Below are 72,089 nucleotides of genomic sequence, written 5' to 3'. Positions count from 1 at the left end.
CTGTGGTGACGGTCTCAAACCGTCACAAAAAAGTATTTGTGACAGTTTACTTATTTTTTGTGATGGTTTCGTCCATCACAAAAGCCAAAATCTATTGTAGTGAAACCATTCTCTCTTATTATTTTAAAATAACCCTTAATACCTCAAAATCTTGCAAAATCTCAAATACCCTCCCTATCTCCCCAACAAGAAATTATATTTGTAGTCCTGAATGAGTGACTACGTGCATAGTCTCATTGATGAATGGGGGTAAAAAAGAAAAAATCATCATTTTAAAAGTGATATTATTGTAATTTTAAAATTTTTTTAAACATAACTATATGGGCTTGCATGAACAGTCCCTATTTGGGGACTAAATAGGGATTGTATGTAGAGTAACTCTAATTCAAAAGAGAAATAACCACAACTCTAGTAATTTAGACAAAAAATACAAGACTTTTCGAAAAGTCTAGTTAAAAATTAAACATAGATTTTTATAAAACTAAAATAATTTGAGAAGTTTTAATAAAATCTTGATCTATTAAAATTTTGGAAAAGAATATTTAAAATATTCCATACTAATGGATTCGGGTCCTGTCGTTGCCGTAGGTGCCTCATGAATTGGTACCATAGGCAGTTTGACTGGTGAAAGAGGCCAAAGAAGAAATCCATGGAAAGATTTATAAGTGCCATGCACTCACTAAATTTTGTAGATAATAAAATTTGTATATTCGTGGTACCTATTTGAAGAAGAATCAAGAGAATTGCTAGTAACATAAAATAACATATCCAAGTGTGTGTATATATATATATATAGGAACAATTGATCTACAACAAAATTTATCTTTTGTGACAAAGGAAACCGTCACCAAAAATTGTGAAAACGTCACTAAAGATATTTGGTGACGATTTGAAACCGTCACCACGACTGTCACCTAATGTGCATCACAGAAAACAATTGGTGACAGTTTACTGTTGAACCATCACGATGGTTGGAGGTGTTCCGTTTGGTTGAACGTTTGAATGTTACCTTTTTGTGGCAGTTGAGAACTGTCACAGAAAGTAATGTTAGAACGTCAAATTTAACGTTCGAACGGCAACCCGACTGATTGGCGTTCGAATGAGAGAATTTGACATTCGTTGATTAAAGTTTGAACCAATCATATTTACGTTCAAACGTTTATGCGTCTGAAAGTTCATTGTAATAAACGTTTGAATTTTCGTTCGAACGTTAATGGGTGTAACGTTCAAACATTATTTCAAGTGTAAACGAATGAGCGTTCGAATGCAAGTCGCACGTTCGAAGCTTTGTTCGAACGTTAATCGTTCGAACGGTTTGTTCGTTTGAGCGTGAGTACGTTCGAACGTATAGGCCTACATTCGAATGTTACTATCCAATTTTATGTATTCACGTTCGAACGTTGGTTCGAATGTGAACCAAAGTTCGAACGATTTAAATTTACGTTCGAACGTACAGATTGGAAATACTAATTTCATAAAATTTAAAAACATACAAATTGTATCATATTACATATCATCAATTAACAAGTAACAATGTCTTATAAAATATTAAAATTAGATATGAAAATTAGCTACAAATACTGGTAAAATTTATTTCTTCTTTTTCCCTCACCTACCGCGATTCTGTTGCAACGACATAACACGCTCAATTTGCACCTTCATCTCCCTTTGCACTTGCTCTTGGACTTCATTGCGTATTCTTTCCTCCTGGTCTCTCTGTTGGTCCTGCAAACGCGTCTCTAAATGAGACTTTTGTTCTAAGAAAGACTCTAACTCTTTCTGTCTCGAGCTCATATACTCATTTTCATGCCGTGCAGCTTCTAAATCTTTGGTAAGATTATTAATTTGTGAAGTCGATGAGGTTGAGGAGCATGAACATCTATGCTTAATAGATCGTCTCAAATCTCTTGTCATACTAGACTGCGACCCGAGCACTTGCGTGAATATGTCTATGTCACTTGGGGAGAATTTCCCAGAAGTCGACTGCATCTCCATCATTTTTTCCTACAATTTTAAAGGTAATGATCGTTAATAAGTAATGTATTAAAAGAAATAGAAATAAAAAATAAATTATTCACATGTTACATAATTTATTTAACAAAATTAACACTACTTACATAATTATCTGCAGCGACAGGATCCATCCACTCACTATGCTCATTAGTGTGAGCAGCAGCATAGACATGAATGAGAGAAAAGTTTTTAGGATCATCACGTTTCTAACAAAGCGACATACGTAATTTTAAAAAGATAATGTTAGTACTAAAATAAAAGAATATCAGAAAAATAAATGAATTCTATAACTTTTTAATTACCATTTTTTCAGCAAGTCATTGGAATGACCTTAAACCGACATGATGGTGGACAGTCAGAACAGATCTATTATGTGCATTTGTAGAACTCAAGTGCTACAAAATATATTAAGAATGTAAATTGTAATATATATACATATAATATATAGAACGAATATGAATGCAAATAATTAAAAGGTATAAATGTAAAATACCTGATAATCTGGAGATGCAAAAAGATCACAATATTTTCTCCAATCATCTAACTTCATCTGTTGGAAATGAGGCTGCACAGCCTCTACCAACGTCTCAAACTTCTTGAAGTGATCATGACATTGTCCCTTGTGTCGTCGGAATTGTGTAGCCATCAATTCATTCACGGTTCTCAAATCTTCAGTACGGCCAAAGTCGAGGTAGAATTCATTCTAACAAGTGAATCAGGTAAAAAATATGATATACTAATTTAGGTGAAAAAACTGTATTCTCAATCTCATTCGGAACATCTCTCCATGAGCGCACATAAAATGGAGCATAAGCTTGAACTATTGTGCCAATATAAGAGGAAAGCGCTGTTGCACTATCATCCACTCCTCCAGTGGAATTATCTGGAATGGTGATCTTGAGTTTTTCGTACCTTCTACTTTTCTCAAGAGAGATGCCACATGTATAGCCACGACCGCAAAATATAGATGCATCAACTACATGATAATAGATAGTATAATTATAGTTATATAGTTATTGAGACAAAAATATTAACTATATAATTAATTATCAACGATAATATTTCCTTATTGGTAGGTGTCGACCGACTGTTATTCTCTTCTGTGTTAACCTGATCTTCAGGAGCAGATTCCTCGAGTGGGGAGTCCTCAATGGGTTAGGGACTTCAACTTCGCGGAGGCACATTTCTTTGTTGTCATTTTGGCGACATTCTTGAAAAGAATTAATAATATCAAAGAAAATTAATTAGAAGAAATTATGAGAATTGAAGATATTTTATAGTCACCTATATGAATAAAATATTTAGTACTTTTATTCAACCCTCTCTCACTCTAACCATCTCTCTCTCTCTAACCCAGCAAGCTTATCGATGGAGTTCTCTCTCTCATTGCTCTCTCTGTTATGCGCATGGGAGAAGCAGAAATGAGCCGCTGCTTCCCGCGTGTATTCATGAAGTTTTAAAATTTTTAGATGACACATTCGAATGTTTAAGTTATACGTTCGAACATTATATTAACCTGCCCAAATATTAGATGATGTTCGAACGTTAAAAGACACAGATAATATATTCTTCAGAAAACGTTCGGGCGTTTTCTATACACGTTTGAACGTATTTTCCTATGACAATGCCGAAAATCTAGCGGGAAATTTCCCACACTTTTATTTTCATGTTCGAACGTTAATAAATTTTACGTTCAAACTTTCATAAATTTCAAGTGATTTTCATCGTCTAACATTCGAACATAAAATTTTAACGTCCGAACGTTCAGATCATCACATAGATACATAAATCGACTGCCAAATTTCTCGCACTATTATTTTCATGTTCGAAAGCTACAAGAAGTTACGTTCGAACGTTTACCCTCACGTTCAAACGTAACTTTTAACGTCCGAAAGTTTTAGATCATCATAGAGGTGTCTAAATCGAGCAGGAAATTTCCCTGCATTTTTCTTCTCCTGTTCGAACGTATTATAATTGTACGTTCAAACATGAAAATGAGAATTTTATGTACATCCATTAACATTCAAACGTTCAATTTAAACATTCGATCGTATTATTTTCTCATATTAGCTATGAAAAATATAATAGTTATAAACTCACGTACGGACGCTACTTTTATTATGTTGCTAGTATTTGTTAATATAATAGTTATATATATATATTAAGTTTTCTAGACACTCATAATATTTCTCTTCAATATAATCTCTTTTATAGTTTTCTAAAGTTGAGAAGAATACTAACTTTTTGTCACTCTAACCCTCTTTCATATAACTCGCTTGTATTTTTAGGATTATGAGAGGTGGATGCTAAAATGAATAATCTGGACTATATATAGTAAACTATATAGTATATACTATACTATATTATAATATAGTAGATATATTATATTATATATATATATATAAACTATGATAACATAATACTTTAAATGAAAACATAATAATATAGTATATATAGTATACTATATATATGAATAAATAATATATAATTAATAAAACTAACAACAAAACTTAGATATCTATATAATACATTATATATATATAGTACTATATAATATATATAGTATATATATAGTATTATATATATAGTATAGTATATATCTATAATTATATATATATACACTATATATACACTACATATATACACTATATATATGTAATGCACTATATATATACTATATAGTAATGATTTTCTGGAATTTCAAGTCATCTGAGGGTCATAATTTGTATGACTTTAAAAAAATTCCAAATATATGACTTTCAATGGACACCTATATACACGTACAATATACGTACGGCCCACTTCATAGCCACAAACGCAACAATTAAAAGTATGCAACTACAACGTGATCACCGAGCTAGCTAGCTAGTCAGTCTTCTATAGTTATTGTATATATTATATTTTATATATAGTTAAGTTATATTTTTTTTCCTTTTTATAAGCAAAATTCAGTTTTATACTATACTTATAATTTGAATAATAATCATATTCTAAGTAAATTAGTATGAATATATTATATATACTTACTCCATGTTAAATATTAATTCTCATATTAGCTATATATTAAATGTTTTTAATCTTTACTTAAATTAAGATACTAAACTTATAATTTTCTTGTTAAACATATTCAATAAAAATTCAAAAACAAATCACAATATTTCAAATCCATATCACAACAACAACAATACGAGCACAATAATATTTCTACACATTAATTCATCAATGAACACCATAAACTCAAAAACTATTCACAATATTCACAAACAATACTCACAATTATTTCAAGAGTAAGTATAAAATCACAACAACATGTATAAACATATTGCTAAACTTGAAGAAATATAAATAGCACTCACAATTTTAAACGTAAAATAAATCTAATTGTCATTCATTAGAGGGAGTAATTTGATTCCAATTAATCTATTTAGGAATTTGACACCTATATCGAATTTTGGGTACTAGTTGTAATAAATAAAATATATCGTTTTGGGCTAATAATAAGAGCTTGTAGTTCTAATGTTGTTTCCATTAGTTTATAATGTATCATATATATATATATATATAATATATTATATATTATATTATAATATATATTAAGTAATATTAGATATATACTATACTATATATATAGTACAATATATATAATATACTATAGAATACATTATATATATCAATACACAGTATATATAGATACTATAATATAATATAATATATAGTATACTGCTATATGTTATAGTATACATTATAATATATAACATATATAATATATTATAGTCAATATTTTGGAAAATAAATCAACAAACGTTCGAACGTACTAAGAATTACGTTCGAACGTTTCGTGTATATAAGCCTAAAACAGAACAGCAAAACGACATTTTCACCGTTACACACTTCGTTCCCATTTGCACACCACGACTCCTCCTTCGCCGCCGCCGTCAAACTCCGTCACAACCGTCACTAAAAGGTAGGCATTCATTTTTTATTCAAATAACATGTTTTTTATTTGAGATTTGGGTTTGGTTTTGTTTAAAGCGGGTGAAGTGGCAGCCAGATGTTTAACTCTATTTTTCGACTATCACGGCCTGCCATTGGCCAAATAGTCACCGTAGAAAAGTTTCTTGAAGTGTATACTTCATTTTTACGGTGATATTTTGGCATTTAGAACGTTGTAGATTGATTTTGGAGATTTCAATAATGGCTGAGTCGACTCAGCCATTCTGTGTCGTAACGTTCGAACATACGACGTTTCAATTACATAGCTGTTAAGGCTTCTACGTTCGAACGTGTATTGTTTTACATTCGGACGTTATTTCTTCGTAAGTTCGGACATTTACTTATAACGTCCGAACGTACTACTTTTTAAATTTATTTATGTCTCAACGTTTGAACGTTAATCCTTTACGTTCGCATGTAAACATAAGTTCAAACGTATAACATAAATGTCCGAACGTAAGTTATTTAAATTTATTTACTGTTTACATTCGAACGTGTATGTTATACGTTCGCACCTATGCACTTTATGTGCGAACGTAAAGGATACACGTCCGAACGTAAATTTATTTGCGTTCGTTTTATGTACGAACGTACGGGATACACGTCCGAACGTTTTCTCTTAACGTTCGAATGTTTATTTTGCTATGTTCGAACGTTCATGCAGAGCAGCTTAAAATTATTTGAACAATGCATCAATGTAAATAATTTTTTTTTCCTTTTCTATTTTTCAGGATATGGCTCATCCTCTGCATACTAGGAAACCAGGGAGGGAAGGAGCCACTCAGAACACTGCTCTTATTGGGGCTTATACTGTTATGGTAAAGCAAGAGGTCTTGATTAATGATTTCGACGAACTCATATGGAAGCAGACGAACCTAAGAGATGTTTTTCTTAGTAGAGGCTGGGGAAATATCTGCACATTGAGGGGGAAGGTATACCCCTCAATGGTTCAGGAGGTCTATATGGGGATGTGTGACAGGATGCATCCTCTCACACCGTGACTGTACGCGGTGTTTCCATTGAGATTTCACCTTATGTCATTGTCGAGCACCTCGACATTCGTCGAAGAGTTGAGACATCTGCACACGCTACACCCCGTGAGGATGTAGGCACTTCTGCATCATCTACTAGCCGCCCATTTGAGCCAGCATCAGCCAGAGATGTAGACCCGTTAGAGGCTGAGGATAATGGCCTCGAGGCTTGGGATGATGATCGAGATGAGGATTTCTACATCCTCACAGGGAGGGACCTCATGCAGATTGAGAGGAAGAACGCCTTCAACCAGAACCATCTGTTACCTTTCTTCTGCATGTTGCACCTCATTGTTGCAACAAACGTGGATCCTATGACACATAAAATCACATTTAGTCAGCTTCGGGCACAATTTTTTATACGAGTGGCACGTGGAGATCCTATAGATTTGCCACTACACATCTTTGAGAGGATCCGTTACGAGGCGAGCATCGTCACCACGGATAATCTCTCATACGGTGTCCTGATCAGCCGTCTATTACTTGCACGGGGAGTGCCAACCCAGCCAGAGGAGCGGGTCAAAGATCAAATGAGCCCCCTCAACATAACCACGCATCGACGTAGCATTGGACAGGCGAGGGGACGTCAGCCACCCCTGTAGAGGATCTAGTTCCTCCAACGCAGCCTAAGCCAGGTCATGTGGGGAGTAGTAGTCAGCAGACGCCGAGTACATCTGCAGGAGATGCGCAGCCTGCTCGGGTTGATGCGGTGATCTCACAGCTAACTGCGCATATCGATCATAAGATCAATCGATCGCTCGCGGCTATATCGGCATCTGTCGCCGAGCTCACTCATCGTGTAACTATCCTCAACGACAAGGTTGATACTTTGAATGAGGAGGTACAGAGTTCGACTTTCATGGACAACGCTATCATCTAAGTGTTGTTTACTAAATTCTATCATATTTTGTATTTGACTTTTAATATTTGTAAAGAAAAATATTGTATGAATATTTCTATCGTTTTTTAATTTCAATTCTCAATCTTCTTTAATGTAATATTTTCCAACTTTAATACTAAATCACTGCACTTCAAATATATATAAACATAAATATATATTTATATATTACAAATTGTGTATATATAAATCTATACAAGTCAATTTTTTAGACTTGTTCACAAATTATGCACTATAAAAATAACATAATTTTTAAATTAGAGTCATATTTAATTTAAATTTACAATTAACGTTCGGACATTGGCGCAAAACATTTCACGTTTGAACATTAATTACTAACGTTCGAACGTTGGCGCCAAAACATTTCACGTTCGCATGTAAGTAGCCACAAGGTTCGAATGTATATGTGACGTTCGAACGTAAATTTCTCATATGTTGGAACGTCAAAAAAATCGCATCTGTCTTTAGTGACAGTTTCCAGCAACCGTCACAGAAAATGCCTTTTAGTGACGGTTTGGAGACTGTCACAATTTCCCAACCGTCACTAAAAAGCAATTATGTTGTAGTGTGATATGCTGGCCTGCTTGATCTTTGTTTGTCTTGAGAAGGTTACAAGGAAGTGGTGTGGCTTCAAACTGGTTTTCTGTCTAAGTGAAATTGGTTTGTATTCAATACCCATGGAATTATTTTGTGATAATTTGTAATTCATGATTTGTTACAACCATGATGTATGTGCATGCCTTAAGCATGCATGCATATTCAAGTCATGAATATGTGTTGGTTTTGTTGTTACATCTTTGATTATATATGTTTTGTGTGATAATTAGTTTTGTATTATTATTATATTTGAAAGATATAAATCATAAACAACAATAACGACTTATAAAATAAGTTCACCACTTCAAAGATGAATTTTCAACTTTGCCGCCGCTTGAGGGTGTAGCAACCACCACATTAGATTATGATGTCTTTATGTGTCAAGGATGTTAAGTTGCTTGAAGCGCGCTACTGGTACACAAACAAGATCACAGGCTCTTGGGGCTGTCAATCCTGGCCGATCATCCATATCAACAAGAGCAATATTATCTTGTTCGTCATCATTAATTAACTTGCCATGTTTCCCAACCACCTTAAAATCGAAGCACTGGATCATAGCCGCAAGCAATGTAGGCAACTCTTGCATGGCCAAGTTGAGGCCAGGGCAAAGCCTCGTCCCAGACCCAAATGGCAAAAGTTGGAAATGTTGTCCCCTAATATCTATGGGACCGGCCATATTCTTCTTCTCATGATCAGAGTTTAAAAACCTCTCAGGTTGAAATTCCAGTGGATTTTCCCAACAAGTGGGGTCCCTTCCAATCGCCCACACATTCACAAACAGTAAAGTTTTTGCTGGGATGACATAGTTTCCAATCTTACAATCTTGTACACATGCTCTTGTGACCAAAGGCAGTGGTGGGTGAAGCCTAAAGGTTTCCTTTAAGATGGCTTGGATGTATGGAAGATTTGGAGCATCTGTTTCGTTCACTAATCTTTTACTTTTGACAACATCCTCAATCTCCTCTCGAGCTCTTTTCAGCACCTCGGGATGGTTGATAAGCTCTGCTAATGCCCATTCAGATGCAATTGCTGTTGTATCTGTGCCCGCTGAGAAGAAATCCTAGAAAGGTTGTACAAAGGTATATTAATAATATGAATTTTATATACGGGTCTGTCCCTACTGCATTCTTGATATATATATAAGTAATGCTATACACCACACTCTCATCCTATTTTAATCATACTAAATAGTATGTGGCACATTTAACACCATTAGATGATAAAGAAACATGCAATAAATGATCATTTAATGGTGATAAATGTGCCACATCTTATTTAGTGGGGTGAAAATGAGATAGTAGTATGGTGTATAGAATTTTTGTATATAGATATATATGATAAATATGAGTTTTAATATGCATATCAATTAGAACAACAAGTATGATAAATGTAAAAATAATCATAAATCTATGCAACAAATTTTACAAATGATTATAATTGTACTTAAAAAAATGAAGGAAACATAAAAAGTGAAGTTATTGAACACATAACAAATCAAATGTTTAGAACTCATTGTATTAAAATCATAATTGGATGTGCATTCCTCCACTTGTTATAAGACCAGCAACTCATTGACATCTACACAATAATAATAATAATAATAATAATAATAATAATAATTTTATTATAAATAACATCCCCACATCCTATGAAAAAAAAAATCCAAGTCATGTATGAGGTGTGTGATGTGAACAGCAACTGATTTGTAGCAAAACTCAAACAAATAAGATAAGAAGACATAAAAAAAAAACAACCAAAATAATATTATAACTCTGTCATTTGTATACCTCTCTCTATTTTATATTTTTGTTCATGTTCTTATTCATAATTCATAACTAATGGCACGGGCCAATAGTACTCTTAAATGGTCTGTTTTAAGAGTGCATTGCAAATTGTCAAAAAAATCTAATAGATCTTTCTTATATATCAATAAATTAGAATTTGGTCTCACTTAGAATTTTATCGTAACTACATTGTGTTTTCTTATTTTATTTCAAGAAAATAAATTAGAATATAATATTCACATTAGATTATTTCTCTTTCAAAATTTGTAATTATCTGTGTGAAACATATTTAACAAAAAAAACCTAAGTCACTAGAATGTTGGCTACGTAGTATGCAATCGTACTACTTCAAAACTTTTAAATATACGACGTTATAGTTATAAATTATTCAACAAAATACAAAACTTAATTTATGGTTTACATATATTACCTCATTTTTATTAGTCATATATAGATTGTTTCCATAGTTCAACCCTTTCTCTTAATTTCAAAATATATATGAAAATGTTAGATGTAAAATTATTGATATTTAAATGGAAGAATGCAAGTTTGAAATTTATTTTTTCTTTTTATTTTTTACTCGGATTTTTATCAATTTGTTAAAGGTGTTCTTAAAAATTTTCAATTCAACTATTTATTTTAAACCTAAAAATATCGATCCCTCCAAACTTATAATTATGGCTTTGTCCCTGACTCTATTATTAATTTCATGTGACTATATATATATAGCTTTCTGAGTGTAGGCCGTAAAATTTGGAAACAAACTTCAAAGAATTTTAATTAAAAAATCTCACTTGAGTACGTAAAAGAACTTACAATAATGAGGGCTTTGATATGAGCCCTAGTCAGCTTTATCTCCGAGCTTTCATCCTCTGAAAAATCAAGCAATATGTCAATAAAATCCTTGACCCGAGGCTGATCTCCATCACCAATATCTTTTCTTTCTCCATTTTCCTTCTTTTTCCTCAACTCTTCACGCTCTGCAATAACTTTCTCCACCAAAGCATCGAACCTCCCATGAATGTCATCAATCCTCTTCCCAAATCCCTGCAAATCCAGATGCTTGCAAAACCATATGTAATCAGACACATTAAACTCCCCCAAAATCCGAGTCATGTCACGCACTACAGACATAGCCTCCTTGGCCCGACCAAGCATCATTTCGGAGATGACATTGTTGGACAACTTCAACAACTCCTCTGTAACATTGACAGCCTTGCCAGCCTCAGACTTGCTGGCGAAAAACCGCAAGAGTTGGCGGTATTCCCTCTCTCGAAGTGAGAGGAAGTTCTTCATATTATGGCTTCCCAAGAGCTCATTTGTGCTCAACCTTCGGATGAACTTCCAATACGGTCCATACGGCGCAAATGCAAGGGAAGAGTTATAGGTAAGGCGGGAAATGGCGATGGTGTGCTTACGTGAACTAAAAGAAAGATCGTTGTATTTCAAAAGCAATTTTGCATATTCTGGTGTCGAGGCTACGATGCATGGGACTGAGCCAAGACGCAGGGAAAACAAAGGACCATAACGAAGGGAGAGTTTGTGGAAAGAATGGTGGATGAGAGGGCCGAGGAGATGGAAATGCCCTATTATTGGTAATGCTATAGGGCTTGGTGGCAGCTTGGATTGAAATGGGAAAATTATAAAGAGAATGGTTAAGATCAGAAAAAGAAGGAAGAGGGGAAGGATAATTAGGAGCTCTAGAATCATGGCTTTAGAACAAAAAAACAAAAAACAAAAAACTTTGCATCAATATAATTTCATAATTTAGAAGATGATCACAACACAAAAACTAAAATAACTTTCACAAAATCAAAATAAAAAAATCAGTAGAAAAATTTCTTTATCCGCTTATGATCATTAATTTCAATGATGATGATCATTAACCATGCATGCAGTACCCGATGCATGCACATCTTTAAAACAAGTTTAAACAAGTGCTTACCACTTAATTACAGGATAATTTATAGATAGAACAGTATTTCGAGCTTCGACAGTTGGCCAGGCGCTGTTCGATCGATATCTTATAACTCTCAGCATGCAATTATAATCTGTGAATTCCAATCCTTATTATATCCAGTTGCACGCCAGAATATTATATATGCAGCACATCATGTACTGGGCATGATGATCGTGAGGGTAATATCATGGAATGTACATAGGGCATTAATTGCATAGGGGAAGGCAAAAATTATTCAATGATTAATTAACTCCACATGTGCTTAATGTCGTGTTTCATACGTCTTTAGATCAAATTTAAACAACTCGAGTTTTTAAAACTGGGCTTGTAAAAGTGAAGAAGATAAAAGCTGGAGAGGGCAGCGCCCTTGGGGCTGGGAGTCTCTGATACCAAAATCAGTAAATTATTTTAAAAATTTATAAATAATAAGAGAGTCTCGAGAGTTTTTTCGTCCTTAAAAATTGTTATTTTTTTATATATATATATTTATATAATTGGGCGAGTAGTTGTGGTTTGCGGTGGAGAAGATGCACTAAATCTCAAATATGTTTATTTTATGGTAGTGGTTTAATCTGGAATTAATTAATTGATTATCCTAACATTTATTCAAGATTTCGCGCGGCGCTTCAATTATCATCTAAAAAACAATATCAAATATGAGAACAATATTCTGGCCACACGATCGAATTGATTGTCACCTACTCCTATTCACGTTTCGGTGATATTCTGGCCGCAGCTTTAATTAATTATCAGCACCTTGTACTAAGTTAATTTATGACACCTAAATATATGACACTGATATTGTACGTTGAGACTCACAGTTAATGCAAAAAGCGGTTAGAAGTAGGGGTGTAAAAAATAGTTGAATCAGTCCAATTGTAACCGTCTGATTCTTATGATTTTAATATTTTGAGAATCGAACTGGAACAGTATATATATTATATTATATATGTTATACGTTAAATTGTTAATTAATATAATATGAAATTTTAATTTTATTATTCGAGTCTATTAATCTTATAACATAAAATTAATATAATATTTTATATAAGTTAGATATTACTTATACTATATTAGTATAATTAGACACTAAAAAATGAGTCATCATTGTTAATAATAAATACTAAATTCTAATAATTAAGTTTAGTGTTCAAAAAATTATAATACTAGATTTATGTAGTGCCACACATGTAAACAGTAAACCTGAAAAATTAGACTGAAATCGAAAAAATCAAAAGTTTTAGTTTCGGTGATAAAACGGTCTAGTTTGGTTTTTAAATTATTAACACCGATGCATATTGGTTCAATTCCAAAATTTGTCCAAACCCAAACTAAACTGAACCTATTAACCCCTAATTTGAAGTCTTTTTATAAGCGATATCGTGCACCAATGTTTAATGTAAGGCATTCGTTTAATAAAATAATACGAATTGAAGATAATAATGATTTTCGTGAAATAGATAACCTTATTCTTCTCTTAACAAAAATTCTTTATTTTTTATTTTTTTTATAATAAAAAAAATTATGTGAATATTCTTGATACGCGGTTTAGTGTGCTAAACCACTTGTACTTAGGAAGTCCCTAAAAAGTTTGGCCCAGAAGAAGTGATATTAATGGGATAACCGATATGTACTAATTAATTCCCATAGCATATGTTGCTGTTGAAATCTCACCTGCGCTGTAATTTTCTTGGGGCTAGCCCCAAGATCTAGCATTAGATTATATAAATGGAAAAGTAAGATTAGATATAGTTTTTAGATGTAAAAGTCTACCACAATTCTTTTGAAAAAAAAAAAATAAATAAAGTGAGGCCTATTATATATAAAAATAAAAAAGAAAAAAAAAAGTAGTACTATTACAATCACAAAAAGATTACATAAAAATAATCCACAAACTAACGTGGCAATTTCATGTAGTCCGTTACATCAACTTTATAATAAAAGTAATTTTAAAATCTAACAAACCATACACATCATATCAGTTTATAAAATTATTTTGTATAATCTATTTATGGTTAAAGTATTCTTCATTTTAAAAATGTACAAATTATTTCTAAATGGAATGGGTACTATTCCGGAATTAGTTGGGATAAATAAAGTCAAATATAGTGGAAAAAATAAAAAATAAATTAAAAAAAAAAAACTAAAAGTTTTTGCTTCTCTTGCCAACAAAGAAGATATAAATTTATAGCTGTGCGTAGAGGGAGTACCATATACGGCATGTAAATCAATAACCGGTATGGGAGATAGATGTTTCGTATCAAGTTAAATACCAATTATTTTGGTGTGTTTCGATTAATATCGGTCAGTTTTCTATGTGTCAGTTGAAATTTTGTATTTTTGTATTTTTAGTGTATTTTTATAATTTTTACTCCAATTCTTACATTTGAAGACTATTTTCTTAACTTTTTTTAATTTAATTTTTTCGAGAACTAAAAATCAAATCCATACTCTCATTTTCATGATGAACATGAGTGATAATTTTTTTTAATAGTTGGATTGAGAACTTAAAAGTATTATTGAGTTTTATAAATATGTGTTTTAACTTTTTAAGACTTGCATTGATGTTATTTTGAAATATAATTTATACATATATAATTAATTTATCTATATATAGACTATCTCGAAATGATATCCAAAATGGTACCCTATCGAAATATTTTATTCCAATGGCTTAACTAAAACGGTCTTCCAAATAGTATTCAAAACTTTGATCTTGATGGCTGCGCATACAATTATTATTCGTTTTCAAACGAGCTTGAATTTATATATGAATTATTTAATTCTAAAAATTAAAAGATTCTTTATATTGTATATATTATAATTTTATGTACAAACTTTGACATGTAAACTTTGAGTACTCATGAATATATTTGTATAACTCATATTACATATATATATATATAAACACACAAATTACTCATAAAAATCTAAGCAATGAATATTATTAGAAACATAATTTCTTCTGATATTTTTAAATATTTAAGATATTTTCGTTATAAGTTAAAGATATTTTTAATATTTTTAAATATTATTTGTCACAAGCAATGAACATGTTCATATGTCACGTAAGAATTGTGAAGCCAGTCCACCATAAACAAATCAGTCAAGAGGAATAGTACTTGCTTGATTTGGATTTTTCTTTCATATTCTTTTATTTTTATTTTTATTTTCCGAATACAGCTATATGTACTTATATGTTTACTTGTATTTTCCTTTTTTTTCAGTCTTCGCAAAGGCTTTAACTTGAATTGGATTGTAAATTTCTAACATCAATTAGGATACTTTAAGTGGACTGTCTTCACAAAAGCTTTGTTTCTATTCATTCTCGTTGCAAATGGTAATTCTTGTCGTAAAATAATTAATCATAAATACCAGCTTTTCTTATAGTAAATTTGATGGGAGTTGTATGGTATAATAATTTATCATAACTTTGTGCTCATGACAGGCTCAGTTAATAAGCCAATTGTCAAAGGCATGTGGCTTGATTGATATAATTCACAGTCTCCAAAAATAACGTTTGGAATTCGAAATCCCCCTCCCACAAATAATTATATATTAAAAAAAATAAGCCAATTGACTCGGATTCAAGTTTCTTTTATTTTAATTAATATATATTAAAAAATTAAGGAATTTGGAGATATAAATTATCTTCTAATTATGAACCATATGAATCAAGTTAATTGATAGAAACAAAAGAAGTATCAGATCTGATTAGAGAAGGAAACACACCTAAAAGAACCAAAAAATAATCGAGATTATTTATCATTCAGTTCTGCTACAATCAAGTTGTTAGCTGTACTGAGAGGCCTATAATTCTGTCTTCCACTTGGGATTCCTAAATTGGTGGTAGAATCCGACTGTTTAGTATTGGTGCAGGACCTACAAACTAGTCACGAGTCTTCCTCATCAAATAGTAATTTGATAAAGGATGTTAAAGATCTAATGAAGCATTTTACAGATTTGCATGTTCAACGTGTTTATAGGGAAGGAAATGGGGTAGCTCATAGCTTGGTATGGTTTGCATGGAATGTGGTTGATGTCCAGATGTGGCGGGACCAGGTCCCAGCTGTTGTGAATCATGCACTTTGGTTTGATCAGTTTGCTATGTATTGTTTCTTATGAATGAAAGTTTGTTGATTATAAAAATAAAAATAAAAAAATCGGCAAAACAACATCGATACAATTTTCTTGACCAGGATATATAAAAAGAAAAAATTATAGGTTCTTCTGCTCAGCAGCCTTACACCACACACTTGCTGATGTGGACTTTTATTTTTATTTTTTTTTCTCTCAACAAGTGTGTGGTGTAGGACTACTTAGTAGAATTCATTAATCTAGAAAATTCCGGAGACCCACAAACCAACTCCGATTAACTCATATAACAAATCAACCAAATCAACCAAATTAACTAAAATTCCAGGATGAAACCAAACACCTAAGTCTGCCGTCATAAAAAACCAGAACAGGCCTACTGCATCATGCTAATCTTTTTTTTATTGAAGTGAGTAGGAAGCTAGTAAAACTAAGCAATTTTTGTTCAGCTCAACTCGGTGGAGGGAAGAAAATGGCATCAGAAGTCCTCTTTGAACGGAAAGAATTTTCAGTATTTGAATCCACATTGAATGCAGCCTCAAGCACCTGAGGAGATAAAGCCTTCCACACAGAAGTCCTTCCTGCTAAGTGAGTGAATATAGGACTGCAACAAAAAACAAAACCATTCAAAGGGGTAAGACACTTGACTAGACATGATAATCCAATGTATTATAAGGCTAAAAAGAAGCATATCTGGCTGAGAACGAGAAAACATCCTTACTTTGGGGTGGTGATGATAGAGAACCACTCCATACCATCAGGAGCAGCAATCTTCGAAACAACAAAAAACCTCGGCACGATGAACAAATTACCAGCTTTTACAGTTGTTTCCAAGACCCTGTGACCATCGACACCAACAACTTGAACACGGCCACTTCCCCTGACAATATAAGTCACCTGCAATGCAGAGTCACAAGAGAATCCAGGGGAGCACATGGCACTCCCATCCAATCTAACAAGGTCAGCCCCAAGACCAACTTCACCAACCAAAGGAAGGTTGTTTGTGTTCAAGACCACAACCCTTCCACCTTTCTCAATGTCCACATCTAAAGGAGCCTCCTCACAATTCAGTGCCATACCCTCTCTATCTTTCTTCTTTGGTTCAGGAATTTTAAATTTCTCATCAAGCTTCACAATGCCATTGCCTGATTGCTTGCCAACAAGGGTCTTAACAAGGTTCTCATCCAAGTCCCATGCTCGGCTCACAAACTCAGTCGAAAAGCCGGCGAAGATTCCATTGGAACCAGTCAGGAAAAAATCCGTAAACTCACCAGTTTTGTGAGCTTTAGAAGTATCTCCCAAGAAAAGTACAACTAACTCTGTATCCTTTTTGTTGTACCACCATGTAACAACACCAAAAGGAAGGGCAATGGCATCACCTTTTTTAATTTCAAGGACCTTCTCTTCTGATTCAGGAAGGACAATTCCAGCTACACCATGTCCTATCAAAAAGAAAAATCAAATGTGTAAGTAAACATGGAGGTAAAACTAAATTAGTCCTATAGAAATTAACATAAGCTTACTTATTAGCTGGCTCATATCTTATCATTGGTCTGTATAAAGCTATCTAGACGATATTTTCAACAAATTTACTGAATATTATTGGAACTGCTTTCAAAAAGAACTCTAATTAACCCTTCTGCTACAAGCACAATAGCAGAATAATACTCTTTCAGAGATCAATTCATCAAGCCGGTTGTTCTTACAGGGACTAGACACAGTCAGTAATCGTTCAACACCTAAATGCCTGAAATAATTTTTTTTCAAAATGATTCAAACAATCCGATTACCTTCTTAACTATCAGCACTCAAAAAACTTATTGCAGAAATTAGATCTAGCTCAAAGGCTCAAATGGAGCTTCCCACTGTCCTTCGGGACAGTAGAAACTAAGGTTCAGATCACCCATTAACAGGCTCAGTCTTCCCTGAAAATAATTTGTCTAAAAACCCAATATAATGATAACAGTAAGAAGCAATCTTCTATCGAACAATATATATATATATATCAAGATTGTATAACCAGAAAAAAAAAAAAAAAAATGATATATCTACTCAATAAATTAATAATCGCAGAAACAGAAAAGCTAATCACCAAATACTAAACAGCATCTGAATACATTGAACGATCGAGTCCAACAACATAAAACTGATCGAAAATGACACCCACAAAAAACTACAAAATGAAAATCAGATAAGGAGCATATATATATATATATACCTTGGAGGACATAAGCAACCTTGGCAGAATCAGAGTAACGAGGAAGAGCAAAACCATTCTTCTCAAGGGCCAACTTGGCGGCACCAATGTTCCCTTCACGCAGCATTGGAAGCTCAGATGGGGACCATGCAAAGTACGAACCACCATCACCTCCGTACACCTTCTTAGCTAACTTGGGAGAAAGATCAAGCTCCATTAGTTTCTCTCTTTTTTTTCCCACTTTGTCTTTCACTTTCTGCGAATCCAAACACTGAAGCGAGAAGTGTATATAATATGCGTTGAAACAGTGTATGTGTGTGTATATATAGCCGTCGGTAGACTGTTATTTAGATAATTTTGAAACCGAAAGATTTTGGATATCTCTTCGGATTGGATAAGAAAAGAGATACTCATTGGCGTAAAAGGACTTGAATATATACTTGGTTCCCTACTAGCTTTCTCGTACCAATTAAGAAGCATAAAACCGCTGAACTACGCAACGGATTATCTACTTGCGGGTGATTTGAACGGGCGAATTACTTTGACACATGATAAACCTTTTCTTCTCTCTCTTTTTTTTTTTTTTTTTTTTTTTGAAAAATGTTAAATGTATTTGAAAAAAACTTACAAAAACCTTATTTATCCATAATTCAATTATTGATATGCTGAAAATCATAAAATTTAAAATTATAAATTTAAATTTAAAAAGAAAACTAACAAAATAAATCCGATAACTAAAAGCAAAATTACATGTAAAAGTAAAAAGAAAACTAACAAAATAAGTCCGATAAGTAAAAATAAAATTATAAGTAAAAGTGTAAGTACATGTAATACCAGTCTTTTTTTATTATTTTTATAATAGTTGATCACTTTTCTATACTTATGGCAGTATTTCTATGAATTCACTTAAAATATTACGATAATAAAATTAATAATTGATTTAAGAGATTTTTTATTCCTAAATAAATGCCCATATTTAATTATAAATAAACTAAAATTATATTATGATATTTTAAATTGTTTTTATTTTATCATAAACCTTTCAACTTTTGTTTTAATTTTTTTTTATATATAGAATTTGAAGGTAAAATTATTGGAAGAGGGACGGGTCAAATTAATGGTAGATCAAAGCAAAATCATTTTTATCCGAGAGATTATTCCATCCGATTTAACCGTTCCAACCATCCTCGTAGGACTGTTTATGTGGGTTGAATATTATCCGGTCTGAACTGAAATTGGTTTATATATCGCAATTTATCCGAGAGATTATTCCTTCCGATTTAAGTCTCGTTTAGTTATACAATTAAGATGAAATAAGATATTTATTGAAAATTAAATAAAATATTAATATAATCTAAATTTTTAATATTATTTTTATTTTAAAATTTAAAAAATTAAATTATTTATTATATTTTATGTATAAATTTGAAAAAATTATAATGACTATATAAGATGAGATGAGATGGTTTGATTTTATATAATCAAACCACATCTTTAGGCTTTGTTTGTATTTAAAATCCACTTCAATTCATATCAACTTATCTTATCTCATCATTATAACTTTTCTAAATTCTCACACAAAATATAATAAACAATTCATATTTTTCAAATCCTAAAATAACTTTTTCAAATTTTCACATAAAATATAATAAAAAAATTCAACTTTTATTCTACTATTTATAAATCATCTCAATCCATTTTAACCCATATCAACTCATCTCTAAATTCAAACCAATTCTTAATTGAACAACACTTGCCGCATACCGTCCATGAAACGGCCTCGCGAATCACCACAGAGGTGGCTGTTAGGAATGATAAGAGAAAAAATGAAGTAAAATATGTGAAATTAATCAGACACGACAAAATTTCAGAACTCCGAAAGAATAATAAAGTATATACTAAACGCTAGTCAGCAGATCAAGTTGGACCAAGTGCCAAAACAAGTTCAAAGTTATCAGTCCGAAAGCCCCTCCGCTTCATGTCCCATGCGTCGTTGATTCAGATCATCCAACGACCACATACACGACCAAACTCCACACATAAAAACCCAACAGTAGCCATCTAGGACCACCACTCGGCACCGCACTAGTACTTCGGGAAATAGACAAAAGGCCTCTTTTGAAATTGCGGTAGAAATCTTAAAAAGTGTAGTTTTAAATTCTTAAAAGCTCTTTAATGAAAAAATTAAATTGTTTAGATGTTACATATTAAAATACTTTTAATCTCAAATAAGTTAAAAAGTAAATTTGAGAAAAAACATCATTTTGATATTTTTCTTCAAACGTGTTTTTCCGAATAATTCCGGATAATACAAAACGTAATTCAAATTTTAAAAATATTATCAATGGACGAAAATAACTATAATTTTAGATAATTACAACTTTTAACATTTTAAGAATATGATCATAATATTTAAAAATTTAAATAATCGTCATTTCTAACTTAAAAAGTATTTTTTTTAATTTGTTTCTAAACAAACGTAACGTATTTTGAAAGTGCTTTAAACATATAGTTACCGAATAGTAAATAACATTTTAATAGTATAATTTATTACTTAAGTTATAAATTATATTTCCTAAAGTTATAAATTATATTTTTCACCGCAATCACAAGCATGCACAAAGACCATTGTAATTATGGCTTTCAGCTTATAGTTTCTCGGACATTCTTGCAAACCCTTCCAATCTTTGCTGTCAAGGTTCTAGTCATTTAAGTTCCAAAATTTATTAGGTGATAAAATAATTGAGCTCTAAATTTATGGGTTCTCTAATTTATTGATAAATGCATTCCCTCGTATGAACACACTATTTGCACGGCAATATACTCTTAGAATCAAACTATCGGGTCTGTAGACACTATGAACAGTTTCAATGCAGTTTTGGACTGCATATGGAAAAGGAATACTGCAGCAAACTATTCTAGTATTGTCAAAGCAAATTTCTACATCTTTTTCTTCCGAATCCTTGATTACGAAAAACTGAAAGATAGTTAGAATGAAACAACCTAGATTGTCAATGACTCATTAGGGACGGACATGGCGATGCCAGCACATGGGACTCACATGCAAGTCGGGGATGGAGCGACCCGAGCCATATCTAGAGGTGGGGAGCTCGTGTGCAACGTAAGTGTGGCTATTGGAAGTTAGAATCACGCCGCAGCCTGGATTATTAATAATCGAATTGCCAGGCTGGCTCACTGTGCTAAAGAAGGCAGTGCAACTCCGGAGTGGACAACACCATCTAATGAGCTCAAGGCTGGGAGGGGCGAAACAAACATTCCCGCCTGAAGCCCTTAGGAACCACATCTGATGAGGCTGAAACAAAAATATGAGGGCAAAAGAGTACTGTGGGATGTGACCAAACATTTCATGTTTCGGCCTATGAATGCAACTGATGTTTAATTGGCACATGACTATTTATTGATGTTCAATGTTGTAGAGGTAGCCAAAGGAGTGAGATCAACCAATTGAATTAATTCTCCTTGTGAGAGGAAAAGCAAACATGTACATTGTTTTCAGTAATTCCTATTAAAGACAAAAGCAATTAAATAAATAAATAATCCAAATGAGAGGCCGTAGGATCCTTTCAACTCAGAATATAATTTTGTGTGCATGCGATGATCCGGGTTTAAGTTAACTAGCTATTGCATTAGCCATATTGGTGTCCAATATGCAGCTTTATAATTAAAATTAAAGCTGCCTATTACCTTAGTTAGAGACTGAGTTGAGTGCCACATCTCATAGTAGCCGTAAGACTGACACTCACTGTCGATTACTACACTGGCCTAGAAGCTCCATTTTCTGTAGCTTCTGAAGGTGAAGATCTTTGAGGTGCTTTTCTCAAGAAGCTTTTTGCATATAGGGAACCAAAGACAATAACCTGATCAACATATCAAATGTTAGTGTTGTTGGACTCCAAAAATATGAAAAATAAATGGATGAATGAAGAAATTCATGTTGATGCTTACAGCTCCAATACACTGTTCCCAGCTAAGGGGATGGGCGAACCAGATGCATGACAGCATGATACTCACCAACTTCATCACCAAAGAGAGATCGAGAAGATAACATCCGTCAGAACAGTAGTTTTTGAGGCACAAATGAAAGGAAGATAAAATAGTTGTATGGAGATTTATACTTTACCTGTCGTGTGGTCATAATGGTGGCAAACGTCAGGGCCCCAAAATTACGAATTGTGTAGGAAATGAAAAATTGACTCACGGTTGCAACCTGCAACAAATGGGGCATATAGTGACCAAAAACTGTTTGAAAAGGAAATGGCAGTAACTGGAAGATAAAGGTCACTTACAGTGGAAAGCAATGTGATGTCAAAGAAACAATCATTATGGCGATAAACAAAATCTATAGCTGGAAGTAGATGTCCTTGTAACATAAGACCTAAATTAAAAAGATGAACATCAAAAAAGATCAATCACCAACCACCAAAATGCACAAAGAAAAAACTTTGTAGTACAAGACAAAATGCACAGAAGAAAAACTAGCATAGAAGTGTCCAAAGTGTCGTGACATTATTACTGAACTTGTGAGACAGGTTGTAATGCCCCAATAGAAGGCCCAAACCACATGGCTTATACTCCAAAATGACTAGTCAATGATACAATTGGAGCCACATTGAAACCTTATAAAGAGTAAGAACTTCACATTCTCAAGCAATGTGGGATCTCATACACCACATACATTTATCCATATCTTATGGGATATCACAATCTACCCCCCTTAAATTACTGACGTCCTCGTCGGGCCTATCCATTGTAAGTGACACGGCTCAAATCCCACATTTCTTGTTGGGATAGTCTATGATACCATTTTGTAACGCCCCAATGGAAGGCCCAAACCACATGGCCTAAACTCCAAAAGGACTAGTCAATGATATAATTGGAGCCCCATTGGAACTTTATAAAGAGCAAGAACTTCTCCTTCCCAAGCAATGTGGGATCTCAAACACCACCTACTCTTATCCACATATCTTATGGGATATCACACAGGTCATGCTCCGAATAAAGACCTGTGTAATTATGCATAAAAATGGCACTTAAACAAGCTAGCAAAGGTTTTTTTATATTAGTAAACGAGAACAAGCTAGCAAAGCTCAACGATCGTAAAAGTTTTGAATCCTTACTTGTGAAGAGATAAATCCTATCTTGAGAATTCCACTAAACTAACACTAATCTCTTGTTGAAGATCGTGGTGGAGTTAATCTTGAACCCATAGAACACGCATGCTAATAAAATATTATTCTTAATGCATTCAAACGCAGCAAAGAAATAAAAATTGTAACACAGCCCATCCATAATGCTTCTGGATGCAGCCCCATTTCCCCTCATATGTCCTCAGATAACCAAAATTTTACCAGAGTCTTAAAGAAGTGGAACCAGAGTCTTAAAGAAGTAATAAGATTGAAAGAACAATAAGAAACTTGCCTGTAAAGCTAAGAATACAAGAACATAATGTTGTGTAGAATATTTGGTTGTGTATATCCATATCATAGCCTTTAAAAAGTTTATCTTGGAATGTGCTCGTAAATCCATCAAACCTGTTAACCACATACATAAGCATATGAATTTACAGAAAACAAATAGACACCCCTCCATAACCCAGTTTAATCATTTAGAAGGTAAGTCCCAAGGCTAACCACAAAACAATCAGAATATAAATGTCAATCACTTCAATCAAGTTGATATGAGGGTGATATGAAATGAAGCACTGAGACAATTGTATGCTATTGCAGTGATAGACAGCTAACTATATATATCTAATATAATTTAAGAAAATGATTGTGCAAGCCTAAGGTATACAAGCCCATCAGACCATTTGAAAAAGAATGGGAGCCATATGAAAAAAAAAATCCATTTTTTCATGGTAGGTCCAACTTTTTTCCAAAGGCCCCGTGCGAGGCTTGCATACCCTAGGCATGTATCTAGCATTACTCTATATTTTATTGGGCAGTACTATTGGCATTTATCCAATCACACTCTAGAACTCTAGGTGTTTCAATCTCCCAATGTCTAAGGAGTCAAGCATCAATGCATAAAGTGTACAATAAAGGGGCATTCTCATAGAAATTGTTTTTTTATAAGTAAGACTTTATTGATTATAATAGAAAATTTACATTATAATAACAGAGTAAAAGAATGATAACATATAAATTAATAGCTAATGCCAAAGAGATTTTTAATTATAGAGATTACTGTCCTAATAATGAGAGGATATGAGTCTAAAATATGATACCCGAGATAACCAATCATTAGGGAGACGCCCCAAGTAGTGTTTTCCCTTCCTCGACTGTATGGGCTGATCTCAGATGCTGCCTACAGAAGAAACACAGAAGAATAATTTCAGATTACAATCCAGTTAAACACACGAACATGCTCAACTGGATTTTAACAAGCAGCATTAATTTTATAAAGCAGACATTATGAGAACACAATCCACTACAATATATTTAGTTCAAGACTCAAGTCATGTGCTGTTTCATGTGCTGTCAGATGCCCTTATCCAGTATGCATACCAAAATATTCAAATGACAATGCGGTCATGGTTGTTACTTGTTACTTGTCAAAAAAACGTGGTCATGGTTGTGATGAGATAGAGAATGGTCATAATACCAACTCAAAGTGGATAGCATGTCTTCAAGTAACCAAATTGAGTTTCAAAATAACCTGTGTTACCGGATTTGTAATTGACAGGTGAGAGTTTCAGCAGTTTGGTGGCCAACTACAAAACTAATAATAATTATACTAGCAATCCTCCACACCGCCTACATGGCAAGATTTGATTTGCAAGATAATTTAGTTTAAACTTTTTTTGCAAATCAAAACTTGACAAGTGGTGTGCAAGGTGTGCTCTCCACATCGGCTTACAATAGAAGTACTCCAAAACTAAATAGGACCAGAGAGTAGTGTTGTCATTACACTTGTGAAATAACCAAGCTACCTTGATTTTCATGGGAAGTGCATTCAAATGGAATTTGAACCAAGTTTCAGTGTGTACATGATATATGGCAGCGTGTTGATTTTCAACACAAGTTTTCACGGCACAAACAACATGTATACTAAAAGGGAAAAAGCCTCTGAGCATTAGTTCACACAGTGAAAGGTGGGATGAATAGGAATGGGGCTAGGCCATAGTTTCATATCTTACCAATAAAAATAAGAAAACAAAAGGGAAGGCAAAGAATTGGAGAGCAGCACCACTGCTATTACCGGATATAGAATAAATATTGAACAGCCCAGAGTCACCAGAAAAGCCAACAAATAGTCATGTCCTACGTATTTCTTCTGCATAATAATAGTGCCCCAAACCTGCTTAACAGTAAGAAAAAAGAATAAGGCTTTACCACTTGTAACAATAGGAAGCATTACATGGGGAAGATAAATATTCACTATGTAAAAAATAAGGCAAAAGCAATGCAACTCATCAATTGACTAATGAACTTCATCAAACGATTTTCACAAGGGGAAAAGGTGAAGGCACCAAGAAAGAACAGTGAAGACAAAGATAGGGACACGTCTTAATAATGTTACTATTTAACCCCGTCCCCCAGCTATCTTCGCCTTCATATTTCTAATAAGCTTAAAGAACAGACATCCGATTCCAGATTGGTGTGACAAGGTTAAAATGACAGTTACTGTGGTCTAGAATGTGGGAAGAAAAAGGTGTGGACCGAGACTGAGTTAAAACCCGCCCTTGCAACAGACTAGGGCTAAAATTTCCAGATGTAAGTTTATGATCTATTTTAATATCAGTGCATGCACATCCATCTAAAACACCTCCCCCCCACCCAAATAAAAAATGAAAGAAAATAAAACAGTAAACGCCAGAATAAAAAGATGACATTGTGAAAAAGGAACAGTAAAACCACATAAACTATCCAGTAAATTTGTCATTCATTAAAGCTTAGTTGAGAGAGAGGGGGGGGGGGAGAGAGAGAGAGAGAGTGATCAATTTGCTTAGCATTTTTCAACAAGAATTTAATTCAACTGCTATGATGGAATGAATTATTTCAGGATAAAGAATGAAGAGATGACAACAAATTCTAACCAATTCCCAAATTTAAAGACTCAAATGAGATCATAAACATGAGAACAGAATTTCTCCACTTCCCAGTCATATAGGAACAGCACTAGAAAGCATAGTGTGAAGCACCCACAACAAGCAGTTCTTCATATATAAATGTAGGAATACATGTACAGGTTATAGAAATTATTGACAAACCAACAGGCCATAGAACAAAAACATAGTTTGTTTATTCTAAACAATAAAAATGTAACATTCTATTGACTTGATATAATATATTTCCATATTATTAGAACATCCTCGAAAGAGGAAAATCCTAAGATTCACTAGCCTTAACAATCAAAGATTCAAAGCATTCTTTCGGCATACTGTCACCACCAGAATAAATAAATGTCAATTAACTTACCATAACAGGTATCATTTTAGCACATTTAGCAAGTGTCTGAATGGGAAAACTGACATATTTCAGGGCCTGCAGCAAGCCTTGTATCAGTAAAGTGTATGCAACGGATCAACTTGAAATAAAAACTACTTCTTTAGTATACTTTTTTTTCATAAGTACTTCTTTAGTATACTTATAAAGAAGAAAACAGAGAAAGCAGATTAGTTCTCCCTATGGAGTGAATAATCATGTAATAAATGCGACAATCTACAAAAGATTACCTCATACTGACATGTGGTGGTTAGTATGTTTGATATTGACACGAGACAGTACTTGTACACTGGAGCTACTGGGTCCAGGGCTTTTTTACTTGCCTAGAACAAAAAGAATTACAGAAGACAATAAGAATTATGGTCTGAAAATTTGCTGAAGCAACGAAAGCAATTCCAGCAGTGCGACCGCATTCGATAGGTTGCAGTTAAAACACAGTTGAAAAATCCAATTGGGTGATTGTCAGTTTTAGACTCTAGGAACCAACTTCTACTGACCCTAGAAGCCTAAGAAAATACATTACATGCCTACTCACCAGTAAAGCACCTGCAGAGACAGCCGATGTTGTGATGCGATTGCAGAAAACAAGAAACAGGGAGTATTTAAAATATTCTTTGTTAACCCCATATGGCACTCTCATGATCTTTTCCTGCATAGAGAAGAAATTTCATGAATTGCTTCACTCAAGTGTCTTACTTAGTAATCAAATATGCTCGTATATTTGCAACACAGTAATTGCTTCAGTCTATGGTGAGTCATTGTGCTAGAGCACATTGGCTTATTGTGTTACACTGAAGAGATATAGAGAAAAAAAATAAAAACAGCCCTTCAGGTGCAGAAAAGTATATACTTAAAATTTAACAATTTTAAAATGTTCAATTTACAACACAGACTAAAAGCGAATAAGCAGTGCACTTTTAAATTCATCTTAACAAGTTCCTTTATATCAGTTAAACAAAAATAAAAATGCATGGGCTCCCATGGTAGAAGATTTGGCCTCCACTAGAGTAACAAAGAGTTAGCAAAAGGCAAGCATTCAAATGCACAACTAGCACGGTATTCCTCTGCCATAAAAGAGGGCTCATGAATCGAAAAACAATGCCCACCTAGTAATGATTGTTTATACTATCGAAAAAGAACGAAAAAAGGCAACAGCTATGTGTGCTTTACATCTGAAAAGACTTGCAAACATAATTTCAAGCACGGCCACTAAAAGGGCAAAAGAATAGTTTCTTAAACATCTGAGCATTTCAAATATAAGATTCTAAAAGCTCATCAAGCAATAGTTTGTTCGAAACTGATCACCAGAATCTTCTGCCATTCCACGTATCGATAATTTTTCTTCTTATTTTTATTTTTGATGAGTAATAGATGTTTTAAAAAGCACAAATGGGCGTATCCCATCAATACAGGTAGTATACTAAAGATGGCACCCATCTTCAAGAGATACAAGGAAAGCACATGATTCAATTCCACCAGCTCATCATCAATCTCAAGGTTGTCCAAATCTGAATTAGCCAGTACAATCAGCATTTCAATAAATTAGTCAGTGAAATAAACGTTTAAATGAACGCAAGATGCACACATGATCGCCGGCAAACCTAATCACATGATAACATAAACAGATGACAATATAAACAGAAACAATCCAAAAGTTATCATCTACAGAGAACACTAAAATAAATTTTAAAAAACAAGTATCGGAAAAAAAATGATGAAACCTGTAAGACCCCGTAGGTGACGAGGGTGGTCATGATTCCGACCACAGAAAAAACCATCTTCCATATCTTGCTCTCCTTCCAAGTACCAACTGCACCTGATGTTGGCTCCGCCATAGCCCATCCACACACACACCCTCCAAACCTCTCTCTTTCTGTCGTACTCACTTCACCAAAATTCAACAGAAATCACTACAAAGACTAATATTTTGCAAATTTAAACATGTAATCAAAGAGAGATGACTAGCATATAACCTCACCAAGGCTAAGCCAATACGGCGTCGTGAACAGGCATAGAGCAGGAGATGTGCCGAGTATTGGCTGAACGATTCGCCAGAGGAAAGGGCCGGTTAACGAAGGGAGCCCGAAGATCGGGGATCAGAGAGATTGAAGAGCGCGCGTGCGAGAGAGGGGGGAGGAAGCAGAGGAGTATGCAACAACTTGGAGCTTGAAAGCGATGAAAAGTAGTGGGAAAGGCTGAACCTTTTTCTTTGTATATAATTAATAAATATATATAGTAGTGAAGCAGTGATTGAGATCACCAGCAGCGGCAGCGAGCATCTTCTTCGGTTGACTCCGGCTACTTTTTCTCACCCGTTTCTTTCTTGGGAGCTAAATTAGTTCCAATATAAAAAGCCAGCTCAGCCTATTGCTCGTAATATTACGCTTTTATCCTTCTATCCGTTAGTATACTAAAGATGGCACTCCGGCCACATAATCCGTAAATTTAACACAAATTTATCACGAATACAACATAAAATTAGAGGATTTATAAATGGATTCGAGAGAAAATAGATTAATTTGTTAAAATACGATTAATAGATGAGTCAATGACAGGTTAATTTATTTAATCTAAAATCAACTCGTAATAATTCGTTTAAATTTTATTTCAACATTATAATTTTGTTATTATTGGATTACAATATTGATATTTTTTATATTTTTATTGTTCGGATTGTAACTCTAAACCTATGCTCATATTTGTTATTGTAGGATTTGTAATATTGATTTTATTACAGGTTAAGATTTAAAAAATATTGGTATTTTTTGTTAGTAAGTAATCTTATTCTTTTTTAAAAATATTGTGGCTATTATAAATAATTTTAATTTTATGTAAAATTATGTTAATCTGGTCAAATGGGTTATGCGTGTTAATTCAACTCATTTATATAAAATGAGTTTAAATGAATTTATATCGTGTTGACCTATTTCTAATTAATTATTAAGAACACTCTCATTGGATTAGCTAAAAGTTAAATCTATTGAAAATTTAGCTATTACACCATAAAATGTAATCACATTGGAATAGCTAAATTCTAAATATTTGAAATTTAGCTACAGTTATTTCTAAAATTATTTCTAAATTTGAAAGGAACTATTCATTCATCAAATATATTTTATATTAATTATTTCTCTCTCCCTTTAATATCAATTATTTCTCTCTCCATTTTAAATGATAATTGAAAAAATATAATTAGAATACAATTACTAATTAATATATAATATTATGAATAGTAAAATATGATAAAATAAAATAAATTAAAAATAAAAAAAATAAAAAAAAATTTCAAAATTATTAATTACTCATTACTATATAATGAATAAATAGATAATCCAATGTGGAGATTTGATATGAATAGTCAAAGTTAAATTCATCTTATATTATTTTATTGTCATATAATGAAAAAATAGTTATTCCAATGTAAAAACTTATGTGAATGTAATAGCTAAATGCTAAATTCATCTTATATTCAACAAAAATGTACTTTAACTTTAGCTAATCCAATGAGAGTGCTCTAAATGGGTCAAGACGGGCGACACGACATGACCTATTATCTAAATAAGTCGAGTTATGATTTAAAGGTTTGACCCGTTTATCTTAACTAGTCAGATTTGAATTGACCCATATAATCAAATATTTATAACTTGATACGATCCACAAAGACAAATAGCCACTCTTATCAAATACAGCTTTTTAAAATTCTTGTTTGGACTTTAGGTAAATAAGAGATCTTCACATAAAACGAGGTATAGTATTTATTAATATCCATACACATAAAACGAGCTATAATATTTATTAATGTCTGTATAAATCATATAATATTTTAATATTATCTTAATAATCTTAAAATTATTCATATAATAATTATTTTGAAATGATATGTTATATATTAATAAAATATGAGTACGAAGAGTCATTAATATAGATGAATTATCTGAATACAAAATATTAAATCATTTCCAAGAAATAATTATGGTTGCTAATGTTTATAAAAGAAATGGAAAAACAGATTATCAAGTGGCTCACATTATTGTTAAACGTTTTACTGGCCAATTAAAAGGCTGGTGGGATCATTATCTTTGAAGTGAGCAAAAAAATAGAATATTAAATCAATAGAAACATTATGAAAGAATGCAATAATCAAAACAGAAGATGATCAACCATTAGAAAATGCTATCAATACTTTAATATTTATATTAACTAAACATTTTGTTGGAGACCTTATTCAATTGAAGAAAGAATCAGTGATTTATTAATTAATTTAATATGCCTTCAATTATCTGATTTTCATTGATATAAATATGTATTTCTAACTAAAATTATAATCAGAAATGACTGTCAACAATCATACTAGAAGGTTGAAAAGCTATTTTGACCGATTCGTCCATTTTTTTTATCTATGTATTCTAGATCTTTTGTAGCATTATTTTCTATTTTAGATAACTGAGTTATATTATCTAACTTTCATACATTAGGAAGAGTAATTTGATTCCAATGAATCTGTTTAGAAATCTGTATATTAGAATTTGGAATGCTAGATTGTAATAATAATGTGTTGCCTTTTGGACTAGTAATAAGGGCTTTGTGGCTCTAGTGTTGTTTTCATGAGTTTATAATGGATCCTATAAACTAGAGTTAAAGTACGTGATCCTTTCATCATATGGTAACCACTTGTTTTAATATTTAATAATGAAGCATGTAGGATATTAGTATCAAATAACAAAAGGGAATAATTTGAATAATAATTAAAATAAACTGGACCTTGGAACAAGCTAGATTCTACCATACCAAGTAAAATTACCCAAATGTCCCTTTATTGTAACACAAAGATCTACTAATTCACTGAACAAATTGACTCAACTCTTCCAATCATTATTTTCTTATTCAAACCGTGATTGCGACACGTGTTGGCATCTATTTAATTATATATATGTAGTTATTCGATATGTGTAATAACAATCGATTATTCATTCATTTTGGGTCTGTGTAATTGAGAGACTGAGAGAGAGAGAGAGAGAGAGAGAGCTTAAGAAAGAGAAACTAGGGTTTCTACCTAGGGTTTCATTGAGAGAGAAAATCTGTACAATTTTCTAGTTTGTGAGAGAGGGTTTTGTAAGCTAGTTGTTCTAGGGCTTCTCTGTGAAGGATATTGATCGTCAATAAAGCTTTGAGGCTATTTCTGCTATGGACGTAGACCATTAGGGTCGAACCATATAAATCGATTGTATTCTTTCTTTACTTTCTTTATTTTCTTGTTTTCTTTGATCACTGCTTTATATTATTGTTAATTTCTTGTTTCTATTTTGTGATCTGGTTCTTTAAAATTGTTGGATCTGTAAGTCCATTTGGTATTAAACTGTAGTTCTTAAGTCCTATTTTTCAAAGAGGAACTTGAGAAGTTTCATAACAACCACCATATTCAAAAATTGTTTCTCATTCTTCTTCTACTCCTTCTCGAATTATTAGTCTTCTACTCTTGTCTTAACCTTCTGCCTCTTCTATTATTATTAAGACTCACTAGCATCCAGTTTTTCCTATTGAGGCTAAAATTCAGTACTTGTCTAATTTCCAAAAATTACTCGATGCCTTTCTCTTACTAGATTGACATTACATCCCACAAAATATTAAGAAAACCTGACATTTTTATGAGTTTATAATAGTAGACACGTATTCAAATATTCTTTCTCAAATCTCCTACTCTCTTCAAACTCAACATTCTCCACCTGTATTTTCAATTATTGTCTTTTATAAAGTCACCATTAAACAAGTTCTCACCTTAAAACAATGGAGGAAAAAAAAATCTTTATTTAACAAAAAATTTTTTTGATCCTTATGACCCGTCACATTATGATTACTACGATTACCAGTAAGCATAGACAAAAATATTTTTAAAACAAAACAAAAATTTGCGTCATTCTTGGTTCCTCCATTTTGACAAATTACAGGAAACCAAGACACTCTCGTGATGTTTTTTTACTATACTAGGATTATTATGGACCTCAACCTCTTCTTCTTTCTATCTCTCTCCAAGAAAGTTTTAAAATTTTCTCATTCCTAAATGATTATTTACCCGCATTAAAACATTGTCAACCACTTCTCCTTTTCTTCATTAAAATAAAATTAAACTAAATTATGAAGTGAAAATATGTTATCAAACATCACCCTTCTTTCAACACCATTATATTCTTAGCCCACCAAGTCTCCATCAAATGGTGAGAGAAGTATAATTACGATCATGTTATAAAAATGTTTTCAAAGATTACCACCTTCAAATTATGATGTGATCCCAGTAAAACAAAATTACATTAAGCATGATTGGTACCACTCATCCATTATTCATCGACGTATGAAGACAAACAACTTTAGGCGTCTATTATCAGATTACTATTTGGTTCCACTAATCAGAAAGAAGCATTATTGATACCACTCATCCATTATCCGTCGATACATAAAACCAAACAACTTTAGGCGTCTATTATCAGATTAATATGTATAATGCTACTATTTTAGTGTCTATAAAGATGAGAGTCTGTAAAGAAATTGGGACATTTAGAAAAATATCATTTGAAGCTCTTCACTTTTCTCCATCCTTAATTTTGAAATAATTTCTCTGTATAATTTCTTCATGTCTTTTGCCTCCAATCCTTTTGAGGATTAATTTTCTTATAAGTATTATGTTTTTAATGACAGCAAATTTATCAGTTATGATTTCTATCGTTTATATTTATATAATCATGCATATGATCAGTTATACCGCTTATTATAACTAATTCATGCATATGGCTAGTTAAGATAATGTTTTGTTATTTTTTCAAAATATTGGGAAGGTATTAATCCTTCTTAAATACAATTTAAATTTGCTCATGTGTCTAACTAAGTAATTGTTGTAAGATAAAGTTCTTGATTAATAGAAACTGTTACTCAGTATACCGTTTCTAAAAATTTATTTTGTCGAGGATAAAATGCTCCTATTGAATTTCAAAATATTATGAATGAAATATTTAAATCTCGTTTGTTTTCACAACTCTTCTCAACTCATCTCATCTCATCTCACCATTAAAATTTTTTCAAATTTTCACACAAATTAAAATAAATAATTCAACTTCTTCAAATCCCAAAACAAAAATAATATTAAGAAAATATATTCTAACAATATTTTATTTATCTTTTAACTTTAATTTCAACTCATATAATCTTATCTCATCTCAATTCTCTTCACTCACTTTTCAATATTTTACATAGATGATGTATTGATTTTTTATTCATCTATTGAGCAGCATTAAAAATATTTAAATACTTTTGTTCAAATTATTAAACAGAATGGATTAGTTGTTTCATCACCAAAAATAAAATTATTCTAAAATAAAATTAGATTTCTTGGACATGATATTTATCAAGGAATTATTACACCAATTAGTAGAGCAATAGACTTTGCTAATAAATCTCCTAATAAAATTAAATATAAGCAACAATTACAAAGATTCTTGGGAAGCATGTCTGCCAAATACTTTCTGGAATAGAAAACAACATATAGTTGAATTATCCGATGATAAATAATTTTCTAAGAAAAAATATTCCTACTAAGACTAGACCATCCTAAACCAATGGAACAAAATTAAATATAAATTATAAATTATCAAATGCACATATTTGTAATAATAGAATTTGTTTTAAAACAATGTTTATTTTAGGGAAAAATATTAATACCAAGGTAATACAAGTAATACTAAGAAATCCATTTCTTACAATACTATACCATTTTTCTGTAACAAAAAAAATGAATTTCTACTAAAATATTGGGAGAAGAGATTCAATTTAAATTCTTGTTTCCTCCTGTTTCAAAAGAAATTAATTCCTTAAAAGATGTCCCATTAATTAAAGAAATTAATTTTTTAACAAAATATAAGATTAATAGAAAAGCAAAATAAATAAATTTCCTAAAACAAGAATTAAAATATAAAACAATTGAAGAACAATTAAAAGATCCAATAAATATCCATACACATAAAACGAACTATAATATTTATTAATATCTGTATAAATCACGTAATATTTCAATATTATCTTAATAATCTTAAAATTATTCATATAATAACTATTTTGAAATGCAATGTTATATATTAATAAAATATGAGTACGACGAGTCCTTACTATGAAATTAAATAATAATTACTCTTTTATTTTTATAACTAAAACAATTCATTCATTTGTAAGCTTTACAAGAATGTCAAGTATAATTACATAGACATTTCAAGAATAACAAACAATTTAACAATGTCTGAAATGGAATGCCACCATATCCTAGTATCCTCCATCTGTTTACAAAATCTAGCCAGAGTATGGGTTATAGAATTTGCTTCACGAGGGGTATAACATAACTCAACAACTTGAAATTTTGTAGATAAGCACCTGATATCAACCATTAACATCACTAGCATTCAATATTGTCACAATAGTTTGTGAATCACTTTCAATTATGAACTTTTGAATGCCCATATGAGAAATAAATTGCAAAACCCTAGAAATGACAAGAGCTTCGATTGTTTCAATATCACAAACTCCATTCATCACATTGCACACAACCATTAAAATTTAAAACATAACCACAATCATACCTCTTAAACAAAGAAATACATCATCTATGAAAATCAGATGCCTTTTTTCAGTTCGAATTGAATAATATATCAATACGAAAAACATTTTTACGAATGTAAATAATATTTTCTTTTGTTATTGAATGCATGAGTTTTATGTCGTTATTGGTTAAGAAATACTTGAAATTTGGCATTCATATATTGTAAATTTTGTAACCCGTTTATTCTTAAAATTATACTTGTTAATTATATTATTTTAAGATTTAACTAAGGTCCCATTTGGATATAAAAACACTCTCAACCATCTCATCTTATCATTACAATTTTTTCAAATTTTCACACAAAATATAATAAACAACTCAATTTTTTCAAATCTCAAAATAATAATAATATTATAATAATATTTTATTCAACTCATCTCATCTCACTATCCAAATTAGCTCTAAATGAATCGGGCATGAGATTAAAAGGTTTTATCCATTATGTTAGTATCAAATTTAGTGCAATTAATTGTTTTAACATCAAAACTAGTAGGAAAAATATAGTAATAACCCCAACGGGTCAGTCTAAGTGGTGAAGGCCTTGACTTTGGGATATCATTCCCTTTAAGGTCTAAGGTTCAATACTTTATGGGTGCAAATAATCATTTAGGGACACATATCTTGGTGAAAAGTCAGCGATTTAACCAATTCTGTATAAGGAAACTTCCGAGAGTGCGGTACACGAAATCGAGATTTACTCTGCAGGAGTGGGTTAGAAAGACCCTACTTTGAAGAGATTTCCCGACATAAAAAATATATATATATCTACTATATATATAAGTGAGAATAAGCATGCAGTTGTTATCTAACTCTTTTTTTCAATTTTGCCCTTCATTTTTTATTTCTTTTCCCATTCTATCCTTGACTTCTCGTAAGTTCTAGTTTTTTTTTCCCTAGCCAATAAGCAGACAACTGTTGTCTAACTCTTTTTTTTCAATTTTGCCCTTCATTTTTTATTTATTTTTCTACTATGTCCTTGACTTCTCGTAGGTTTTTTTTTTTCCCCCATTTTACTCTTTTTTCCCATTGTTATCTTTAACTTCCCATTTTCCATCGCTTTTGTTGCTCTTATCGAATTCTTTTTTTTTTCCCACCGCTTGCCGCTTAGTGTAAGTGTATTTTCGTCTTCATTATTTTATACTGTTTTCTATCTAATAAACTCCAGTCCTTTCATTATTTAACTTTCCCAAATATGTTTCTGTGTTCTAAATCATCCTTTTTGCTGTTCAGTTCTCCAACTCTTTTGGTATGCTTTCTTATATTCATTGTTGTAAGTTAAATAGTTCTGTTAATTTCTTTTGTCATATATTTACATAGGAGTAGTTAATTCTAAAAAATAAACAAAAAATATTCTTACTATAAAATAATTCATCCATTTTGGATGAATGGAAAAAATATATATATAAAGGAAATAAGGACAAAACAATAAACATGAACATTTCGATTTAGAAAAATAAATTTGATCGAGTATTTCATATTTGCTTCTACTGATGTTGCTGACTCTTAGATTTTGGATTTTGAACTTGCAATAGCACATATAGACTGTTTCAGCTATGTTGAGATTTGGAAGAGAAAAAAACTAATATTATTTATTTCAATATTTATCCAAAAAAAATATATTCAACTATAAAGAAAGAAAATAAAACCCAAACAGAATAAGATAATTAGGCTTCTTCGACCTCAAATCTTGCATACAGTGCTAGGCCATACGAAAAAAAAAATCAAAATGAACATCTATTCAGATCTATAGGGGAAAAGAACAACCAAAATAAAAGGTTTTCAATAAAAATTTATATTAACTCAGGTCTGTAGGAAATGAGTTCATTTTTCTACAGATCCACAATGGAAGAAAAAACAAAGAAAAGCGAAAAAGAACAAGAAAAATGAGGGTGAAAGAAAACGAAAAAATCATGATCAACCAAAATGGATAAAAAAAAAAAAAAGAAGAAAACTTAAGAATGCGGATATCTAACATTATCTCTCAAAATATATGAATATTTGTTTGGATCTAGAGGGAAAAAAAACCAATAACAAAACAAAAACAAACAATAAAGAGTGACCAAAAAGGAGGAAAAATTCTAATAACACTGAGATCTATACACGATCTCTTCAAATATATGAAGATTTCTTCAGATCTATAGAGAAGAAAAAACAATATCAGAAATAAACCGAGTTGAAAAAATAGTTGCATAGACTCAGATCTGTAAAAAAATAACACGACTCTGAACACGATCTCTTCAAATGTATGAAGATCTATTCAAATCTATAGGAAAAAAAATAGATCTCAAAGATGAACCTTCAAATTCTTATCGTTTCCAAAAAGAATATTCTAAAAAAATCAGAAACTAAAAAGAAACACAGAGGTGATATTTTTTGCAAATCGAGAGATTTGTTAGCGTTCGAAAAAAAAGGGGTCTGCAACCAAGTTAATTACTACAACAACCCAAGGCACAAAAATAAAAGAAAAAAAATATACCGAAATCTGAGAAATAGAATGTCAAATCTGTATGTATTGAGAATTGTTTTTTTAGAAATGACTACAAATATAGGGACAAAACAGATAAAGAAAAACAAATCAACACACATCAATCGAAAGAACAAAAAAAAAAAAATCTCAGATTTCAAACAAGAGAGCAGAGGGAAAAAAAAAAAGGGAAGAGAAATGCTTGAACTGTCAGTCATGTCCATCGACAAATCTAAAGTAAAACTTCTTAGATCTAAAGTAAAACGTCTAGATTTGTCAAAGTTTGTAAAGATTAAAAAAAAAAAGATTACGAAAAAATATGTAAACATGTAGATCTAAAGAAAGAAATTTGTGAAAAATCCCAGATTTACCATGAGACACAACCGTGTTCCTAGCGGCTAAAACAAAGAACAATTTCACAAAACGATTTTTTTTTTTTTGCCAAAAAAAGGGAAAAAGTTGTAGATCTGAATAATAGACAAAAAAAAAAAAAAAAATTTACCCAGGTACATCAACATATCTAAAGTAAAACTTCTCAGATTTAAACTAAAAAGTCTAAATTTGTTGAAATTTCTAAAAAAAACTCATACACACCGACGCCCAATGGATGTCGTCTTCATTGTGTTTGTTCGAAACAAAAATGAAGGTGAAATAGGGAGCTTCCGAGAGAGAGAGATGAAAAGAATAGATAAGTTAGGTGAAATGAAACGTCGAGATCTTGTTGGTTTTGATGTAGCTAAGAGAAGCAGCAAATCGTTGTGTGCGGCATGATGGTGTGGGAGTGAGACAGAGAGAAGAAGAGAAAGAATGGAGAAATCGAGAAAGAGATTAAAAGAAGCCTCTGGAATGTGATTCTTAGGAGAGAAAGAGAGAGAGGGAGAGTTGAAGATAATAAGTGTTAGCAAAGAAAAAGAAATGAGCAGTGCTATCCATAAGCCTCACACCCTGCACACCCACTTAAAAACATGTCATTTTACTTTTTTATCCTATTTTACTTATAAATATGTCTGAAATCATTTTCATTATGTGGGTAAAAAGATAAAATGATATATTTTTAAATGGGTATGCAGGGTGTGAGGCTTATGTCTAGAATTATTCAAAAGAAATAGAGGAGAAATGGGTGGGGTGTTGGCGTTGAAGATGAGGAATGGAAGAGAGAGAGAGAGAGAGAGAGAGGAGGAAAGTTAGGGTTTGGTGGTTTTAATCATACACATAGTGTGAAATGTGAGATTGTTTGGTCTTCACATAGGAGAAACTACTTAAAGAAAATCCAAATTCATACTATTCATAAAATTCTTTCTCAAAAAAATTAAGATCAATCTATATTTGTTTGTATGAATTTTTTTCCTCATTTCTTAATAAATTCTACCTATTCATTTGTTTATTTAGTAATATCAAATTTATTATGCGTTTTGAAGTGTATTTACATTGACTTCAAAAAATATATATATCGACTCAGATATGTAGGAAATGAACAACATGTATTTTATTTAAGAATTATAACTGTACAATTTTCTTGTTTATTTTTCTTTTTTTTTTTTTACAAACTTGCTGCTTTTGTTCTTCATTTACTGTTCTTCAAGCTGGTTGTTGTCAATTTCCTCAATTTCTACTATTCTTTTACTTGTCCTCTACTTTCTAGTATGCTCTCTTATATATCATCAGAGAAAATGTTATTCAATTTTTTTATATTTATATAAATGCAAGTACAGATAAAATAAATTGTTGACATTATATATTTGTTGTATGAATATTTCTTTTTCTCATCTTATTAATTTCTTTTAATAGATTTGTTCTATTCTAAAGTGTGCTCTCTCATTTGGTTTATTTAATATAATCTATATGAAATTATTATTTGGAATTAATTGATTTCTTTTTCTGCTTTAGCTATAAATGCTTATAATATTTGTTATATATTAATATCTCTTTATATATACATATGTACTCACATCTTTAATATGTTCTAAAATGTTTTTTAAATTACATTCTGAAATCGACGCAGAATTTATAACCTTCAATAACTTTATGTCGATTGGTAAGACGATGTTATTAAAAGCAGAAATACATTTAAACATTATTAACACCATTTATTTTCATTTTTATCTAACTACTTTAATAAATAAACCTTGAAGAGTGTGAAAAATATCCAGTAAGAATAAATTGGTATGCTGCTTAATCAGATGAGAAAAAGGAAGAGATCCAAATAATTCAAATAATAAAAATCAAATACAAATACAGTCTCAACATATTATCTTTTCTCATTCAAACGACAATGAAGTCATTTATATAAAAGATATTGGATCGTTTTCGAATGTTAATTCTTCTGAAACTTCAACGCTTCATCAAAGAGATTTATGTTCTGACAACATAATTGTATCTACTTCAATATTAAGTGATCAGGTTTATTCATAACTATCTCTTATTAAATTTATATTTTCCCTTTTTTCCTTTTTATATCAATAAATACTAAAAAAATTTCTTCCATAGGTTAATTATCTATATGAAGAGGAATTCAGTTTTGAAAAGACATCAAAATTCCTTTTGGTAAACTACAAATTACCAACTTCTTCCATTGATTCCTGCATCTATTTGATACCTCATCCTCAATTATTTTATTATTTCTTTTTTTTCTTTTCTATAGAAAAACAACAAGACAAATTTGCACCTAATGTCATTTTTCCTCTTACTATAAAGGAATGCTACATTATCTACTTGCGTCTTGTCTCAAACAAGAGAATGAAACAAACATAAAAATATTCATAGAGATTTACGATATGTTTTCTATGATAATTGGGGTTATGAATTATGGTCAACAAATAGTACGAGCTACAAGGTATATTGGTCAAAGTTTCATGATTACCTTATCTGACTAAGTTATATGTTTTTGTTTAAATTTTTGAGATAATTTTTGGCTTATTAAACTGTTAATTTGGTTTTCATGTTATGCTTTTTTACAACTAGCATCTATGTCAAGATGAACAAACCAAATGCAACTATCTGTGATGCCAATGCTGCTTTGGAGGTTGGTTGGTATTGTTTATTTGTATGCCATGAACCATGTTATTTTTACATCTTTGTATGGTTCACACACAAGCATGTGCATGCTTGTATATATGGATGTTTGATCAAGTTTTTTTGTGTTTTTTTTTTCAGAAATAATGAAACATGTGCATGCTTGTATATATGGATGTTTGAAAGTTGATTTGTAAAATTCTCTCGTCGCAAACCACAAATTTCGATGAATGTTTCCACACAATCTGTTCCCAATTGATTGTTGTATATACATGAAATTAATTTAAATTAAACCAAATTAAAAAACAGTGTCAAATATAGGTTTGTATGTTTTACTGGGCACACATGCAGTAAAAAATATATACGTAGGAATTGTTCAAGGCTCTATTAAGGATGCGTTTGGATGTTGAACTTAATTGAATTGAGTTGAAATGATAAAATATTATTAGAATATTATTGTTTTATTATTATTATTATTATTATTATTATCTGAAAAAGTTGAATTGTTTATTATATTTTATATTGAAATTAAAAAAAATTATAATAATGAGTTGAGATGAGTTGAGATTCCAAACGAAATCTTAGGGCAGGTTTGGGAGGTGGGATGAGACATAAAATTCTCATCTCATCTCATCTCATCATTATACATTTTTCAAATTCTCATACAAAATATAATAAACAATTCAACTTTTTTAAATTTCAATTCAACTTTTTCAAATTTCAATATAATAATAATACTAAAACATAATATTTTAAACATTAAATAAAATATAAAATTCTCATCTCACCCTCCAAACTTATCCTTAATGTTCTTAAGCTAGGTTTTGACCGAGCCTATATTGGACAGAGGCCCCATTTTGTGACTTGGAAGTTGGGCCGGTCCATCTTAGAAATCCAGGCTAAATTCCCGGTTCTACTCATAATTGCTGGTCAATATTGTAAAAGACATGTATATTCAGGTAATTTCGTAGTACCCCATCTATATATCCAAAGTCTGCTTATCCCACTCTTCCCAAACCCTAGAGACGGCCCCGTCTGCTGCTCCCCTCGAACAGGTCCATCTCCCTCTCTCTCTCTAAAGCTATTTTACCATTTCTATGTTATGCTTGAAGAGAGGTTCAAGTTCGTGTCATTTTTGGGGTTCTTTGTTGGTTTAGAGGGTTAACCTTTGTATGCTATATTTATTTTGGGGCTTTCAGGTAATTGAAAGGGTGTACTATACATTTTTCTTCCGATTCGGCAGTCAATGGCTCCTGCTAAAGGTATGGTCCTCGGTCACCGCATCTAATTTCGCTTCATTTTCACTTTCTTTACGATTCTTACGTTTGTTGCTCTTTCATGGTCTACTTGTTTGGCTGCTGTGAAAGTTGAGTAGAACTGGAGTGAGATGTGTAAACCTTGTGTAATGGGCTGCACCGCGCCAATTAGCTTTATAGAGTGTTTTTGAAATATTATTTTTGCATTCTCATTCGTTTGAAATAAAAGAAAGTTCGGTATATCACTATACCCCTTATTTTAGCTTTTTTCATGCTTTTTAATATGGGTAGAGTTCATGTAAGATATGGTTAAAACTGTACCTGTTTGACAAAACTGTGGTCGTAGTTTGGGACCTCCTTGGAGTGTGGATTCATCCTACTCTCTTTCAAAATGTATTTCGTTTCAGCATGAATTAGAACTTCCATATTTATGACTCCATATATTTTTCTCTTCTGCACCTTAATGGAGTGTGATTCATGATTTGTCCAGTTGACAGTTCCAAAAAGGGTGATCCAAAGGCGCAGGCCTTGAAGACTGCTAAAGCAGTGAAAACGGGCCCGACCTTCAAGAAGAAGGCTAAGAAGATTCGAACATCAGTTACCTTTCACCGACCGAAGACACTGAAGAAGGAGAGAAATCCCAAGTATCCTCGGATTAGTGCTCCGCCAAGGAACAAGCTTGATCATTATCAGATTCTCAAGTATCCTCTCACTACAGAGTCCGCGATGAAGAAGATTGAAGACAACAACACTTTGGTTTTCATTGTGGATCTCCGTGCTGACAAGAAGAAGATTAAGCATGCTGTCAAGAAGATGTATGATATTCAGGCTAAGAAAGTGAATACTTTGATCAGGTGAGCCTTCAATATTTCTGAGAATTGATAGTATTTCTCTTTTACTTGTCACAATTTTTAGATGACAAGGACAGGTTAGTGGGTAAAAATCCTTGTAGTATGTTTCCTCAATGTGATGTAACCTGTAGTTCTTATTTCATATATTGTGTCCACAACTGAAAATTGTGCAGTTTTCAGTAACATCTGCCTTAGAAACATCTGGCATTTTATTTTTATTATTTACCTTTCTAAAAAATAATATCTCTGATTCTTTAGAGACCCTTCCTTAGTAGGAGACATGCTAAATATGGCACTTCTGTCTGTTGTAGGTCTCCATCTGTCTGAAGCAAAAAGTTTTTGGTTTGATAGTTGCTATCCTGTACCTATCAAGATTGTGGATAAGTCTTTTTATGCGATGTTTACAAAACATGGCTGCCTCGTTTCTTTTTCAAATGGATTCATTTTATAGAAGTAAATTTGAGCTCTAGAAAGTTAGATGTTAAAGCTTGTAATGGTGCATCTAATGGTGCATCGCACATGCATAGAGAGTTAGACCCAAGGAAACCCAAGTCACATTAGGGCTTATATGCCAAAAGAACTAGTCAAGGTTATAATTGGAGCCCCTTGTAATCATTATAAAAGGCAAGAAATTCTCACACTCAATCAATGTGAGATCCCATTCACCACGTCCTCTATTCAATCTGGGATATTACACCCTATGTAAATACTTTTTTGGTGAACTATTTCGTACGCAATGATGCTTTGCTATTTTCACTGTTCTAATATTTTATGGCTTTCAAGTTTTATTATTATTACAAGCTATCCAGTTGAACTGAATGGCTACTCCAGATTTTGGGGATGAATAATAATGACTCATTAGAATATACTGATTAATGTATATTGATTCATGGTGACTTATCAAAAAAAATATATTGATTCACAGTGGTTCAATTTGATATGGCTGAATTTAATGGTTGGAACTTTGTGTGGAGTAAAAAATAATGTTTTACTGAGAGTTGATTCCAAGTCGATTTTATTATGGATCATATAGTTTTACATAATGTAGAACACTTTTTTCCCCCAAGGGATCTTGTTTATAACTTTACAGTGCTGATATTTCAACTGTTTGCTATACAAATTTAAATGGCTTGCACAAGTTGCCTTTTTAACTCTTTCTTCCCCAGATTTTCTGAAATATATTCAGATGCTCATCTTTATGTAATTCTATGGATGCAGGCCTGATGGTACCAAGAAGGCATATGTTAGATTGACACCAGACTACGATGCCTTGGATGTGGCAAACAAAATTGGTATTATCTAAAGGTAGTGTCAGGCATATCCTCATTTGGGTTCTTTTCTTTTCATTTCAATTTAAAGAGAGTTTTGTCAGGACTGTGAGCAGCGTGGTATTGCAAACTAGTTTAAAAGTTGTAATCTTGTCTCAACTATGGTTCATGCTTCCTTTTTTTATTTGATTAGCTGACATTTGAATCAAGTAGGATTGAAGGTACCATCTTACTTGGTCGGTTATATGGTGAATCTTTTGCATTTATGCAAAGCTTTTTTATTAAATCTTTGCTTTTCAAAAGACTTCGGGAGAAAAGTCGGTCATCAGTAATTTCACTTGTTGCAGTAATTGTGCCTAATAGATCAATTTAATGGATATTTTGGCCCTAGAAAAATTCTACTCAATCCTTACACCAAACACTATTCATAATTTTTATTTTTTATTTTTTTCTTTTATCAAATGTGTCATGTGTGATGAATGAATTATGAGTAGAAGAATTCTATTAGATTAGGAGGAATAAAAAAAAATTAAAATAAATGGTGTTTGGTGTGTGGGGATGATAATAAAAAAGCTTCTAAAAGAAAGATTATGTTTATCGTGATAGGCTTAGCAAAGCTCAAATTGGATTTAACGTTAGTCTCTGTTTGGATATGAAAACACTTTCAATCTATCTCATATTATCTTATCATTATAATTTTATTAAATTTTTATATAAAATATAATAAATAATTTAATCTCTTCAAGTTTTAAAATAATAATAATATTAAAAAATAATATTTTATTTAATTCATCTAAAATTATTTTATTTTATCTCATCTTAATATCTAAACAAGTCTTTAATCCCAAACGAGTCTTTAATCCCAAAGTGCCATCGCTGTATAAAATGAGATTTTTTTTTAATTGTTTTATATTGAAATCTACATCTCTACCCATTTCTTCTTAAATCCGATCATGGGCTTTTTAGGCTCCCTGAATTTTAACCTAAAAAAATGTCGAGATCATTTTTCTTCAGTTGCATCACTTTGTTCAATCGTGGTTGAGCAATAGTAGTACTCATTTCAGAATTAATGTCGTGAAAATATTGCATCTACTTATTAACTTAAATTTAAATTTTTGAGACATTCAATAGCTCGAACTTAATGACATACAGCATCTGCTTGTTCATTTTGTTGAAAGGTCTGGTAATGTCGACCAAAACTTTACAAGAATTTCTTTTGCAACCACTGAAACTAGGAAGTTGTTAGGATCGTGGAACGTAGGATTTGGTAATGCTCAGCCCTTTCATGGAAAAAGTCTTCTCTCCTTAGAATTTGCGGCACCGTATGCTGAGAAACAGGAGATTCAAATTCATGGTGCAGAGCGAGATCATGAACATGTGATCTGCAGAGAGGACAATTTGAGTGAGTCTGAAACCAAGTGTCAATGCAAGAAACATGGAAGGCATGAGTGCAGATGGGAAGACGTTTTAGCCACTGCCCTTCTTCGAACTCACCCAAGCAAACTGCACAATCTGTTGTTATCTGGGTTTCTTCTCCTTCCTTACTCTTCTCAAACTGAGATATGGGAAGAGAGTTGAGGATGGAAGATTCCAGCGCATGGCTGTGAAACTGCAGGGAAGGATCATCAGGATTAGCCTCGTTTAGAATCTGCCTTCCAACTCGGTTTCTAGAGATCACACCATAATTTGTGCAGTAGAGAGGTTTGAGTATTCTGTAGTAACTGAACAGGATAATGACGCTGCAAACAGTGGCAATTAATGGAATTTCCCATGCATTCTTAGTTGGAATTCCCGGTTCAGAAGCCGGAGCCGGAGCTGGAGCCTGACCGATGCTATGCAAAACTCTGTACATAGAATCAGTTTTCAAATCATTCAGTTGCTGAATATGTCCGAGGGATGTGAAGTGTATGTAGAAGTTTTGGGAGGGGAGGGGGTGGAGTTTGGTTACATCGAAGCAGCAATAGATATGGACATGCAAGGTTGGTGATAACATTGAGGATTCCCTTTTGCATTAAAGCCGTCAAAGGTGAGAATTGGGTAATCTATTTTAGGGATTCTCTTCTTGTTAACTCAGACCTCCGGCCACCATAGATTCTCAAAATGCATGCTTTGGCAATGATGACATTTTACTTGGTCTGCTACTGATCTATCAGAGCCAACTCAAATATTGTTTTCTACCTTAAGTCCGGCTCCTTACACTGTTTTCTCTTGCTTTTTTTTATTTTTTTTTTCCTTGTTTTCTAGGAAGATATACCTTATTTTTGGTGGGATTTTCAGTCTGCTTGATAATCATTTTTATAGCTCTAGTCCCCTGTAAGGGCTTACTGCAAGCTTGCAAAATGCTCCATCGTTTAATATGACTGGTGATGATTCAGATTCCAAAGAGGCATTCATGTCTTCAACAAATTAAGGTGATCATCAAAGGACGAGAGGTTTATAATTTCTGGTTCGTTAGTTCGATTGGAAATGAGGGGTAGCATTTGCAGTTTAAACCCATGTATAATACCACCATGTTTATCTGTTATGTTAATTTTAGGTTCTGGAAGCACTTCAATTGAACATAGAGCTTTTATATTAAGCTCCTATAAATTATCTTTATCAACTCCAATGGGCAAAGGAAATCAATCTGAATCAGTCGATCATGTCGAAGTGCTGAATTACAGAATTTCGAGTGTAAGAACTGGTAAGGTATATAGCCTTTCTCAGACTAAAATTCTACTCCGGTTGCTAGCATCAGACTAAAATTCAATATGGCCACACAAAGAACTCTAGGAAACTTTTATTATGGATCCTGTGTTACTGGATGGATTTCCTCTTTTATGGAAGTGAAAAAAACTACAGAAAAGAAAATGATAACTGGTACAGACACAAAGAGATTACATAAGATAAACTCACAAATTGATGTGATTTTATGGAATCCGTTAGATCTACTTTATAATAAAGTAACTTTACAATCTGACATACCATATTATACCACATCAGTTTGTGCGTTTACTTTTTGTAATTCTTTTGTGGCAAAGAGAATAAGATGGCTAAAAGTTCAACATGGATATATTCTTTATCATCCCTGGTTGCTCTTAAGAATGCAGCAATGCTTTCATCATCTTTAGAAATAATGACTCTTAGCCCATATCATTCTATACCAATATTTAAATCTGGTTTTTGCTTAACTTTCTTCATATCTTGTGCCATTATGAAAATGGAAGTGATGTACAAGGATACAAATGATAAACCAAGTTGAAGGGCTATGTCATTCAAAGTTCAAAACCGAAAATAAAGTATATCCCATTTACACAATCAGCCACTGAAGCAAAGTTTAGTGTGATTTCATTGAAACCTTTGTCGCTTGGCTGCTGGGACATAATTGTTGAAACTAGCACAAGAAGTCAATAGCCGAGGATTGTTCAAACATGAACTAGAAAGATCATCGGCAAAGTTTAACACAGATGCAGAACAAGTTTGAGAACTCCCTCGAGACATTACAGGAGATGAGGATGAATTCAGTGGTTTATGAACCATGCTGCTCTCATTTGGAGCAGACTTAAAATTTATCATTGCAGTCTCATGACACTCAATGGAGACAGGAGGAATCTTGAACGGTTGCAAAGGAGGAGGATTTCGCCAACGAGGAAGTGGCCCTGCAACAATAATTGTCTGAAGTAGAGGACCAGCTTCCATAACAGCCTGCAGGAGTTTTCCTTTTGTAGGAAGATCTTTTCCTTTAACAAGATTATCAATTACATCAGAAGCCGGGTTAATCTGTGAAGAGGCTATGCCTGTGGACATAGAGCCATTATACTTCTGAACAGAAGGCTGGTTCAAAAAACTGATGTTACTTGAATCAGCCACATTAATGTTTGAGAAATCTGGGGATGAAACAGCATCAAAGAAGGAATCTACTGGGGAAGATCCATGTGACTGGTGGTTGTATGTTTCAGACAGACTGTTGGATTCTGTTATGCTTGAGTTTGCTTTAGTAGGTATTATAAGCGGACTTTCAGTCTGGAAATGAGGGAATATGTTGAGTAATTCAGAAGGGCTAGAGGGCAAGAGCTTGCTTAGAAGCTTCCGCAATTGAGCTCTAGCTTCATCTCGTTCTTGGGTTGCAATCTTTAGAAGATTGAGTAAATTCTTCACATACTCCTTGTTCTTTCTGATTTCCTCATTTGCTTCCATTTTGAGTGATTCGAGTTCAACAGTAGTGTAGAAAAGCTTCTGCTTCAGCTCATCCATACTCTGACAATATTCAAAACAGGGCTGTGAGTTTTAGAGAGAGAGAGGGAGAGAGAGAGTTTCAAGGAACAATTGCTAATTTGGGCAGAAAAAAATGCAGAGAGAGAGAGACATATAAACAATTCAGGGGTGCATACTTAACATCTCTAATATTTTAAGCAAGGCACTGAAATCCTGACTCAGAGGTATAAAAACTGCAATATCTATGAAATTCTTGAGAAATTTGACGAATTAATGAATTCAGAGCACTACTAAAATCAACATCGACCAATCCCTTCAAAGTCGCCATGGACACCACACCAACCTCCTTTTTTGGAAAATCAAAGCATCTTATTGGCAGAAATGGAGGTATCAAACTAATCCAACTAATAAAAAATCCACATCAAAGTTAAGAGTAACAGTAAAATCATAAAAAGGGACCATCAAGATTCACAAGTTCCTCTTTTTGAAATTCAAGAGAAGAAAATTGGAAAAAATAAATGAATGTCACCATTAACAGACCCTCGAACTGTGCATCGCACTATACAACTTAGTGCAGAGAAATATCAAAATTTCCATCAATACCGAGACATTCTAAATCGCTCATGTTCCCTGAGCATAATGGACCAAAAACGTGCACTTTTACAGAAAAACTGGGAGAAATTGACCAAAAAAAGGGAAATTTTGCAATTTCTTCAAAAAAGATTTGCATGTACAACACATAAATTTTAATGAAACTGAAAGAGGGATACGCTTATATTCCGGAGAATTAAGACCAAAAGGCAACCCACTGAGATCAAAAGTCTTTTCCGGAGAAGAATGCTGACAATATCCATGCACGGTGGTGTTCAAAACGAAAGAAAAGAATACTATGCATGGCGGAAAATCTTTCCTTTGCAAAAACATGAATTAGTAGACGAATGAGAACATGCCCAGAAAGAAACTTAAATAGAATATAATTAAACAGAAAATAAAAACTTTTGAGTTCAAAAACAGGGAGTGGGGATGGTTTAAATGTCAAAAAGAGAGAGACCCAGAATAGAAATTCTAAGGGAGGGAACATGAAGACGAGCAATACTACCTCTTGATAACTCCACAGAGAACCCAAGTCCTCCATACCACCTCAGGGCGTTCTTATTTTCAAGACGAAAAGGGCAAAAGTAATAAAAATTTAGGTATTAGGGGAGTTCAATACACGTTAATGGAGACTTATTTATAGAAGGCCAACGAGGCATATAAGACGAGAGCGAGAGAGAGAGAGCGAAGAGCGAACGTGTCTGCGTCAAAGACAGTGAAGGAAAGCCAAAACCTTCCTTACAGAAAAACTCGTAGATTCCATTTTCTACTCTCTGTAATATTGTAGCCTCTCCCACTCTTTTCAGAACCCCCGTCTCTTTACTTGCTGCAAGATTTACTCTCTCTCTCTCTCTCTCTCTAATGGCCAATTACTGAATCAGCTTTAGATTTTCCATATATATAGAGATTCTTCCCGCTGGCAAATTTTAATGCCCAAATATACGCTTTCCTAAGAAAAAAGACAAAAAAAAAAACGGGGCAGAGAGGAAGATAGCTACTCTCACCGGCTGCAGAAAGTGACGAGTTATACTATTCATTGTCTAACACATCACACATCATATTTATTTTTATTTTTTAAAATTTATTTTTAATTTTATTCATCCAAAACTAATTGAATTCTTATATTTATTATCTATAAATCACATATTTGATAAGAGAAAAAAAAATTAAAAATTAAAAAATTATGTATGATATATGATGTGTAGTGTAAAGATGATAAGTAAAATTTTTCATTTTATAATTGCGAATAACAGATGATAGAGTTTTTGTAAATTAAAATTTATTTTTAATGAAGTGTCGTGAATATGTTATTTGATTGTAAAATGACTTGTAACTTAGGGAAGAGTCTTAAATTCTTGGCCTCGGTGGAATATTTTTGCTTTTTTTTTTTTAATGATATATGAATTTTCTTGTTAAGATAATGCGAGATTTCCTATAATATTTATTTGGATTCTAAGAGGATGCATAGAGAATGAGTTGAGATAATATATATATATATATATATATATATATATATATATATATGTGTGTGTGTGTGTGTGAATAGTATTGAATGGTTTGTAAATAGTAGTGAAATAGTTTGAGTTAAGATTTTTTTATTAAGTTTTAAAAAATGAAATAGAACAAAAATTGAATAAAAATATTATTATAATATAATTTTTCAACTTTATTTTTATTTGGGATTTGAAAAAGTTTGGTTTTTTGTATTATGTTTAGAAGTTTGAAAAAGTTGTAATAATTAAGTAACGATTAGATAAAAAAAGTTGAAGAGAGATATGATACTTCACACCACATATTTTACATATTTTAAAATTATTTTTATTATTTTCTTATTTGTTATTTTATTTTATTCTTATTAAACTAATTAAGTTGTTCTACTTATAATCAATACACCACATATTTATTATAGGAAAAATGAAAAAAAAAATTAAAATAGATGTAGTATGTGGTGTGTGAGGATGATAAGTAGAATTATTCTAATAGCATCCCTTTCGATATGTTTTATAGACCATTCATCAAACTTTTTGAGTGTATGTTAAGTCTATGATTAACATCTCTTGTTGTTCCAGTGTTCTTCTGTGCCTTTGGTAGCATTGACAACTTGTAAGGCATCTCCTTTTAATATGATCCTCCTAAGTCCCAGCTCAATGCCAAAGATAGAGGCTTGAAGTGCACCATATGTCTCTACTAAATCTAGATCTGGAAACAAATCTCTCTTCATTCTCGTAGTGCACCATATGTCTCTACTCCTCTGCTGAGAAACAAATCGGGCACATAGTATTCTCAACTATTTTCCTTCTGAACAACTTTTCTTTTATTGATAGAATATTATTTAGAGCTTTCCATATAAGTTGTTTTACTTTCCCTGTATAGTCTAACTCCCATACCTTCTTCCACAACTTAACATCCGATGAAGAGATAGAAGACTGACCCAAACTTTGATTCTTCCTATTAAGATCAACAAAATAGGCAAATTTGACAGAGAACACACATTTTTCAACTAAACCCCATATTACTTTGTCCTCCATTCCCCTTGAATTGACTGGAATTCCACTTATGCAATTTGCTTCTTCCCTTCTAAAAACTGAGTACAACAAATCTGTTTTCCAGGATTAGACTCCTCATTAATAAGAACATCCACAGTAGCCTTAGCATCCAGAATATTCATAGGGATTTGAATCTGAAAAGTATGGGGAATTGGGACCCATTTGTCTTTTCAAATTTTAATGCTCTTGCCATTGCCAACTCTCCGTACGTACCCCATCTTAACCATATCCAACATTGAGCATAAACTTCTCCAGATATGTGAAGGACATAAGCCAATTTTTGCCTCTAGTAATTGGCCTGTTGGGAAATATTTTTGCTTAAATACCCGAGCAACCAAAGAAGTAGGTTCTTGAGTGAATCTCCAAACTTGTTTGACTAACAAGGCTCTATTGAAACAATTGAGGTCACGAAAACCTAAACCCCCTGTACTTTTAATAGCTTCAAGATTGGACCAACCTTTCCAATGAACCCCTTTACCATCCTTATTGTGACTCCACCAAAATTTTGCAATCAGCATTTCAATTTCTTTGAGTAAACCTTTTGGAAGCCAGAAAACACTCATTGTGTAAGCGGGTATTGCTTAAAGTACCCTCTTGATTAGTATTTCTTTACCAGCAGTACAAAGGAACTTTGATTTCCAACTTGAAACTCTCTTCCAAACTTTGTCCTTAAGGCCCTTAAAAGTTTCATATTTAGATTTACCTACAACAGTGGGTAAGCCTAAATATTTGTTGTAATTATCGCAAATAACCCCTTCAACATGTAGGAGAATACGTTCCATAACAGCAACCCTAGTGTTGGAGCTGAAAAGAATTGAAGTCTTTTGTTTGTTTAACATCTGGCCAGAAGCAGCTTCATACATATTTAAGATATGAAGGTGATTAAACCATTCCTCCTCCTTAGACCTGTAAAAAATACACAATTGTCAGCAAAAATGAGATAGTTGATCCTTATGCCTCCCTTAGAAGCTGCCATCCCTTTTATCAACCCCCTCATTTCAGCATGCTGTAACAAACTACTGAGACCCTCAGAACACAATAGGAACAAATAAGTACTATCTGTTGATTGTGCAACCTATTCTATGAAAATCTAATTCACCAACCTAAGATCGTGTAATTTGCCTACTTTAATTAGGGCTATAATTAAATGGAAACAAGAAGGATGCAATATGGGGTTAGTCTTCTTCATAATATGCCTACTTTAATTAGGGCTATAATTAATTATCCAACTATAACCAAGAAGAAAACAAATATTAAGATGAAATTCATTTTGTATGTATAGGTTTGACTAAGATATAGTCATTAAGATAAACGAAAAATAAGTCACGAGACACAATTTTAACTCGATTTATACATTAAATTATTTTTTTTATACATTATAGTGCATAGTATTAATTTTTATAATTTGGTATTGCAAAAGAAACCACAGTTGAAAAAAGTTAACATAATTTCATTTTGCCCAAAGGTAAAAAAGAATTGATGCACAACATATCTTCGTAATTAAATTAGTCTTTCAAATACTAAATTATTTTACATTTTTTTCACCCCTACACAGCATCAAACTCACATGCTATAAAATATAGTAGTGAAAAAAAAGAAGAATCTTTTTTTTTTTTTTTTTTTTTTGAATTTTTCACTTTTTATAACGAAGGATGGGCCCAATTTTTATATTATCTTCCTAGGGTTGTACTAGATTGCGTCGTGAACTGCCCAAGAAAACCGAAACCAACCGGCAATCTGCATCTATTAGTTGACTTGTTATGTATTAGGATAAAATAATTTATTTCATCAATCACTATTTATTATTTCACATCTCATATTTTATGAAAAAAAACTATCAAGTATGAAATGTAGTGATAAATAGTGACTGATGTATAATAAAATTCATTATGATATCATTGTTATTTATTACTCTATGAGTTTTGTTACTCATCATTTCTACACATCATATTTATTTTTATTTTTTTTAAATTAATTGATTTCTTATATTCATTATTCATACACTGTATATTTAATAAGAAAAATAAATACATAAATAATATATGATATATGGTGAGAAGATAATGAGTATAATTTTTTTTTTTTGTTGTTGCTGTTTTCCCCGGCGCTTTCTAGCTTCTAGGTTAGTACAATTTCAGGACAAAATGAAGGGGTAAAAAAATAATTAATTCACATTAAAAAATGCACTTTTTAACAGTAAATAATTAATTTTACTACATATAAATGGGTGTGTTAACACATTACTTGTAATAAAATTTATTATAATTTTTTAAAAATAAAAATATTAATTATTTTGTAGATATAAAAACTTTCATATCAATGATATGTTACGAGTAAAAAAAATAAGACTTATAATTAAATTTTCTCAACTGCAAAATAAATGGCTTAAAAGCCGTCGTCGCCTACATCGCGGGCATGATGGTAAAGCCGAGATAAGACATCTTGCGCCAAGAGTAATGATGTCGAGAGGCGAGGTGGTGGTGTCACTCAACAAAACATTAATGACTATGAGAGGCATGACTCGTGAGGTGAGAATCTAACGCAACATCCGACATATAAGATGCATCAAAACCGAATGGTGTGAAAGAAAACTCAAGAGGTGAGAATCTATCGTAATATCCGACCTATAAAAATAAATTTATAAATTAACATAATTTAATGTGATATATTAAATTATAAAATTATTTTAATTATTAGGTTTATCATATCATATGAATTTATGTTCATTTATAAATTTATTTTTATAAAATCTTTTTATGACCAATACTTCTCATTATAAAATAAGATGTAAAGCACGCTCATTCAAAACGATACAATTGAAAACACTTGATAAACGTTTTATATTTTTATCTCATCTCATTTAATCTCATCTCGTTATTATAATTTTTTAAATTTTAACACAAAATATAATTAACAATTCAATTTTTTCAAATCTCAAAACAATAATAATATTAAAAAATAATATTTTAACAATATTTTATTCAACTCATCTCATTATTTAAATCGACCCTAACACTAATTTAAGCATCAAAGCTACTACCATTTGTGCTAAAATATCATTTAGCTTTTTTTATATAATTATCATCTTGCCCTAAAATAAATAAATAAATAAAAACTTCTCAAACTTATTTTATTAACAAAAAAACAAAACAAAACAAAACTCCCTTTGGTTCACGCCTCACGGGTTTTATAAATATTCTTCATCATCCAATAAGGGCACTTGTCACATTACCATCCCCAAAGCATATGTACAAGACGCAAATCCACATGTCACAACAGAAATTTATGGCCGTCAGGTGGAAACGGAGCCTTTTTTTTCTCTTTTTATATTAGTTTTTAAATGTACAGAACAAAAACCAACCAAATTATAAAGAAAACTTATTCTGACAGAACCAATAAACATGGACGAGGAATCCCTTTGGATATTACCTCAAGATTTCTTTCTTTATTCCCCCGCAAAACTGTTTCTCCACTCTTCAAATATTAGTACAACATTATTTTAGTATAGATGAATTATATGCATTAATTATTAATTATTTTTTATACTTTATATTTATAATGTTTTTATAAGATGTGAAGATATTTTTTATAAAGTGTGACGATATTTTTCAAATGTGTGGAGTGTGAAGCAATGTTTTGAATATCATACGGGAAGTCGTACAGTCAAGGCACTGTAACGAAATATTTTGATATCGGTATGGTTTTAGGATAATATTTCGGTACCGATACCATTGCGGTACCGGTACCATTTTGTGTACCGTTTCGAAATAATTTATACCTGGATAAATTATATATATATATAAGCATTAATTGTATTCTAAAATAACAACAATAAACTCAATACTTCTCAATACAAGTCTTAAGTTTTAAGTTACAACTAACATAAAGTTATAAAGACCAACATTATCATGATAAAATCATTAACGTCACCACGTCATCAAAAATACACATCCTCATAAAAAAGACAACAAGGATCAGGATTCGACATGTTAATCAAAATATTTTCATCAACGTCATCAACACTAACATTATCATTGTCTTCCTCATTTAGTGAGGCTAATGGCTCCTCAATACTTGCCCAATCCAAATCTTCTCTATTAAGAAGCTAAAATTCTTCACCCACCCATTCTTCCATCAAATCAATCTTTTTAAGATTGATTGGATCTAAAACATCTCTTTCATTTTTTATGCTCCTGTCAAAATAAAATCAAATATAAGTGAAAATGTTATATATTTTTCAACAGTGAAAACATTAGTATTAAAAAAATTTACCTCTCTCTCAACTTCAAGTTATAACGAACAAATACTAAATCATTCAAACGTTTATGCACTAATCTATTTCTCTTATTCGAATGAATAAAATTAAATATTCTCCAGTTTCTCTCACATCCAGTTGCATTACAATATTGACTTAGTACTCGAATAGCAAATATTTGAAGCGTTGGAACCTCATAATCAAATTGGGTCCACCATGCAACTAGGGGTGTGCAAAATTCTGAAAATTCCGACTCCGTCCGACTTCCGCTCCGACTCCGACTCTGACTTTGTCGGAGTCATCGGAATTCGGAGTCGCTCCGAATATCTATTCGGAGTCGGAGTCAGAGCTCCAAGAAGCTCCGATTCCGACTCCGAAATTTTTTTTACTGTACACTTTCGCTCGAGCGAGGTGTCGAGCGCAAGTCGAGTACATGTTGTATTGAACATTGGCTCGAGCGACATGTCGAGCGGAAGTCGAGCGAACCTCGAGCGCACGTCGAGCGCACGTCGAGCTCCGATCTTATGTCGGAGCTCCTATAGGAGGTCGGAGCTCCGACCTCCGATCGGAGTCGGACTCCGACTCCAGTTCGGAGTCGGAGTCGGAGCTCCAATTTGGCTCCGACTCTTGTCGGAGTCGGAGGTCGGAAACGAGCACTCCGACTCCGTCGGAGTCGGAGCCCAGCCCTACATGCAACTATAACAATAATGCATTTATAAATTATTAATTAAATACAAGTAAAAATAAAATAAGATAAAATTTAGTACAAAGTCACACTATTTAACAAATGATATTGATAAATGATAATACCTTGATTAATCTTATCACGCTGGCGGATTGCTAAAGAATGTCCAAACTCATCTACTGCATTCTTATACAAGTCAAGTTCTGCAATGATTTTGTCTTGATTATCAGGATCAAGTTCTATCTTCATAACACAACTGTTGAAGTCTCTTACAACATCATTTTTATTTTTAAAATTGGGAATATAGTAAATTCCAGGATTAAGAAAACAACCACTGTATGTAATGAACTGTGAAGCTGCCTATCCCATCTAAAACCAATGATCCTGGTGAATGGACTGAATAAACTAACTTTATTATTGCATCTTGCTTTTATGTTCTTTTTGACTTTTTCAATTGCATCATACAAGTATCTCATTGCATGCTTCACATCCCTGTCAACAAGTCGTAGAACACGAACCAAAGGCTCACTAACTTTGACAATAAATTGACATTGAGCCCAAAACTCTTTATCTTCTAAAACGATCTCAGCTATCTCCTTCCCTATGTTGCTCTTAGAATAACTTGATACAATCAATTTATCACAAGTAAACATTTGTCTGAGTTCTTTCTTAAACAAGAACAACCATTGGATAATTAAAAAATTTGTCGCAAACCTTATAATTGCAGGATGACACAAATCATGACATTTGGTAAAGTCTTTTCTCAACAATGCCAAAACCCAATCATGGTTATAGATGAACTTTGTTATATTTTTTTCCTTTTTAATAGTATCATCAATAAGGGAAAAATATCTTGGATCGAAAAAATTCTCTAACATTAAGTCTATGCAATGAGCTACACATGGGGACCAGTAGAAAGAGCCATACTTCTGTTGTAACTTTTTCCTTACAGTTTTATAACTTGCATCATTGTCTGTTATGAACTGCCCAAAATTTTCAGCTCTAATTTCTTGAACAAACTCATCAAAGATATTAAACAATATTTCAGCATATTTTCTAATGCCATATGTATCAACAGACTTCAAGAACATTATATCTTTCGGACAATAAACTATAAAGTTGATTATTAATTGTTCATTCTTATTTGTCAAACCATCTGCCATTAGTGAACAATCGGTCTCATTCTAAACCTTCTTAATTTGTTGCAAATAATCTTGAATCTCATCTACAACCATTTTTAATAAATTTTCTCTAAACTCATATAAAGATGGACCCTTGAATTTTGGCCCGATGGCAGTCATGATATCGATAGCTGGTTGATAAAACTTGGATTGAGCCGCATTGAAATGCAGATTAACATCATACCACCAGCGTGATACAACCATATTTGCTTTTACAATAATCTCATTTGAACACATAGAACTCTTAATTGAAGGTTGGGCCCTAGGAGTTGTTCTTGGAGGAAAAAATCTACTTAATCCCTCCACTGACTTTCCAGTTTCAGATTCTTTCGACTTCCCTTTACTTTTTGAAAGCTGAGACTGTCCCTCCATACTATTATTATCATCAATATCATCAGATGTTAAATCTATATCGCCTCCAATCTCTAAACTTATTTTTCTTTTCTTCTCTTTACTTTTTTTCATTTCATCAAGTAACTCATTCATTTGTCATTTTACATCTTTAGAGACATTTTTACATGTTTCTACATCTCCTGGAATCTCAACTAAATGATACTTCAACCGAGTGATCCCGCCACCTCTAATTACTTTATTACAATATAAACATTCAATATTATTTCTTACTCCTGACATTGCACATGCATGGGCCCATGTTGGATCTTCTGATCTTACGGGAGCAAGTGTTGAAGTTGAAGTCATACACCGGTTGATTGAAAACTAGACATTTTTAACTATTAAAGTATAAAAAATTAACATTTATAAGTAAGCCACTAAGAAGAAACTCATCAAATCCAAACATGATTAGTTTTAAAAATATATAAAAATATAATCTAAAATATCTATAAAAATATAATCAAATACTATAACAATATAATCTAAAACATCTATAAAAATATAATCTAAAACATCTATAAAAATACAAGCAAATATTATAAAAATATAATCTAAAACATCTATAAAAATATAATCAAACACTATAACAATATAATTTAAAATATCTATAAAAATATAATCTAAAACATCTATAAAAATACAAACAAACACTATAACAATATAATCTAAAATATCTATAAAAATATGATCTAAAACATCTATAAAAATACAATTTTGATTTATTTATCAAAAAAAGAAAAAAAAATCAAATTTATGGAAAAATACTGGGGCGGATGGCAGTGGGCAGACGGCGACGTGTGACTAGACGGAGGAGAGGACGCGGACTGCTAGCTGGCCGTCTAGGACGCAGGGGTGTGCAGCGCTACTGTTGCCGGCTGAAGAAAATCAACTGGAAAGTGGAAACTAGAAAGACTTAAGAGTAAAGAGTAAAGACTAGGCTTCGTTTGGTTCCTCAAATACTCTCAACTCATCTCAACTCATCATTATAACTTTTTCAAATCCCAACACAAAATATAATAAAACAATTCAATTTTTTCAAATCTCAAAATAATAATAATATTAAAAAATAATATTCTAACAATATTTTATCATCTCAACTCAATTCAACTCAACTCACTTCAACATCCAAACACAACCTAGGTTGAAAATGAGAAACCGAAAAAGAGAAGCAAAACCTAAGCGTCCAAAGCCAATTACGAAATTGCCCTTAAGAGTTTACTGTAATTACGAAATTGCCATAAAAACCAGCTGATGAATTTTGTACCGGCTGAAACATCAAATACCGGCCAGTACAGGACATTTTTCTTTAGCATAATAACACCACCTCATGTAATACATAAGTACCATACAACTCCATATATACTTGGTCATTGGATCTATCAATAGTGATGTTTACATCTACTATAATTAAACTATAAAAAATGATAAACTTATAATTAATATACACCTAGTTTACCACTACTTAAAATGAATGGTAGTTTACCACTCCACATAAAAAAATATTATATAACTCACTTTATATGTGTGTGTGTCTCTTTTTTTTTTTTTTGAAGCCATCAAATTCAAACAAGAATTTGAGTGGATTATTTTTAACAGGTTGCAACACATAGTATACAACTAGGTAATGGATTAGTAGTGTTCTCACAGGGTTGTAGTATTTAATTATATATATATATATATATATATTTTATATATAAAAGTTTAATTAGGAAGCAGACAAAACAGCCGAGTATAAAAATGCCTTATTAGCGACAACATAAGCTACTAAATTAAAAGGAAAATGGGTTCTCTTAGTACAATGTATCTAGAGGCTTAGAACATGCCTATGTGCGCGTGTCTCTGACAATGTTTAACTATATCAAGTGAAATATTTTAAACTCTAAAATATTATATAAAAATTAATTTATAAATTGACGTAATTTGATCATGTAGTACGTCAAATTGTAAATATATTTTTATTATAAAATAAATCTAACGAATGATATGAACCCACATTAATTTATGAATTTATTTTTTCAAAAATACTATATGCAACCAGGAGAGGGAACTGCGGGGTACTGTTGCTCCGTGGAAAATGAAACGGCGCCGTTTTATTTTTTTTCTTCCCTACGTTTTCAACCCCTGAACTCGTCTCCCTCCATTTGTCTTCAACCCCTTGAGCACTCTAGCCTCCATTCATCTTTGACTCCTTCAACACTTGTATCCCTACCGTCGTCTTCAACACTCCAGCCTCCCTATGAAATCGATGCCCAAATCTCTCCTTTGTCTTACCAGAGCAGCAAAGACCCTTTGCTTCCCAAAAACACATGAGTTTTGCCCTGAAACCACAAGAAATTTCCTCAGAATTTTGCCCTGAAACCACATGAAACACGGATGGGCTTTCAAGAAATCCCGAAACACGTTGAAAAAGAACAAGATCCAAACACAAACACAACGCATTCAAATCTTTTGAAAGATAAAAATAGTAAAAACAAGTTAATGCAATACACACCTGTAGATGACAACAATCTAGAGGCCGAGTCTGAAAAAGGTGGGAAAAAATGACAGGGAAGGCAGAGACCAAGATTTTGAGGTTAAAGAAGCAGATGTTATGTTTTCGTTGTTCATTGTCCAGCAACGCCTCGTCCATACCCATTTCTTTTCTCTGGCTCAACATGTCCAGGATTCTTCTTTGTCTACACCAAGACCCCAACATCACTCGCATGGCTCACATGTTAATGTTCACTCTCCCAGACCTCTTAACCAACTCTTTCATTCATCCAATCCGCATTTACCTTCGCACTCAGAGCATCACACACCCTCTCAGACAGAGTTTTATTTGTCTTGAAATTGAAGGAGACGAAAAGAGATATGAACCAGTTTTCTGTCTTTGCTTTTTCAATTTTTTTTTTTAATTTCTCATTTGACGTGCCAGTTGATTTCCCAGGGGTTGCCCAACCCGGTTGCCAGTAGCCAAACTCTTATTTTTTTAATCGGAGTTTATCTCATTTATCTATTTTTAATCTAAGTAATACTAGATATAAGTCTTAAATAGATAAATTATATCCAAACCCTTTATAAAAAAAGTGGGATTCATTAATAAAGAATAATTTTTTTTTATAATTTTTTAAAATTAGGTTTAATTTTTTTCAAAAGTTTATATAAAATTTATCTATTTACTACAAATTATTTTTATCTGTTTAGTACGTTAGCTACCTTCATAATGATGATGAGTTGACCTTTTCATGCATTGATTGCAGTGATAACAGGACTTGTGCAACGAAGAGGTCCAGGGACGGCATGTGTTTCTGCAGTTTACGTCTTGTTCATCTAAATGATAAGCGAGATCACGTCCTGAAAACTTGACTAGATAAAAACTCATGAATTTATTCCTCGCAGTATTCTAATTAGTTTTCTCCACATATATTTTATAATATCCATAACTTATATAATGACAATTTAACCTTAGTTGACATCAATTGAAATTTTTTATCTTGTATAAGTTTAGTACTGTTTATTTGGACTGAATTTTTTTTCGATCCAGTCCAAAATCTAAATAACCAGGTTTCAATTACGAATTTTGACTCGAAACAAACCTGAACCGATACTCATCCTCCAAAATCTGGATACATCTGGACCGGATACCGGGTTTAAGACCAACTCGGCATATAAGATAAGAGAAAGAGAAAGAGAAGAAGTTTTCATTTTCTAAAAAAATTTCTTAAATTTAATTTTGAATTTATCTGTACGTATGTATAATATATATCAATTTATGAATAATATTAGTTACAAATTAAGGAAATGTATATCTCTTTATAAAAGAATAGACTTTTATTTTATTTTTTATTTTTTTATGTATATCTCTTTTTTTTCTATAAAGGAAATGTATAAAATTTGTACGGATAATTATTATTTAAAATGAAAAGGCAAGTCTACTGTATATGGTGCTATGCAGCCGCACAGTAGGGTTATTAATGTAAATTCGCGGATCTCAACTTTGAAACATGGTCCGAAAAAGTGCAGACCAGTTAGCCTTTTACCTCTTGACGGGGTAACGACTTTTACCTGTCAACCTAATCATGTAAAGAATAATGCTAGAGCTCCCGGGGCTCCCGCTGGAGCTAGCTCTGCATGTGTTTTTTTATATGTTTTTTTAAAATTATTTTTTATATAAATATTTTTAATAATTTTAAATATTTTAAAAAATAAAAAAATTTAGAATATTATTAAAAAATATTTTACTTTTAACGATATTTTAAATTTATTTTATTTTTTAAAGATATTAAAAAAATCTATATAAAAAATTATTTAAATAAAAACACATAAAAATACATCCTATAACTCTAGTGAGAGCTGTAGCTTCATCCATCATGTAAAATTGTTAACAAAAATGATTGTATAAAAAAGTAAAAGGAAGAAAAAAAAAAACATTGTACTTTTTCCGAATAATCAGAGGCTGCCATTTGTCATCACACGGTTCGAGAATCTAAGCACTTTTCGTTAATTTTTAGATCATGAATCATTTATTTTATTTAGGAGACGTTTGTATTCACAGCTCATCTTAGTTCATCTCAACTCATTTCACTACTATTCATTACTATTCAGCAACTTTAAGTCATAAATCTTACTACTATTCACAACTCATCTCATTACTATTCACAACTTATCTCAACTCATCTCAAGTCATCTTCAAATCCAAACGTCTCCTTAGTCATTTATATATATATATATATATATATTTATATTATATGGTTTACAGTAAATTAACATGTCTTTATCATAAGGTGGGGCTTAAAAACTATTGTTCGCAACTCATGAGGTTGTCCTCTTCTGCAACTGCACATGGCAATTAGGTACAAAAAGATCCAAGTTCAACAAAACCGTCCATGTCACCATGACCCCTCGTCCAATGACACTTGGCATCCCGACCGTTTGGCGAGGCACATGCGACGACGGTGGAAACTATTGGATGCAACGACGATGACGACGAGGGACCAAGATGGTTGGAAAAATGTGTTTGTTGGGGGTTAAGAAATCCAAGAGCTAGGAGAGGAGAGCAATCCTCAAACGGAAGTAATGGCAAGGGAAAGAACAAAAGGGTCGGTCTCGAAAAGAGGTTGCTTCTTAGTCATGCGTCTGAAATATTTAGTAGAGGACAATACTTGAATCTTAGGCTCCATTGATTTTCACAGTTACTTCCAAGCTGAATTTGACTAAACATGGAGTGCAAGACAGAACATGCACAAAAAATATATATTTTTTTTTTTTAGTTGGATACTGGCTGCATTTACTGTTTAGAAAGATTGGCAAAGACAATTCAATCCCAAGCTGGTTTTTGATACCAATCTACCATGCAAAATGACAATGTGTATGCTTTCGTGCAATCTAATTTTGAAACACTGTCGTTGAAATATAGCGTCATCTCGATAGAATATAATTTAAATAATTAAGTTTATCTCTTCTTATTAAAATAAGGGAAATACTCAAATCACAAAGTGATTACACAAAAACAATCCCACAAACTAACATGGCTTGATGTGATTCGTCAGATTATAAAGTTACTTTTATTATTAAGTAGATCTAACGGATCAGATAAAACCACATGAGTTTATATAATTGTTTTTGTGTAATTCTTTTTTGGATGTAACAGTCCTCTTAAATTAAATTTCTCAGACAAATGATGATTTAACTTGGTGCCCAAAGCATAGGTCTCGAATTCAAATTCTGACTCCATACTTCCTTTTGCTTAATTAAACATTCGGTTTAACTCAACTTAAATTCTCTCCAAAGAAGTTATGGATACAGTGGTAATACAGCTTGTGGGAGATCTAAGTTTCTTTGACATTAGTTTGGAGATGTTGGAAGGGGGAAGAGACATGATCATTGTTCTACATGCTTCATTCAAGCATTGTCCATGAGAAAGTGCACAGATAGCAGCAACAATTATTAAATCAGCAATGAAAATGAAGACTAAGTGCAGATAAGAATGAAATCATTATGAGTTCCAACCCCTGCAGTTGCTGTCAAAAGGTTTGTCACAATTGTGACTATGATGGAGTCATATGCATGGTGGTTGATGTATCTAATTGCTGTGGGTCACAGCAGAATCTAGAGGAGCATCTAAAGTCTATCAGAAGATCATTACATACTCTACAAATATATGGTGGAAATTAATTTGAGAATTGCATAGAAGATTTGAGTTTTCTTCCATTTTGATCATTTTGTTTTCAGAGAATACCACCTTGAGATATTGAAGTTTTGGGATAGACCCCACCCTGTTTGTTTAACCAACACATGAAATAAGTACAGTACCAAGGGGACAAAAAGTCTCAACCCTGCAAACAAGAAAATAACCTAATACATGTAATGATTCTCTCTCTCTCTCTTTTTTTATTTTATTTTATTTTATTTCCTGTCTTTTGAGCAGGGGGAATAAAGGTTTTGATGGAGTGGCAAGTGCATCATTGTTGATTAACCCTATAGATTTAGGTACTATATCTCAAGTGCAGTCCAATTTAGACATAAAACTAGGTACTGTATCACCATGTTACTCTCATGATCACTAGCAGCTCTGCTGTCTCACATCATCCAAAGTTTCTGCTCCCTGTTTCATGATAAAAACCAAGGGAACTCCTCCAAATTTCCATTTATAGTGTAAACTCCAGTGTTTGGATTATTTCTTGAGGAAACTCTGGAATATTGTTTAGATGAAAATGACTTGGGTAGGCCTAGAGCATACAATTCCCGTGCAGTCTTATTAAAAAAAAGTAGATCTCTTGAGATTGCAAATATCGTTTTTCTTTTCTGATAGTGAGGTCCACTATTTTTTAAAGGAATTGCACGGGACTTACACGCCCTAAACTTATATCTAGCATTACTCTGTCCAGAAACCTCGCCGGTGGCGGAGGAAAACAGTAGTAACAAAGCAAACCAATCTGTTCACTAGACAGACTGTAAAAGCCTATACTTTTTGTGTCTATGCACTGTACTATTATTACTAGCAGTGTATATATGTTGGATTCCTACTCTATCTTTGACATAATTCCTCGCACCTCACGTGGAAGTTCCCTCCGATGGAGATATCTTCTAGACAATCCCTGTGCTTCAAACGCCAAACTATCAGCTACAGCATTTACTTCTCAAAATACATGCTTTGTGTAGGAGATACAGTACTCCTAAACTCAGCAACTTTATCACCTAATTCCAATAAGAAGCAAGGAATTGAGCCGCATAGGAGATACAGTACTCCTAAACTCAGCAACTTTATCACCTAATTCCAATAAGAAGCAAGGAATTGAGCCCTTGTGGCGCACAAAAATAAGCATCTATGACGAGTTATTTATGGTTAAAATGACTATTTGTGACGAGAACAGACTAATTTTAGCAGTAAATAGTCATTTCTCATTTAATTAGCATCATTGATAAGTACTATGATCATAGGATTCTTCGACCAAACTCACCCCAAAAACAATCCATTTCTTTTTTCCTAGAAAGCAAACTACATTTTCCATACACATTTGACCAAATTATAAAAGACGGTTGGTTTGGTCGGGACTGAACCGTTAGATTGTATAAATCAATGCTGGATACTTTATTAAAGCAAACTCTTTTGTAAGTTTGAACAAGGAATTAGGAAAGACATGAATGCTTTTAAATTTTTTTCCCATCTCCATTAATGCTTTAAGGTGGAGTTTGGTGTAAGAGTAGGTGTGTGACGGCAAAGAGAAAAAGATGTTAATTTTAGCTTTGGTTCTGTCTCCTTCCTTTTGAGGTACGACTTATATGTGAAGTAGTCGTTCATTTTTTTCTCCTCTTAGAGATGGGTTAGCTTATGGGGGTCCATTTGAAAGAATAAGATATGTACAAACAAAGATATTTCAGATGCCCATGTGAAGAAGCTTGTGAACCACCTAACCGAAATAAAATAAAATAAAATAAAGATAGAAACTTGAGAACTACTACAGACACAAAAAAATTACACAAAAATAAACTCACAAACTGATGTGGCTTCAGGTGATACGTTAGATATACTTTACATAAAAAGTAACTTTACAATCTGACGTACTGCATCAAGTCACGTCAATTTGTAGATTTTCTTTTGTATAATTTCTTTGTAGCTAAAGTATTTCTCGACGAGTTAATACCACTAGTCATGAGCTTTTTTTTTTTTTTTTATCTGCTTGGACCTATTATGAATTGTTGAACAAAACCCTATTTATTTCTCTCTATTCCAAGAGTAGGATGATGTTTTCTTTTTCTTTTCTTTTTCCCACCTTGTTTGGGGTGTGGGAAACATGAAAATGAGTAATGGGAGACATGAGAATCTAATGGTTTATATAGGAGAGCTACTTGATAGGAAGCCAATGAAAAAAGTAACTCAAAAGAGTGTGAAGAGCAAGAACATTCATGTCAAGGAATATTACACACATTTTCTAAGTTTTAATAAAGCAGAGATTTGATGTTTAGGAATTAGGCAATTAAAGATTGGTGCATATATGTCAAGATGAAAGGGAAAGAGAAAGGTGAAATAAAGTAGGGTAGAAAATTTGCACTAATTCTGTTTGCTTGGAAAACTAGGAAGCAGCAAGACTTGAATATCTCGACAAATAGAAACCTTATGGCATAAAGAAGTCGCCTTAATTAAAGACTAATGGATAGAAATAACTTTGTATGGTCAGAATTCTCATATTTTAGAGAAATGTTTTGGTCTACACAAGTAAACTTACATCGACGCAGTTTAATATGATTCACTAGATTGTAAAATTATTTTTATTATAAAATAGATATAATGTATTTATATATTAAATCACGTCAATGTGTAAACTTTCTTGTGTTAAATTCATATGTAGATTTTGTTTTATATCATTTTTTTCTTCACTAGTAAAGGTTTGGATTTTTCTATCTCAACGTAATCTCTACTTTTTTTTTTTCTAAGCAAAATGGGAGGCGGAGGCCACCAGCATAACAATCCTCCCTGAGCCTGACCACAAGAGCCATTCCTCACTACAGAATGTCCGGTTTGAGTCATAGCTATTGCCCCAAGGACGAACCCGTCACCACAATACCACCATAATATCCAGCTAACATAATCTCTAATTATAGTAACATCTTATACTTTATATATATATATATATATATAGTTTCTGAATTATGACCATCATAATTTTGTACCAATCTCACCTGATTCTCTGATTGGGAATTAAAGAGCATCAAAACCCAGTACAAGTCACAAGCCGAGTACTAAAGTATTAGTACTATATTGGGCCTTGGCACTTGTTCGGCTAAGCCTTTTACTTTCTTGGCGACTTTTGAGTGAGTGCCTTTCGACTTAAAACAGCCCAGTCCACAAAATAATTCAGAGATTTGGTCAGCCCCTTTCATCTTTACCCTGTTGTATTGGAGTGGTGGTGAAGCCCAACGTATGAGCTCAGGTTCATTTTATAGAGATGACAATATATAATACGACCCGTAAATTCAATATATACATGAGATAAAATAAGTGGGTTTCAATTTGATATAAGTAGATTTAAATTAAAACGAATTAACCCGATAAGACATTATTAACAAACGGGTCAATTGCGACTCGCGAGTCAATCTGCGAAACTTGCAATCTACATGCATAATTCGAATTAACTCTATTTTCAAATTTAATAAATGCTTAGTTTTATATTCTCAAACTATTAAACTTTGCGTAAACAATACTCTCCATTTAAATGACAGTAGATAGCATAAATTCAGTGCAAATTCAGCAGATCCAATGAAAGTCTTTCATTTCGTGAGATCTGATCCACTGATTAATGGCAGTATGTGACCATATATATATATATATATATATATATATATATATATATTTTTTTTTTCCGTAGATCCAAACACGATGAAGGGGGGTCAAAGACTAAGAGTAAGAAAAGGTAAAACATGTGTTGTTAGAAGAAGTTGTCGGACAAGAGACAACTCATGATCATCATGATCAAGCCGTCAATAATATAAAACAAGGAAGTAGATAAGATTGAAAAATGAAGAGAAATTAGAGAAACGAGATGAATAATTGTTTAATATATATTCGTGGACGGACAAGATAAATACAATTGCTAATCAACATTATTCAAAGTCATGTACGTGGATTTATGTCATGCATCTGATCATGTGGTCGGCTTAATTAATTATATATACCATTTTTTATATATTTAATTTAATTAATTAATTTATTTATATGCAATTTGAGATTCAAGTATAAACACCAAGTCCACCATCTCCCACATTACCTACTGAATTTTCAATTCATGCTAACAACTCATTTGAGCTTTTTAATCCCATTAATAAGATTATCAGGGCACTCTTGAACGTGCTAATGTCAGATATTAATGCGGCTAGATCCATATAATACAAGATCATCATCATCATGTCTTTGTTTTTAACTCTATATTAGTTGTCGTCTTTGTTTTTTTTTTTTCCTCTCTTCTTTTCCTCCTCGATCTACCTTCCCTTCAACGGAACATGATGATCTTCTTTGTTTTAAGTGGAATAGATGGTATCAATTTAGCGAAAAAAACGAAAGGTTTTAATCATTTTACATTATACTGACAAATAAAATGATAAAAATTATGCCATTTTGTTACGCATCTTAGGACTATGATATCATGGTTTAATGTTATCTATTCATTAGGAACCACAATGAGAAAAGCAAAAAGTGGGATTTTAGAGAGCTTGATGCATGATATCATAGTACATTGTCATTGGTTTTTGGCTTTTAAATAAAAGTTGGAGTTTTTTTCCGATTTATTTATTTAATTTTCTTTTAATTCGAGTGATTTGGTGAGATGATTGATTAATGTATGTTGCATGTCTTTTGGAAAGAAGATATCAAGGTTATATAATAGCTTGATAATATTTGGTTATACATGAACTTGTTAGTTATAAACAAAAGAGTATTATCTATTTGCTTAAGATCACAATAAACCTCCTCAATTTCTTTAAATTTAGTGATCATATCTTATCGTAATTGATATCAAAATAAACTTCCTAAGACAATTATCTTTTTGAAGCCAAAAAGTAAGCTTGATCCTTGCGATTCACCGAGGAGAGAAACTCTGACGATAAAGTCAATTTACTATAAGGCCTGGTTTGGTTAGTGAAACCATCTCAACTCATCTCATCTCATAATTACAATTTTCTTAAATTTTTAAATAAAATACAACAAAAAATTCAATTTTTTCAAATATCAAAACAAAAATAATATTAAAAAAAATGATATTCTAACAATATGTTATTCAGCTTTGATCTCATCTTATCTCAACTCACTATCCAAACCAGACCTAAATGAATACCTGAATTATTGAACTCTTAGGAGTTGGCTTAAGTAGTAAAGACCTTGATCTTGTTAGTATGATCCCTCCAGGTCTAACGTTCGAACCAGCCTCTTAAGTGTAAATAATTTTTAGGAGTCATTAGATTGAGAGAATTCTTCCTTAAATTATCTAAGGTACACTTGACAAAAACTCATTGCCGGAGATCTATACAACTCCATTATTAGTCAAAACATTGTTTTAAAACAACTAGTGTAAAAACAAAAATACTTGAATTATTGTCTCGCCTTGTCCTCTATATGTAGGAGGTTCCTTACAAGTTTCATGTTGCATTTTCTTAGTGCCTAATTAATCATCTCATCATAATTTACATACCTATACCATCTATTGAGGTACAAGATAGTTGTGCCTTGCTTGATGAGGAAGAATTATTATACCTCAATTTATTATTAGTGTACTCACTTCACTTTATATACAAGTTTTTCATAATATTTATAGAATATTATAAATGTACGTATTTAGATAATCTATTCAATGATGAACCCAACTGTTTTTTTTCCTTTGATAACCAGAAATGTCCAAAATTGAGAGTACGAAATTCAATTAGGTATCCAAAGTACATGACATAAGTTGCAGCAAAAAACAATGCTACATTCTTCCTTTATGCTTATTTATTGCAAGCAAATACTCATCCCATGATGTTGACATTAATGTTACCCTTTGTTTTTTTTTTTTAAATATCTTTCACCCTACAATCAATGTCATTTATGCTTTACGAATGAGTAAAAGAAATGATATTTGTAATTATAAATGTATAAATTTTGTTTGTTCTCTTTGAAAAAAGTGGGTAAATCTAAGGAGAAAAAAAAAAAAAAGTGGCTTTGTTTTCTGATTTTTCTGCCTCCTCAAACAAATAATTATTAGGACTTTCAATGGAATATTGTAGAAGTTGGCAGCTAGAAAATTCCAAGGTTTTATTCACTTTTCCAACTAGTATAATCTAGAAGGCATTGCAAGCACTAGTGGAATTCCAAAACATCATGTGAACTTTTGTGGGGCTTTTTGTGTACTCTTTCAAGTTTGCTGAAATTCAGTCACAAGATTCATTTTCATAATTAAGTATACCAAAGAGTTACTTTTTTTATTAATTAGTCTAAGATGAGATGATTTTAGATGAGTAGAATAAAATATTGTTAGAATATTATTATTGTTTTGAAATTTCAAAAAATTAAATTATTTATTATATTTTACATAGAAATTTGAAATTTTTTTAATAATGAGACGAGATGGGTTGTAAGTGTTTATGCATCCAAATAGGACCATTTTGCCACATAAAACCATATATGGAAAGTTACAATATTTGGATAATTTAAAGGGAATAGTGATTTTTTATAGTTTATATTGCATAACATAAAATCAACAACCATTCAAGAGTACACTATGACTTTATTGGAAATCAACCATAGCAAGAGCGTTGCTTGTAATTATACTTTTCTCATACATGATTTGTGTAGACCAAGTTTTTCTCTTATCCTTTTACTTCCATGCTCATTATTCATGTTAAGATATAAATTAAATAAGATAAATAATATTTACAGTCATAAAATACACAAATACCGTAGATTCCTTTTGAAAAAAAAAATAAATATGAGATTTACATAAAAAAATTAATTTTTAATAATAAATCCCACTCTTTTTTAAAAAGAATGCGCGATATTTACATAATATATGATTATATCTAACATTACTCATTAAATAATAAAATCTGCATATTTTTTATCAGTTTAAACTTTTTAAAAAAACTGATATTTCATATAATATCAAAGCAGATTATATCATTTTATATGATAGGATTGATGTTTAAAATGTAAACCATTTATTATGTTGATGGAGTTTTGTAAAAATGTAAAACCCACCGTAAAAATAATTTTTTTTAATAAGAATCTTGTAAAATTTTTAAATTTATAAAAATAATTTTTTTTTAATAAAAATGAGATGAAGATAAGAAGAAAACGTGATAACTCACGTGGAAAAAAAAGGATGAATTTGGTCGTTATCAGAACCATAAAGACACCGTCCTAACCATAACGCTGCCATGAGATGGGAACTTGATCACATCATCAGCCATGGACAATTAACCATGGAGGGTCTTAATCACGACCGTATAAACAATCCAATGGTCGGTTTAATGATTGGAGGACCCACAACACCCCCCAATCTCCAGTTCGGTCGGTGATTTGAATATCTTAATATCTGTGCTCGTTCAATACATGCCCACGTCAGGCTGTCCACGTGTATCAACAAAATGGAGGCTGGACCCACACAGCCTCTAGGGACAGGGACGGGTCAATATACTATTTGTTTCTCTAAACATTTTTTATTTAATATAACATTTTATTTAAAAGAACATTTTATCTAATCATTTATCTAAGTT

The 72,089-nt window shown here is 32.2% G+C and overlaps 6 protein-coding genes across 10 annotated transcripts; 1 reads left to right on the top strand and 5 right to left on the bottom strand.

Annotated features, from left to right (window-relative positions):
* Positions 1-8,675: 8,675 nt before the first annotated feature.
* Positions 8,676-12,399, bottom strand: LOC109021966 (licodione synthase-like). Its single transcript, XM_019004722.2, has 3 exons — positions 12,262-12,399; positions 11,133-12,028; positions 8,676-9,592 (listed from the first exon to the last, which is right to left on the bottom strand). Exons 2-3 carry the CDS (start codon positions 12,024-12,026, stop codon positions 8,906-8,908), a joined length of 1,581 nt encoding a protein of 526 aa, XP_018860267.2. The 5' UTR covers positions 12,027-12,028; positions 12,262-12,399; the 3' UTR covers positions 8,676-8,905.
* A 4,063-nt stretch (positions 12,400-16,462) lies between these two features.
* Positions 16,463-18,976, bottom strand: LOC109021967 (glutelin type-B 5-like). The gene is made up of 3 exons (XM_019004723.2): positions 18,590-18,976; positions 17,093-17,813; positions 16,463-16,975 (listed from the first exon to the last, which is right to left on the bottom strand). The coding sequence occupies exons 1-3, from the start codon at positions 18,783-18,785 to the stop codon at positions 16,822-16,824; spliced, it is 1,071 nt and encodes a 356-aa protein (XP_018860268.2). The 5' UTR covers positions 18,786-18,976; the 3' UTR covers positions 16,463-16,821.
* Positions 18,977-21,398: 2,422 nt separating this feature from the next.
* Positions 21,399-29,358, bottom strand: LOC109021968 (UDP-galactose/UDP-glucose transporter 5-like). Of its 5 annotated transcripts, none has more exons than XR_002001156.2 (13): positions 29,015-29,338; positions 28,758-28,921; positions 27,572-27,685; positions 27,267-27,359; positions 27,010-27,075; positions 25,790-25,888; positions 24,816-24,895; positions 24,008-24,120; positions 22,876-22,964; positions 22,710-22,796; positions 22,535-22,603; positions 22,274-22,446; positions 21,399-21,881 (listed from the first exon to the last, which is right to left on the bottom strand). XR_002001156.2 is itself a non-coding variant. In XM_019004726.2 (12 exons), the coding sequence occupies exons 2-12, from the start codon at positions 28,869-28,871 to the stop codon at positions 22,342-22,344; spliced, it is 1,029 nt and encodes a 342-aa protein (XP_018860271.1). In that variant the 5' UTR covers positions 28,872-28,909; positions 29,010-29,338; the 3' UTR covers positions 21,896-22,341. The 5 variants fall into 5 exon arrangements, 3 of the variants coding, with proteins under 3 accessions (XP_018860271.1, XP_018860269.1, XP_018860270.1); XR_002001157.2 differs by having other exon boundaries at positions 21,399-21,872; XM_019004726.2 differs by lacking the exon at positions 21,399-21,881 and having other exon boundaries at positions 21,896-22,446; positions 28,758-28,909; positions 29,010-29,338.
* Positions 29,359-42,096: 12,738 nt separating this feature from the next.
* LOC109021970 (60S ribosomal protein L23a-like) lies at positions 42,097-44,824 on the top strand. The gene is made up of 4 exons (XM_019004727.2): positions 42,097-42,202; positions 42,347-42,409; positions 42,894-43,257; positions 44,473-44,824. The coding sequence occupies exons 2-4, from the start codon at positions 42,394-42,396 to the stop codon at positions 44,555-44,557; spliced, it is 465 nt and encodes a 154-aa protein (XP_018860272.1). The 5' UTR covers positions 42,097-42,202; positions 42,347-42,393; the 3' UTR covers positions 44,558-44,824.
* A 929-nt stretch (positions 44,825-45,753) lies between these two features.
* On the bottom strand, positions 45,754-46,374 carry LOC109021964 (E3 ubiquitin-protein ligase RING1-like). The gene has a single exon (XM_019004720.1). It carries the CDS (start codon positions 46,372-46,374, stop codon positions 45,754-45,756), a length of 621 nt encoding a protein of 206 aa, XP_018860265.1.
* A 1,224-nt stretch (positions 46,375-47,598) lies between these two features.
* Positions 47,599-50,150, bottom strand: LOC109021959. Its single transcript, XM_019004714.2, has 2 exons — positions 49,816-50,150; positions 47,599-48,758 (listed from the first exon to the last, which is right to left on the bottom strand). Exons 1-2 carry the CDS (start codon positions 49,849-49,851, stop codon positions 47,850-47,852), a joined length of 945 nt encoding a protein of 314 aa, XP_018860259.1. The 5' UTR covers positions 49,852-50,150; the 3' UTR covers positions 47,599-47,849.
* Between the last annotated feature and the right edge of the window lie 21,939 nt (positions 50,151-72,089).

Source organism: Juglans regia, chromosome 5, assembly GCF_001411555.2.
Source record: "Juglans regia cultivar Chandler chromosome 5, Walnut 2.0, whole genome shotgun sequence".
NCBI lineage: Eukaryota > Viridiplantae > Streptophyta > Magnoliopsida > Fagales > Juglandaceae > Juglans > Juglans regia.
This window is presented reverse-complemented; position numbering and strand designations above follow the sequence as displayed.

Bases quoted from the DNA above. Each gene is read 5' to 3' on its own strand.
- LOC109021966 (XM_019004722.2), bottom strand. From the start codon at position 12,026: ATGATTCTAGAGCTCCTAATTATCCTTCCCCTCTTCCTTCTTTTTCTG. The intron at 9,593-11,132 runs GTAAGTTCTTTT...CAACCTTTCTAG, and splicing joins ATATCAAAGCCCTCATTATT to GATTTCTTCTCAGCGGGCAC.
- LOC109021959 (XM_019004714.2), bottom strand. From the start codon at position 49,851: ATGGAGGACTTGGGTTCTCTGTGGAGTTATCAAGAG. The intron at 48,759-49,815 runs GTAGTATTGCTC...GAATATTGTCAG, and splicing joins CTCTGTGGAGTTATCAAGAG to AGTATGGATGAGCTGAAGCA.
- LOC109021968 (XM_019004725.2), bottom strand. From the start codon at position 28,871: ATGGCGGAGCCAACATCAGGTGCAGTTGGTACTTGGAAGGAGAGCAAG. The intron at 25,889-27,009 runs GTAAGTTAATTG...ACTGTTAAGCAG, and splicing joins CTAAAATGATACCTGTTATG to GTTTGGGGCACTATTATTAT. The intron at 22,604-22,709 runs GTAAAGTATAAA...TTGGTGATGAAG, and splicing joins CCATTATGACCACACGACAG to TTGGTGAGTATCATGCTGTC.
- LOC109021964 (XM_019004720.1), bottom strand. From the start codon at position 46,374: ATGTACAGAGTTTTGCATAGCATCGGTCAGGCTCCAGCTCCGGCTCCG.
- LOC109021967 (XM_019004723.2), bottom strand. From the start codon at position 18,785: ATGGAGCTTGATCTTTCTCCCAAGTTAGCTAAGAAGGTGTACGGAGGT. The intron at 17,814-18,589 runs GTATATATATAT...TCTTTTTGATAG, and splicing joins GGTTGCTTATGTCCTCCAAG to GACATGGTGTAGCTGGAATT. The intron at 16,976-17,092 runs GTAAGGATGTTT...TTTTTGTTGCAG, and splicing joins TCTATCATCACCACCCCAAA to TCCTATATTCACTCACTTAG.
- LOC109021970 (XM_019004727.2), top strand. The intron at 43,258-44,472 runs GTGAGCCTTCAA...CTATGGATGCAG, and splicing joins AAAGTGAATACTTTGATCAG to GCCTGATGGTACCAAGAAGG.